This window comes from Netta rufina (assembly GCF_964035555.1).
Source record: "Netta rufina genome assembly, chromosome: Z".
Taxonomy (NCBI): domain Eukaryota; kingdom Metazoa; phylum Chordata; class Aves; order Anseriformes; family Anatidae; genus Netta; species Netta rufina.
In genome coordinates, this window is record NC_140126.1 from 5125230 (window position 1) to 5195972 (window position 70743).

At 49.5% G+C, this 70743-nt stretch overlaps 2 protein-coding genes across 2 annotated transcripts in view; one reads left to right on the top strand and one right to left on the bottom strand.

Moving 5' to 3' along the window:
* Positions 1-3596: 3596 nt before the first annotated feature.
* On the bottom strand, positions 3597-32419 carry NOL6 (nucleolar protein 6). The gene is made up of 26 exons (XM_084305021.1): positions 32376-32419; positions 32025-32255; positions 31028-31144; positions 30595-30774; positions 29841-30009; positions 29431-29565; positions 29144-29307; positions 28874-28994; positions 28619-28677; positions 28383-28484; positions 27775-27890; positions 27235-27412; positions 26734-26856; positions 26156-26304; positions 25377-25452; positions 23495-23635; positions 23095-23212; positions 22720-22874; positions 22346-22509; positions 21765-21917; positions 20721-20818; positions 18875-18999; positions 18639-18728; positions 13372-13569; positions 5241-5342; positions 3597-3964 (listed from the first exon to the last, which is right to left on the bottom strand). Exons 1-26 carry the CDS (start codon positions 32382-32384, stop codon positions 3815-3817), a joined length of 3423 nt encoding a protein of 1140 aa, XP_084161147.1. The 5' UTR covers positions 32385-32419; the 3' UTR covers positions 3597-3814.
* A 17031-nt stretch (positions 32420-49450) lies between these two features.
* UBE2R2 (ubiquitin conjugating enzyme E2 R2) overlaps positions 49451-70743 on the top strand; it is a 54813-nt gene continuing 33520 nt past the window's right edge. The window contains exon 1 of the mRNA XM_084304837.1: positions 49451-49748. Coding sequence (XP_084160963.1) covers positions 49572-49748 — 177 coding nt within the window. The 5' untranslated portion in view covers positions 49451-49571. The remainder of the gene's footprint in view (positions 49749-70743) is intronic.

A 70743-nucleotide genomic window follows, 5' to 3' on the forward strand; every position in this document is an offset into this window, starting at 1 on the left:
AAACCCCGTGATTGCTGCCCAGAGCTACGATGGGCGTCTGGCAAACTGGGGTCTGGTGTGAGGAGGAAGGCTCCGTCCATCATCCTCTCTGCAGAGCCAACACCAGCCGCCTCCCAACAACCACTTCTCTTGTACAAGATTTTGACTTTTCAGGAGAAAGCTGCCCAATGGGTGGCTCAGATAAAGGCCCAGGAAGACACAGCAGGTTTGGGGATGGTCTGCGGGAAAGCAGATACCCCTGAGTCCTGTTTCAGCTGACCCATCCACTCCCTAAGTGCATCCCCGTCACAGCCCAACCTCATATTTGGGAACACCTGCCCTTTTGTGCTCACCCTTCACACACAACAGGCCCTCCATAAAGAGCTTCAAAGGCCTCCTATCGCTCTGCAAAATCACCGTGGCAGCAACGCCTACGCATCCCGTGGTGGCAACACGTCAAAACCCAGCGGTATCGCCTCGAGCTCCCCCCCGTCCTGCCTCTTGCGACACCCCAAGGCTCCCCAGGGCAGCCCCGTGTTTGTGCAGCTCTTGTTTGTGGATGGACCACAGCTAAGCAAAGAGGCAAGCAACCGAGTGCCCACTCACTTCCCTGGAAGTGGAAACCAAGAACAGTTTGTTAAATAAGCCTGCTCTGAATAACCTGGGCCCTGCCCCAAGCTTTCACAATGGAAATTTGTCACGGTACACCAGGAGTCAACAGGACTCCTGTTAGTCAGGCAACAGGAGATAAAGTTTGCAGGAGAGACCTCATTTGTCCTCTGTTATTTACCTGTTGCCCAAAAAAAATGAGAGCACACCAACATCCAGTCCCTAAAAGCACTGCAGATGACCACACCATGGCAGCAAGACCATTTCGCTTCACTGGATCCCTGTCAGGGCAGCTCCTATGGATAACAATGAGGTTTCCCAAAACTTCAGAGCTGGTTTTGTCAAGTTTAAGCCTTACTCATCGCTTCAAGCAAGCAAGAAAGGCTGCTGCCCTTGCAAGCAGTCCTTCATTCTCCCCTTGTCCCCAAAACATGCTTCTCCTCAGCTCCATCCCTCCAGCTGAGGGGGATGCAGCACACGTCTTCTGCACCAGGGCTGTACCTACAAAGCTTTGGTGGTGGTGAAAATCCATCAGCACAGGCCTGACCTAAGCTCACAGCTGGCTGCTGAGCCCTGGCATAAGCTTGTGAAACACCAGCAGGTTGGTACTTGCACAAGGGATTGGTTACAAGTGAGTTCATTTCTCATCAGGTAACTTGGCATCGTTATTTTCATAGGCCAGCCTGGGCACTTCCTGGCCCTTTGCAAACAGCAGTGTTTTCCCCAAAAATAGAGGAGAAAGCGCATGGCAGTGCTGCCAAAGGATGGAGGAGCAGAGAGGGAATCCAATACCTGGTGCATGTAGTCCTATACACATAGCTTTACACCTTAAGAGAAAGGAAATAGCAATGCAATGTGTGACGTGGGGAGAGAAGCAGATAAAAGCAGCAGTGCTGCAGGGCTTCCCCTGCAGGTTACATCCTCCACATGTCCCTTGAGTTGCCCTACTGGGGAGGACAGGGCAGGGAAGACCACTAGCAGCTGCAAAAGACCACTCTCCGTAAATATTCCTGGCCAGGGAACGAGCCAGTGAGGGGCAGCACTCCCTCGTGCCCCATCCTGACTGCCCCAGGGAAGTGGGGAGAAGGAGCTTCCAGCCACCTGGCAGAGCAGCGCGTTTGGAGCTCTGCTCCCCTGCGAGCGAGCATCAGCTTCAGTGCACGCCTCTGGCCCTGGGGAAAAGCATGGAGAGAGATGCAGCAAGGGTGCCCCAGCCCAAACGATGCACATCTGAAGCACACAGCAAGGGGGAAAGCAAGGGCAGGATGGGGCGTGGAGAGATCGGCAGAGGAAGCGAACACACAACCAGTGCAGCCACTCCAGGGTTCTCCAACAGTTTTGTTGGCAGATTTACAGGATCTGTGTCAGGCTGCACGTTCGGAATGAAGGCAGATAGGGGCAAAAAGCAGAAATAATCTGGGTACCCAGGAAGATTACAGCCATCGCTGAAGGCAGATCGGGCGATTTGAATATCTAGAGGATGATAAAGCAAAAAGCAGCTTTAAGCAATAATCCCTAATTAACTACTTTCTGCAAGCTGTTGAAATCACTGCCTGCATCATGTTTACTAATGGACTTGTCAGCATCTTCAGGGGTCACAGCAGCAATAGAAAGTGCTGCTTTGTTCTCGGGTTTGATGCTTGCTTTGCCCACTAAGTGCTTTAGAAGTTTTTAGTTTAGGTGTTCTCAAAAAAAGATCTTGCAAGCAATAGATGGGCAAAGGTCATGACATACAGCCTCCCTCAACCGCTGGCACAGAGAAGAGCAAAAACTGCTTTTTGTGATTTTAATGGAGCATATATACCCACACCCCAAAACTGAGGATGCTAGACAGAGGTGTCTATGTCCTGTATGACACATTGTGCCTCCACACACAGATAAACAGACACTGGCTATGTAACACCAGCCCAGTGCCCTGTCTCTGCCATAGCTTGCTTTCAAATACTTCAGAGAAAGCATTCGTAAAAGAAAAAAAAAAAAAAAAAGAAAAAAAGCTCTCCTCCACAAATCCTAACTTCTCATAGCTGGAGAGGCCGATAGGTCTTGAAGCAATAGATTTGGCAACCCATCCAAAACGCTCCTTTATCAAGCAACAACTGTCTACAGTTATCAGACTGCCTAGACATCCATTTGTCTTTCCAAGCTTGATCTATTTTTGGTTTCAGCAATATCTGCTGTCAGCAGGTTGATTTCTTTCACCCCACACACGATTTCCTTGCAGTTTGCTGCCAGGATGTGCATTGCCTTGATCAGAAGAGGGGAATGGGACTAGTGCATTCTCTTACTTCTCAAAAAGAGAACTTTTCAGACAAGAGGCTGGAAGGCACCTCTGGAGATCGAGTCCAACAACTCCTGCTTCTCAGAGTAGGGTCACCCAGAGCAGGCTGCCCAGGACCACATCCAGTTGGGTTTTGAGTTATTTCCAGGGATGGAATCTTCACCACCTCTCTGGGCAACATGTTCCGGTGTTCAATCACCCTCATGGTTTCAACAAGTGTTTTAAATAGAATTACCTGCATTTCAGCTCATGCCTCTCATTCTGTCACAGGGCACCACTGACTGGCCCCAGCTTCTTTCCTCCCTCATCAGGTATTTGTACACACTGGTAAGAGCCTCCTGACCTTTCCCTTCTCCAGGCCTAACAGCGCCAGCTCTTGCAGCCTCTCCTCCTACGGGAGATGCTTCAACCCCTTTGTTATCCTCATTCTCCTTCCCTGAACTCACTCCATTGTCCCCACCTCTCTTTTACTGGGAAGCCCAGCACTGGACATACGGCTCCAGATGTGTCTCACCAAAGCCAAGTAGAAAGGGAACATCTGCTCATTTTTAGACGGCTCAGTGTTTCTTTGGTTTTGCCAGCCATGAGTGTAAAAGAAGCTGCTACGAACCAGGAAACCGCCTTCCTAACACACACTCCAGACAGATTTTTCAGGCCTTGAAGTTTTCACGTGAACACTACTTTGTTTCCTATAATGAACAGGAACACTTAAAAAAATGTAACCCATTTTTATATTTTTTTCAAAATAAAAAGACATCTGCATACTTAAAAACAATAGGTCCCATCACTTTTCTGAACAAGCCATACAAAGATAAATAGAGTCAGATGCACAGTTCTGAAATGTAAAAAGCCTAAGCCCTTTCCTAAAAGGGCTGATTTATAAAGTGGAACGGTCCTGGAGCGAACAAACTGCTTCAGGACAGGTCCTTCTTACACCTCGCAGTGGTCTCAGATAGTCCATTTCTCTGTTCGAGCTTCCACTCTTTTGACAAGGCCTTCTCCCAAAACCTCAAAGTCCTCCAGAATTGCCTCCACGTTGGGAACACAAACCAGCTCGTTGTTCATTGTCGACACCATCCTTCCTTTCATGCTGGAGACCTGCAGGACACAAACAATGTACAAATGACAGCACAAAAAAAATGTACAAATGACAGCACCTGCTGGGAGCTGCTTTGCAACCTTCGTAAGCCCCAAATAAGAGACCTAAATCTCCCTCCTGCCATCACATGCAACCCCTGTCACACCACTACACCGCTTCTTGCCACCACCACCTTATTAGAGATAATGAAGTGCACGAGTGGCCCTTCCTGTCCCTTTTAGGGTATATTCTGTAGCCACAGTCCAAAGACTGTAAGGGAGGACAAGAAATAACTGCCAGGGTATGGTGGAGATGGGAAAAGAGCACATGGACACATGCAGCCTGTGCAAACAGAGCAGACAGTATGCAAAAACACCAGGCACCACAGCGTGACCCTGGATTAAGAGCTGGCTGTGCTCTGCTCTGTTGCAGAGTGTCAGGACCTCGAGACAGAAGAGATCTTTGGCTCCACCAGGATGGGAAAAAAAAAGAAGAAATACACCTCGTGTTTAATCAAGCCACGTTCAACTCAGATGCCAGCATCTCCTCCTCTCGTTTCACCACCATGAATAACTGGGTTTCACAACTGCAGCTAGGCTGAATGGCCAATGCCCCCTGGCCATGAAGAGAGGGGAGATAAATCACCCAGAGACTGACAGCAGAAAAGCCTGGGCTGCCAACTCTGAGCTGTGAGTCACCAGTTTCTCTGCGTCTTTCCTTCATAGAAAGCAGCATGAATCACTCCAGTGTGCCTCACACTTCGTTTAACCACCCTCTAGAGTTCGCCAACCCACACACTGTAGCTGGAGTACTTCCCTGTACAACAACGGGACTTGAGCACCTCAAACCTGGGCTTGCCACCCCAGCTCCTAGCAGACCAGGTGTTTCTGTTAAGAGACACCCAGAGGAATGGGACAGCCTGCTGCACACACCAAACACCTCCAGCAACGATGTACTGCCCACCTCCCAGGAGGGAACCAGGGAACAGAACCTGAAGTGGAGAGGGTTTTTTTTTGCTTTTGTTTTGTTTTGCTTTGTTTTGACCTAGTGAGCATGGTGCTAGGCTTGTCCAACAGCACATTCCCTTCTCAGCTCTGCTGATGACTTGGAGGGGGGCAGGACTGTAGCCACATCCCTGTCCTGGTTTCACCCCTTCTAAGACTGGGACAGAAGTATTAGTTCCACTTCTCAAAGGGCTTTGGGCAGATGAGAGTTAGACACAACAATTACAGAAAAAAGCCCTCCAAGCTTTCAGGTTATAAAGTCAACACGCCTTTAGCAGAGTCAAAAACTCACCTTAAAAGGCTGAGGCTGAAAGCTCAAAGGTTTCCACAACACTGCAATCACTTCCCCACCGTGCTTGTCATAGAAGAACAAGGCGAGATGACTGAAGGCATCCTGGGGAGAAAACAAAGAGGTTGTGCCAGACAGCCCAGAGGCAGCACCAGAGCCCGTCCCTCCCAGTGACACAGAGTAGCTCTGCACAAGCACGGACCAAACCTGCAACACGTCCAGTGCATTTCCAAGAAGGAAAGCAGCGTAAGGACAAGTCCTGAGTGCCTCCTGCTGCCTCGATGTGCAGAGCCTCAGTTCTGCACGCAGATCTGATTGCAAGCTACCTCTGGCTGTCCCAGAGAGGAGAAAAATAAATCATCACCTCCCACAGGCCTGCAAGAGCACCCAGAGAATACAACCAGCTCTAGGAAGTTGGATCCCTTGGGTGGAAACCCACAAAGGGTGTTCTTCACCATGGTCACCTTAGCAGCTGGATGGACCTGGCACCATCAAGCCAGGGCCCAGCACATCCCATGCTTCACAGTGCATCAGATGGCAAGGACCTGCTGGTCCTGCCCAGCAGGCAATCCTGCCACAGAAAGTTTCACTACAAGGCAGCAAAGACAAACCCCAACCAAAGGCCTTCCTGAAGGTCAGCATCTAGAGCTCTACAATCTTGTGCAACCAGAGCATCAAAGCTCCTTTCCCCAGGACAAACACTGCACGAGCTGTCAACACCCAGCATCCCAAAAGGACACTTAGCAGAAATCTTAAGTTACACAAAGCCCTATGATGTGCAAACAAACGTTTGATGGAGGCACTGAAGGAATCTGCTCTCCTTGCTGCTATGTTTCAGCAGCTGTGTCAATGAGTAACCTCTTTTGATGGTGTTGGGCAGGAGAGCTCAAAAGGAGCTTGCAAGAAGAGCTGACTGAAGCTCACAGCCTGGCTTCCCCCAAGCCCACGTGAGCTGGATTCCCAGCGCTGCAGCAGGAGTGAACACCACCACATGCAGGCAACTCCAAACCCAAAGGTCTGTCCCAAAAGCTCAGCACCCAACACGCTGGTACCTAGAGATACACATCCCAAGGGCAGCTGAGCAAGCAGCCAAGAAGCTGCTCCCTGATACCTGCTCATCATGGTGGAGGCTTGCACCAGGCAACGCACGTGCTTAATGGGCTGAGCAAAGACACCCCTGCAACACCAGTGCATGGCAAGTTTCTGCATATGGCCTTGCTAGTTTTGGAGCAACCTACTGCAAGAAATGCAGTCCCTCTGCTCCCTCTTCTTCCTTCTGATGGTCAACAGGACCACGGCAACTGCATTTCCCTAGTTTCCCCAGCACCATCTCTGTCACGCTCTTACAAAGAAAGGTCTCTGGCATCATTGTATCATGAGGTTTTTATGATGATACGCATGGGGGGAAAAAAAAAAATAAAGGCAACTTTGGAAGGCACCATCTATGGACGGCAGGATTGCAGCAGGAGGAGGGAAAAGGTGGATTGAGTTGGTATTACCACTGATCCCAGAGGGTGGGGTGGCACTCTAAGTGTAAGGAGCCGATAAGCAGGGAGGGGCAGTGTTGTCTGCAACCTTCACAACCAGATTTATGAGTTGGGACTTGAAGCAGCACGAACAGAGGGCGACACGATTAGGCCAGCAAGCAGGGAAGGTCCGGGGACCTGCCAGCTCACCCCACTGCACGGGACCTTCAAGGGGGCAAGGCTGGTAAGGGCATTACCTGGTTTTTCAAGACAGTTTGGCCACTTTCTAAAAACACACTGAGGAGGAGGCAACCTGCCCTGGTGCTTCTCAGCTGAGAGCGATGGGCAATGCTCAGAGCCCAGTCACCAAGGAAGACTCCCAGTTGTGCCAGAAGGCAAATGGCAGGAGGGAAGGAAAGCTCAGCAAAGGGCAAAGCACACGGCATGATGACAGCTGATGCACAGCTCTCTGAATCAAAGGGGACCAGAGCGTGTTACAACCTGAAAAAGCCCCGTTAGTCTGCAGGGGGAGGTCTTGACTGCCACGTGATGCTCCCTAGGAGAAAGGTATTTTTACTTTGGACAGGAACCAGGAGCATTTGCAGGAAAGGAATCCCCCCAGGCTCAGCTCATTTCCCCATAAAACCACTGCTCTGACTGACACCCAGCACCTTTTATACACCCAGGAGGGAGCAGAGGGCTGAGATGAAAACCACAGCATCCAATTCAAAACCCCAGCGAAGGGCGAGCTTCTGCTACTGTGCTGCTCCCAGCAAGGCCCACGCTTCAAGCCGGCTTCCCCAAGCTGCAGAGATGCATGTCCAGCTCTTGGGAAACTGCAGCATTAAAAGGGTCTGGTGCATTAGTCACCGTGCTTCTGTTTGTACAGAGGCTTGGGAAGTAAAAGCAAACAGAGTTCACCTCCCTTTCCACATCCCATACTCTATGCCCAGTGCCACTGGGCTTGCCTCAGCTTGCCAACACCTCCCGCAAGGGAAAGTTTGTGAAAAAATGGATAAAGGTGGGGACCACATCTGAACCCCTGCTCCCTTCCCAAGCTGCCATATCTTTGGTCACAAGTCAGCTTTAAAGGCCCAAGGAAAGCTTTCCCTGATCAGCAGGATCATGACCACCAGCAAACCCTACACCTGGTTCCCAGTTTGTACCAGGGATCTGTATTTTGTGACCGAGAGGGGCCTCGTTACTTGGGCAAAGTGCCTGGGAGAAGATCACCCCAAGGTCTGTAGGGAGCCACCTGGGTAGAACCAAAGGGATGCAGAAAGGCAGCAAGTAAAACAATACCCTCCTCTGAAATGGGATTACTGGATTAAGCAGCTGGGGCTGAAGCACGGATTTCGCTATGAGGTAAGCACTTGCTAGTTAAGCAACTACTTTATTGTTGTTTAGGGGTGGGTTTTTTTGCCTAACCATTTATCCACCCACTTTTCCACTGTGCTTGCTTACACCTGGAGATCGGGCTCCCATTGCACCACTTCTGCTACAAAATTTGGGGAGGTCTCTGAAATAGGCCTAGCAGCTCTTCCTGGTACAATGTAGATGATGAATACTTCTGCCATTTGAACATTTACTCAGTGGTTAGAAGTATTTAAGTGCTCTCAGTGAGGGACCTGACAGTATAAAACTCTATTAAAAGCTACTTACTTCCAACAAACTACAGGTGTGGTTAATGCTTTAAAGCCTTTGTCATGCTGACACAACCTGGCCCCAATACCCACAGTATATGATACAGATGGAGCCAGCCCCCACACACAAACAAAGCAAGGAGTACTGTGAAAAGAAAAAAAAAAAAACACACAGGATGGGGTTGTTTCTGTATCAGAGGAGATTTAAAAGAGAAAAGAAACCTGAGTGTTAGGTTTGGGATTTCCACAGTAAAATGTTTTTTAGCCCATCCACACTGTTCCACCTCCTAGCACCTCACCAGAGCCACGTCAGCATCGCCGTCCTGGGGGTTCAGGTTAGTGGCAAGTAGGTATGGCACAGTGGGGAGGGGAAAAAAAAAACATATTGTCACCAAAACCGTACACCCACAGCCTCCTGGCTGTATTAGTAAACATGCCTCATCCACTGGTCCACCAAGCAAAAGTCCCTTCCTATGGGAGGAGGAAAGCATTCCCAACACAGAAGAAATCCAACCAAAGGCAGCCTCTGAGCTCAGCCAAGCAGCACGAGGAACAGATGCTTTGATACACAGCAGTGTGCACACACGCACCCCGACCCTGGGCACTGTGGTAAGGGTCACGAAGCTGCTCTGCAGGTGTAAAGGCAGGGAATTTCCTGCCACTTCTGCATAGATCCAGACAGAAATGCTTCCTCTGTGCCACAAAAACCAAAGCTTTTCCATTTTGTCTTCTGAAAGATGCTGCAGGAGGAGTTAGGCCAGTCAGTCAAAGCAGGAAGGGAGCCGCCTGACCTGAAAACATTTCCCCAGTTCCAGCTACATCCCATAACCACAACTTGCATGCTGTAAGAGACAAGAACTTTTAGTATCATTAATTCCTTCTCAGCATGCACTAGCAAGACACACATTCCTACACTGTGGGACAAAAGGAAGGAAAGGGCTGTAAGTCTTCCAGGTAGGTCTTGTCCAAAGGTGCAGTACAAAACATTTAGAGGAAGTACCTGCTTTAGAGGAAGGTTGGTTTTTTTTGGAAAGCAGGAAACATACTCGTGCTTGTCCAAACAGGAAGGATCTCCTCTGTATAAGATGAAATGAGCTCTTTAACAGGTATATGCAACCAGAGAAAGCTAAATCTCAAAGAGAGAGTGGTTCATATCCAGTGAGACCAAAGACCTTGTAAAAAAAAGTCTTAATAGCCATTACAGACACACAGACTGAGAGGGCTCAGGCAGGCTCCCTCAACTTTCCCTTCCATGAAAGAACAGCTCTAGACCTTTGCAAGACAATCAGAGCTTCATGGCTTCAGGACACAAGAGATCCTCAGGCTTCGTGAGCTGCAGAATGGATGCAGATGGACATGAGCATCACCACTGGGTTCACTGGATGCAGGCAGGAAGACCTTCCCTTGAGGAACAGAGACCCAAGCCACCATGGAGCAAGAGCTGTGCTGACTGACACAGCTACGCCACATTCCCAGCAAAGGGACCAGAACTGCACCCACTGCTTGATGGCAGCCACAACCCAAACCTGCAGTCGTGATGGGGAACCTCAGCTGAGTCACTTAAGGTTGATTTAGTCTTGCTGGAGAATCCCCGAGGACCTGACCCAGGGATTGTTCACCAAGGTGCTTGGGACAGTTGGCACTGGGGAGCCTGGTTCCAGGCTGAGGCGCAAGGGAAGCCCTCTTTGTGGAATGTCTGGCACCTGCTTTCCTTCAAGAGCATCTGTCTGCAAAGCCTTTTCATCTGGACCAACTCCCGGAACAGGCCTTTTCCATCAGATCTGTCCTGGAATTTAAGGATTCACTGTCTGAATGCCATGACCAGCCTTTCATCTTTACCCAGAGCCTCTCAGGCACCAGATCAACTCAATCAGACCAGTTCCTGTAGCACATCTCCTTGAAGGAGGAAAAATTAAAGCAGTCAGGACTTAGCACCTCCCCTCCTTTTATTCTTTTATTTTCTCCTACTGGGGGAAGGCGTGCAGCAATCTTCCAGCTCCAGAGCACTCCTGCCTTGCCTACCCCTTTGATTTGAGAACAACAGGGCATCTCTCAGTGCAAACAGGTTGGGCAGGACAGAACTGGGTGCCCTGGTTACTGAGCCAAGGTCACTGGATACTCCCTGTCCCTCTCAGCTCAATAGCATGCCCAGACGCTTAAAAATCTGACCTTTTCGGAGCTTGCCACATTAAAAGGTATTTCTTTTCCACCCATAAAAAGAAAACAAAATCCCACAGCATCGCTGCATGGCAGATGTCTCCCTCTGTTGCTGTAAAACCACCACGGCTACAACCCTGTTGCTCAATTCTGTGGTTTATGCTATTAAGGCAGAGCAAATTACTCTGAGTCAAAGCCAGCCACTTCTGTGTCCAAAGGCGTTCTCATCCAAAAATCTTCTGTAAGGATTTGCTGCTGCCACACTCCTTTCCAGTACCAACATCTTACTGCATTTGGATCTGCCCCAGGGCTCCCAGCCTGCAGGACAAGGAGCTGAATGCTGCTTTGAGCAGTAAAAACCAGGGGAGGGAGAACACAAGGATGCTGGAGAGGCTACCAACTGCAACCAGGTGAAAGCACGGCAAAGGCCGTGCATCAGGACCCCAAGACACGGGGCTAAATGATTACTGGTGGGGTAAATTTTACCGACAGCTCTGCATCACCTGCCTGGTGGTGTCCATGAGGTGCAAAGTCTGCTTTTGAGGCCTTCTGACATGGCTGAGCAATCCGTGAGCAAAGGTGCCCAGAAGCAACTCCTTCACATGCAGCTGTTACCTCTGATTTTTCCAGGAAAAATACTTGTTTACCCAGAGATATTCATCAGTCCTTTCAGATCTGCCTGTTACTGACCTGGAAGCTACAAAAGCCAAGTGTGCTGGTACTGCAGGACACCTCCCACATGATACCCACAGGGGAAACACAGCCATACCTACCTCAGAGCCTTCAACAGCAGGAAATGTCCCCCAGAAAAGGCTGCCGAGGCAGATTCCAGGCTCCCTACTCCCAAGCTTGCTCTTTTGAGAAACCTGTGACCAGCTCCTGCTCTGCTCCCTCCCAGGCACCCTCAGGCCAAAAAAAAGAAAGATATACTGACTGCGTGCTCCTCTTTGGGAGCATTACACTGCTTCCAACAAGGCAAGGTGACCTCTGCATGTACACACATTTCTTTGCTGGAGTGTTGGTATACTGGATTTATGGCTGGCTGTAATTTGTAACCCAAACCAAACCTTATTCCAAGTCTAGTGTTACCTGTAGTAGAGAAAACAGGCAGTAGAAATTCAGACAGTTTGGATGTCGTAATTGAGTGGATCAATTAGGTCAATTCCTTAGGATAATTAAAACTGCTTTCCAGGAAAGATCTGCACTCTTCTCTTCTAAAGTCATTCTGTCATCTCTTTGAAGACAGCAAGTTGAGCAGAAGCACAAGAAAGTGCTTTTACTGCAACACACCCTGATGAGTTTCCTGACAAGTGCCTCATTACACTGCCAGATTTGCTGCAGGTCTGTTGACAGCCTCCCCAGGGAACCTGCTTTCCCCACTGGCTCTTCCAGGGGTCTCCAACTCCCCTTTGAGTAAGAAGTCAGCCTCTTGCCAGGTCTCCACAAGAGTCACTTAGACCTGACCTCTCTGGAGATGCAGCAGCTCTGGCCCCATGCACACAGGCATCTCCAGCATCTTGGCAGCCGCTGAAAGACTCCATTCAGCTCTAATCCTCCCTTCCAGAATGGGCTGGAGAAAGATTTCAGGCTTAAACTCCATTTCCTACCAGGGATATGCCTTGCGTCCAGGTTTCATAGTGGCAGGTCAAACCCTAGTCATTTAGAGAACAAAGAGGAGCCTGCCCTGAGATTCCATCTCAGATCCAGACATCAGCAGAGAGACTGAAATGCTAAGTTGTTCCCAGTCATTGGGCTTTCTCGTGCAGGGTATTCCTCCCCCTCCATCTCACACGTCCTGGACCCCAACAAGTCTCCCAGTGGTCTCTGCAATCTGCCTGGGGGACTTGCAGCTTCTCAACCACTTTCCTTCCCAGAAGCAGGAGACCTCCCACCCTGCACTGGGCACCTCCTTTCCCTCTCCTCCCAACCTTCCAGGCAAACGAGCAGTGCCACTTACAGGAGAACTGGGGGGGGATTTTGATGTCTTACTCGAGGTATCTTTGAATTGAGGACCTGCCTTCCAGGAAGCTGCCCCTAGCACAGTTGCCATGGTGGACCAAGGAATCAACACACATTGCAACAGGGGAAATGTCATTCAGGTATTAGGAAATAAACTTTCACAATAGCAATGATCAAACATTGAGACAAAAGCACAAGAATGAAGGAAATCTCCATCCCTGGAGATACCAGAATTCAACAGGACTGGGCTCTACACAGCCTTCTCTAATGTCCAAGCTGCATCAGCTCCGAGGGGGAAACAGGACCAGAGATCTGCACAGCACCTTCTTTACAAAGCAAGTTTATGGTTCCTGTGTTCTAATACTGCTTCCTAGTACTGCCTCTGTGGGCAGGAGATCACTTGAGAGTCAAGCCAGTTTTTGATGAAAGGGCATCTCTGCCCCTCATCTCCACACAATAATTTATTCAGCTACTGCAAGCACAGCCAGAAAGCCCCAAAAAGGCAGAGGCTGCACATCTGCTGCCCAGATGTCACGTGGATCCCACTGCCACCCAGCTCCTGGCGTTTCACCCCAGCTTGCTGAGACTTTGGCACAACCAGATGGTGAAAGAGCACTGGGCTGATGACTTTTGGATACTCGTGTTCTTTGTTTACCCACTTTACTAAACTTTCCCTGCCATCACATGAGGACCAGCCCCAGAGAAACAAATCTGTGGCCAGCATTTGGCCTCAATGTTGCATGCACCTGTTGGCAGCAGCTTCACTGGGCAGCCAGTGCCAGTGCCTCACCAACCCCTGAGTAAAGAATTTCTTCCTAAAAATCTAAATCTACCCTCACCTGCAACAGCAGGCACTTAATGACCTGAATTAATGACAGACAACCCCCTGCAGCTCCCCAAAGGACTTACCCTCAGCTCCTGGAGGTAGCACTGTACAGGGTCGTAATCCACCACAGGAAAGAGGACATTCGCTCCCGCGCTGTTCTTCACCACCCCCCGGGAGAACGACTTCACCGGCCGGTCCACGCCCTCCAGGTGCCGAGGAATCTGGTTGGGGTTCAGGTGGATGAGGACATCGTAGAGATCCAAGGGAGGGCGGAAGGCGATCTGCATGGAAGAAAAAAACACCAAACGTAGGGCACAAGCAAGCAGGAGATGTAAAAGATTTCCCAAGTCAATGTTTGTATTTCATCCCCTTCTCCTTAAAGCAGCAAAATCAAAGCTGTAACCAGGATGTTGTCAAGAGCAAGGTGACAGCACCTGTGGCCATCTCCTGGTGGACAGGCTACGTGCTCCCTGCAGCAGGAAGGATGCACCTGACTGCTGCAGTCCAAGTGTCCAGCAAGCTAAGCCCCCTGCCAAGTGAGCTGCTCCCTACCCACAGCAGACACCCAGCCTGCAGGGCTGCCTTTTCTACCCCACTGGGTTCCCAGGTCTGCAGAAAAAGCTAACTGGTGTCCCTGTGACTAAGGGACAGGCCCTAGAGAAGAGCTTTCCAGGGGGCAAGGTGGTTCCCTCCAGCTACAGTCACAGACCCTGGGAAGGAGGGAGTAAAAAAAAAACCCAGGGGACACAAGGAGCTGCAGGACAGCCCCGTCTGTCCAGGAGGTTGTCCCAAAGGGCAGAAGCATCTTCCAGCAAGCAGAGGATGAGAACAGACCCCATTAATGGAAGAGAACAATCCCAGACACAAATATTTGGGCAGGAGGGATCAGGCACTCTGGATGCAATTGTATTCAAATGGAAAACTTAAAACTGCCTGTACGTTTTTGTGGAGGAAATGACATGGGGACACAAACAGAGCCACTGGACACTGCTCAGCACAGCGCTGTCAGAAAACCCACTGCGTGGGGCTGGCTTATAGCCAGGCCAAGGAACACACACAAACACCACCAGTGACCAGCATCAAATCCCAGCCCTAATCCACTCAGAGCTGCCTTTCCACCCAGATGACGCCCGTGGCTTATTGTATTCCTGTGAGAGCACAGACACAGAGCTCACAAACCCATCTCTGCATCCACAGGAGAAGAGGCACATCCCCAAGTGACCCAAATATAAATGCAAATTAAAAAAAAAAAAAAGCCCACTGGCAGACATGTGAGAAGCAACTCCAAGTTGCCTCAGCAAGTTTTCTCCCCTCCTCCCAGCCCCACATTTTGTTTACAAAAAGGTTAGCAGCTCTGGAAATGCTGTCACAAATTTATCCCTAAGGAAAATGAAGGACAGCTGTACAGGCCAGAGGGAGGAGAAAGAATTTTGCTGCAACAAACAAGAGGAACTGGGTGGGAAGGAGGACCAGGGAGGTCGAGTTGAAGGGTTAGGAGGATGCTATGGACATGCAACAGCTTCTTTTGGGAGCTACAGCCCTCCAGCTCACCTCAAACCTGCAGTTTTGATCACAGGTCCCCATTGCAACTGCAGCACACCAGGCACTTCTCACCCATACAGCCTCCTCCTCCTCTTCCTCGCCCCATCACACCAGGGCTCAGACATCCAGCCCCAAGCCAAGCCCAGCCCCAGGGCAGCTCAGACCCACCCCAGCACAGCCTAACCCCAGCCTAAGGTAAACTTGGCCAAGCTGCCACCCAAAATAAGGCTTTGGGCCTGACCAGAGGCTGCAGGGACACCTCTCCCTACCTCTGGGTTGTTTTTATTTCTCAACTCAATTCACCCCAGGACACCTGACAAGCAGCAGGTGGCTGGGGTGAGTGTGAGCCAGGGAAGCAGCATTCCCCTCAGACTTCTCTCAAGTCCACTTCCCAGCCTCCAAGCAAACGATGCCATCCGAATGGCAGCACTGCTTTGTTTCACCACACACGGCTCCCCAGGTAAGGGCTGCCTGAAAACAGCTGTTTTCAGCTGGCCTGGGAGCATTCACACAACAAAGCAGTGAGATCAGCAAAGACAAAATCATTTTACAGCCCCTGTAGCGGGCACTGTCCCCATGCAAGTAGATCTCACCTCTGTAATACTTCCAGCAAAAAACACAGCAGAAGTGAAAGCCATGTCAAAAAGTCTTTTTCACTGCCTGAACAGGAAAAAAAAAAAAGCCCCTCCAGAATGTGACTCTGTCATAACTAACCACTGCTTGGCTTTTCAAGTCCTCTCAGCTTCAGCTGCCTAAGCTAGGACTCGGCACGCCAGAACAAGCTCCCCTCAGAGGCTGACATACCTCCCTCCAAAGGGCAGGTAAGTGCACCTGGATCCCCCCTCACCCATTTGAGTAAATGATGTTTTAACCTAACAAACAAAAACACAGAAAATGAAGCGGGATAAGAAGTGTATGGCCTTTCTCCTCCACTCAAATTAAAACAAAGCCTTCCTGAAGCAGCTGCTGGTGTCCTACCAAAACCTTCACCACCCTGGGGTCAGTCAGACTCAAGTGTAGAAGCCAAAGCCTCCTAGAGGTGCTGCTGGATGTCACTGGAAGACCAGGAATTTCTGCCTTTTATTTTATTTTTTTAAATAGCAAGTTTATTTCCTTCTTCACAGGCTATGGCTGAAGCTCTGCTCACCACAGGCCAGCCCCCTTCCCTGGCACAGAGGGCCCAGCAGCTACAGAGGATCTGCAGAGGGAGCTGGAAGGGCTGCAGCTCCCTCCATCCCCAACAGCACTTGACTCTCAGAGAAGCTGCGTATTTTACCCTGAGCAGTTTAACCAGGCACAAAGCCTGATGTTAAAAGCCCAGTGTTTGGAATAAGGAACTCTATATGCAGGGGCTGCAGCCAGGAGGGGGAGGAAGATGGAATAAACGTGCCTGTGCTTCCCAGGACACTCCCGTACGGCCAAGCTGGCAGGTGAAGGAGGGAGGGAGCTTTGTGGGGTTTGTCATTCAATTCACATCAGACAGTTTGCAGCTCAAGAAGAGAGTGAGCAGCCTCCCCTCATAGTGGGATTAAGTGATGTGGCCACAGCGAAAGCACGAGCCAGTGGTAGAGCCAGGGACTGACTCTAAGCCACTCCAGCTCTCAGCCCCCTCAAAAACTTTTCCCTCAAGCCCTTCTGCTCTCCTCAGGAACTGGTAACCCAACCTGGGCCCAAAGCAAGTCCCTACATGCATGGGGGTTCAGGACACCCTGCTGACATCCTACATGCAAGAAAATAAAGTGTCACTCTTGTGGCTGGAGAAGGGCCACAGCATCATGAGTGGCATCATACTCACTGTTGAACTGGAAACACTACACTGGACATGTCCACTTCCCAGCCAGGCCAAAACCTCTTTTCTCCCCTCATTTAACATCGCTCACACACCACGTTTTCCATAGTACAGGGAGTATTGCAGATAAACACATCTTTTCAAAGGCACTGGGAGCCAGCAGGTTTGTTTCCTTCAGTAATAAATAATAATGCAAGGAACAAGAAGCTACTAGCACGGGCTTCCCCCCAAGGGGCTGCTCAGAGACACCCACCCCTGTCCTGGGAATGTGACCAAAATGGACGTTAGATCCCATAAAGATACACAAAGGCTGCCAAAATATCACAGCTGGCCATAATGCTAATTCCAGAGAGGGAACACAGAGGAACAACAAGACAGTCCAGGCAAATCTAGGTGGAAAGCAGCATAAGGATGAACACAAGCCTGAAATAAACCAGCCCCGCAGCTTCCCCTCTCAATCACTACAGGAAACATCCCCACTAAGGCTGCACCCCATCCCCGCAGCCTCAGCCCCGACCCTTCTCAGCCTCCAGCTCAAGTACAGGCTGTCTCCCCCAGGACAGACAGACAGACAGCATCCCGAGGTCCCTGTCCCTGCTGTGCAGGAGCAGGAGGTCCCACCCATCCCACCCGGGAGCAAAGTGGCAGGCAGCTGTGGATTCACGCTGAGGACAGCCAATAATCACCCTATCACACAACATCCTGGATCCTTTTCAAGCTGGATTTGGCCTGGCCCTGACACGGAAAGGAAGAGTAGTTACCGGCTGTTCTGCCTGTTATCATCTTCCTCTTCCTCTGTCCCACAATGGGCTCCCAAAAGGAGCAGATGGCGCAGTTACGTGGCTCAGGGAGTGTGGAAAGGCTCTGCGCAGCTCATCACTAGAAAGCAGCACATCCCTTGGATGCGAGGAACGTAGCTGTACCCTGAGGCAAGCCTCTGCTCTGCTGCCCTCATCCCTTTATGCCATCATCTCTCCTGACCTGTCAGGTTCAATGAAAAAGGTTCCCAGAGCATCCCAAACGCCCAGCAGAGTCAGCAGCAAAAAAAGGATGTGGAAAGGAGCAGGATGCAGCTCTGAGCCCTGCCCCTAACTGCCACACAAGGGTCTCCTCCGACCAGCTGCCTCCTCGTGTCACTGCCATCCCCCACGGGGAAGGGTCCAACTGCAACAGCACCGGCAGCCAGGGGAGGAGGTAAAACAAGCGAAGCCATTCATGGTTCTTGGCCAGCACCTGCCACCCTTAAACACGGCACAGCGCTGCCAAAATCAGCAGCACTTGGCCCAGCAGCCCTTCACACCTCCTCTGCAGCTTTACGGGCAAAATCAAGGGTTCCTGTTTTATAGATGAGGGCACTAACACACCTGAAAGAAGTGGAAGAAAACACGATTTCCACATCTCAGCTTGCTCCCTACGCAGAGAAGACGCAATGACTTGGATTTCATTGCTGCTGAAGGACCACAGTCCGGGTACACAGAGGAGCCTGACTTTTCCTCCCCTTCACTCCCTAATCTTTTCTAAATGGAAGTAGAACCTGGGACACTTCACACTGGGACAGTCTGAAACGCTGCTAGGTGGATTTTCCCAGAGGTCTTCCCTCACACCACTTCCTGTTCTTCACCCCAACAGCTCAGACCAGCTTGATTCCAATTCCTCCCCCATTGTCAAGACACCAGCAAGCTCACCCAAACCTAAATGCCATCAGAAGAAGTCCTGCAACAGTGTCTGCTGCCAAGCTCTGCTAAGGTTAAACCAGAAGGGTCAAGGCTGGGAAGAAGTAAATGATGTTTTGCAAAGCCCCAGGGCATGTTAGAAGCCAGGATGAGCCGTTCCCCCACTGCAGGAGTTGGGGAGAGTTTGGGAGCTCAGGTTGTGCACACATGCCTGCACACAGGAGCAGGACTGGAGGGGGCAGCCTCCAGCCCACATGATGTTGGCTGGAGCTTCTCCATGTCAAGCTCCTCTCCCATCTGCTTTGCCAGAACCCAAAAACCCTCGTGTGGGGCCCCAAGGGGTCACCTTCACATCCTGGCTGCCGAGCGGGTCCATGAGCTGCTCCTCCAGGGTCCGGAGAGACTCTGCGGCCAGCACGAGAAGGCGCTGCAGGATCTGGGGAGGAAAAAGAGCTTTAGGGTAAAACTCATGGATGCAGGGGGAACCCCAGCCACCCACAGGGCTGGTGGAGCTCCCCCCAACACCGGGAGCAGGGAAATGCCCCAGACACTATGAGGCACAGATCTGGAGCCCCAGCTCACCTGTGCTGAGGGTTGCTCTCTTGTCCACACCGAGCTCCACTGGTCTTTGGGGGTGGCGATGAACATGACAGGGAGGCGAGAGCGAGCGGCCATGAACTTGTTCCTGATCTCTGTGCAGTCGGCGTCTGCAGAGGGCAGGCAGCTGGGTGAGATGCTCTGCTGCACCCACAGCCCTCCACCAGCCCCCGTGCCCGTGTATCACAGTCCAGAAAAGGGTGCTGCAACGTGCTTTTAACCTTTCCTGCCCTCTGATCCCAACTCCAGACCTCAGCGCCCTGCAGACCTTGCAGAACGAGCTGCAGAGGGATGTGCTGCTGACCGTGGAGAGTGTGTAGAAGCACGAAGGAAAAATTACAGCCATTTACATAGAGACAGGAGGCCACTGAAGAGAAGAATTCTCTAGGTCACCTTTCCTACCCCACAGCCCCACTACCAGACAGATTTTTTTAGTTTTCAATGAGCCTGTTTTTCCTTGCAAGCCCAGCCTGGGTACTTCCCAGCACATTTTAAACTAGGAACAGGGTATTTGCTCTTTTTTCTCATCTGCTAAACAGAAAGCGTGCTGACACACAACTGGGTGCATCTCCCCAGCTCTCAGCATGCTGCTGGCCAGAGGTGGTGGGGCACACAATCCCTCCACATATAAAACCAGGGCATGCTATGAGGGTGTCTGCAGCCCAGGAAGGTTTGGAGGTGGTGAGCCCAGCAGTGCAGCTGTCTTCTGTTCCTTCCCACCGTGCCTCAGCCCTGCTCTGCTGTCATACAGAGCCAGATGATCCTGGGGCTGAGCCCCACCAGTGGTTCTGCAGGGAAAGCAGTGGGTGGCTCTCACCAAGCCCTCCAGGACAGAGGACAGAGCTCCCCAGCAGAGAAACAAGCACCAATGAATACTGCCAGTGGCTGGGAGAGAAGCAAGGGGAGCATCAGCTCCGCACTTGCTCTGATCTCGTGCTTCCCTCTGCATCTGCCAACAGGGAATTTTGGAGACAGGACGCAGGGCTGGGTGGACCTTAGCTCTGAATTCATCCAGGCGCTCTCACGTGGGCCCAGACACAGCTCAAGCTGCAGTCGCTGGGAGCTCACGTCATAAGCTAACACGAGAGTTTGCACCTGAAGAGTCTTCTGCTTTGTTTCTAAATGGAAAAAGCAGCTCTTTGGCCAAAAACACTTCCCATTTTGTTCATTAAAAGAAGCTGGAGTGCAGAAAAATACCAGTTTCAAAAACCCATTCTCCCAAAAAAGAGAAAACTGGAGGAGTGCTGAAACCCACAGAAACAGCTGCTCCCTCCATGAGCCTGCCCACACTCCCAAGCAGCTTTTCCTTCTCATATAAATCAGCTTTAAACACTAACTGTTGCTCTCCCACCCACCCTGGCACCCCAACAAAGATAAGGCAATCCCATGGTCTCTTCTGGCTCACACGAAGAGACAGCTGGTACCTAAAAGATGATCAACAGACAAAATAATAAGAGCGTAGGACATAGGTCCACTTGGATGTGCCAAAATGTTCCTTTGGAAACCAGGGACATTTACCAGGAAATCCTCAAAGCTCAAGAGATAACAAACAGTAGAGGACTGCAACCCTTTTTCCTTGTGTGTCTCACAGATGGGAACCAGCAGATAGCCCCTGTGATGTAGGCTGCTCAGTGGGGCTCTCAAAGCCACAACCCAACTCCAAAGCCAGGTTAAACCCAGCAGAAGAGGAAATGGATAGAAAATCTCCATGTTCCATGCAGAAACCTGGGAGTCCTCACATATCCAAAAACCTAGGGGCTGCCCAAAGGAGGGCTCAGCACCCTCACACCACAGCTCTCCCACAGCCCCGGCCCACGTGCTGCCCGCTCACCCGTGAGGCCGGCATTCAGGTTGACGATGAGGGGGTTGTTGTTCCAGTCAAAGGTCACCAGCAGGTTGAGGAAGCGCAGGAACCCCACCTGGGGAGAGCTGCAGACAAGACAAAAAACAGTTCAACACTGGTATTTGCTCCCCCGGCCTGGCAGCTTGGCAGGAACAGGGTTTGGAAGTGATTTAGTGGTGCCCAGGCCACACATAGCCCAGGAAGGGTGCTCAAGGTGAGAGTATGAGGTGCTTCCCCTTCTCCAGGGCCCTGAGGAAAGTCTTCCCCCTTTGTTCCTCCCTCTCCACACAAAAAAAAACAAGAGAAATTGAGACACTGTCCCTGCATCTCCCAAAACATGGACAGGTGGGAATAGAGCAAGGGTGAACCAGAGGCAGGGCTGCTCCCATCTCCAGGGCAGCTCTGTACGATGCTGGCCAAGCTCGCACTGTGCCTGCCTCGCTGCAGCACAACGTGCTCGCAAAACGAGACATCTGGGAAGGTAGGGCTCTCGCTAGCAGGCTATTTTAGGAGACAAGTAAAGCTTTCCAGGCATCAGGCAATTACTCCTCCTGTTTTGGGGAAGGAAGCCGGATCCTGAGCACAGGTTAGTGTAACCTTTTGACTCCGCACGGAGCACAAAGACAGCCTTTAACTTCATTTCACTCCCTCCGAGCTGTATCCAGCCCACCTGCCAGAGGCCAGAAAGCAACTGACCCCCAGGGATTATTTACCAACACACAGCTCCGTTCAGCTTTCAGTAGCTGACCTTCTGCCCTTCCCTCGGGAGTTCCTTCCAGGACAAACACGAGCTGCAGCCACCAGCACTGCTGTAACATCCCTCCCAGGGAACCCAGCAGGGCCAGCGTGCTGGCCCTCACCCCAATTCTTCCACTGTCAGCCCTGGGATACAGAGCCCTGCCAATCCTCAAGAAAAATTAAACACAGCAGCTGTACCACCAGCACCCAGAGACCACCCCACGCCTCCTTCATCCCAGGTAAAGAAAAAGGCTCCAAGTTCCCACCAGGCCAGCTTGTGCTCCTCATCCTCACCTGGGTGGTGTGAAGGGGGCTGGGTGGAGGAAGAGAGAGGCCACGAGAAGGTCCACACACTCCTCAGAGATGCTGTCACTCAGCAGCTGGGCGCTGACCCAGCGCTTGGCCAGCCGGCAGGAGCTGCCGAAGACGGTGTGCTGCTGCTGGAGCCTGCAAGAAGGCAGACAAATACCTGCGAGTGTTCAACAGACACATCCCAGGACCCAAAACACCCTTTTTGCATTCAGCAGGAGAGAAAAGAAGGATCAACACCTGCTGGAAACAGGTGTCCAGCACCACAAGCACAGAACATACTGTGGGTGCTGAGATTTTAGAGGGAACAAAGTGGAAATGCTGCTACATGTTCCCCTCTAATCATACTGCTCTTTGGTGTTTGTCTCCCCATGTTGGTGACCTTTGATGTGACAACAGGGACAACCAGCTCTCCCCTCTCCTTCCTCACCAGCTCACAAGGCGAGCTGAAAAACTACTTCCCACAGCAAGCTCCTCACCACACCACCACCCTCCATCATCGAAGGGCATCTCCACAGGGGCTCCTGGCCCCTTTCTGCCTGCCCCATGCCCTCTGCCTCACATACCCGTGCAGGGAGCTGGTTAGATAGGGCCGATGCAACGTCTCCAGCTCCAGCTGCTGAGACTCCTCTGTATCCTCGTACTTCACCATCCCTTCTGGGGTAACCACTTCCTTCAGGATCAGGGGCTCTCGGTGGTAGGCAACTTGGAGACGGAAAACATAGCCATCCTGGGATGGGGAGGGAATCACAGGTCAGGCTTGGTGGCAATACAACCAGGCTGCTGTGCTCTGCGAACACATCAGTCCAGTCTTCCCATTCTTCCTGGTGGGCCTTGCACCCGAATCCTGGTTGTGATCACCTCCATAACCCCCTGCACGCCGCCCCTCCCACAGCACCCTCAGCCCACAGCTCTGGAGGAAGCCCCCACGCCCCCCTACCTTGTACACGTCCGTGTGGGTGACCGCAGGCCTGCAGATCAGCTGGTGCTGCTGCTGGAGGAGCTCGGCCAGCTGGAGGTGGAAAGCTGCCTTGATGCGCTTGATGGCTTCCTTGTCCTGCGGCCAGCGGCCGCTGCCTTCCATGTGGCAGATGACTGGATGCAAAGGGACAACAGGAGGCCAGTGAGCCCCACGCAGGGACGGGGTGCTCGCTGGGGGTGGCTGGGACTTAGAGGTTATGGCGGGGGAGCAGGAGGAGCTGGAGCTCTGGTCCCGCCTACAGGACACAAAGGCAGCGGTGACGGTGTCAGCATCGTTGCTTCCCTCCGCTTCCCCCCCCCAAATCTTCTCCTGCTCACATCTCTCCCCACTTACTTTTCATAGGGGCGATGTAGGCTGGGCAGGGCTTCTTCTCCGAAGGAAGCAGCAAGCGCTTGGTCCTGATTTGCTTATGGAAGGAATAAATCGGCTTCATGGGAATAGGAGGGAAGACCTGCGAGACAGCAACCACCAGGGCACTGAGAACAGGGAGCAGAAACCCCACAGCCCTGCACACGCCAGCCCCCAAACCTCCTGCCCCCAACACAAAGAGCTTAGCAACTTGTGTGCTCAGCCCTAAGGGTGGGACAGCAGAGAGGAGACATTGCACCACCCCGAGGGCTCTCAGTGGCTACAGAAGAACCACTGATTCTTTCCCAAAACCCGAACAGGGCCAGAGGCTCCCCCAGACCCCTTACAAACCACCCCCACAGGGGCCGTGCCCAGGGACACTCACGTCGGTGTAGCGGAGGGCCGGGTGGACACCCTGCACAGCCGTCACCGTCAGCGGCAGCCCCTCCAGGTTCCACAGCTTGCGGCTCAGGTCATCGTAGGAGCAGACGATGCTGACCATGGCCTCCTCGCCGGTCCCCGAATCCTGCGGACACACGGAGAGCACCTCTGCAGTTGCCTCTCCCACTTCTGTAGCACAGGTGCCCGCCCTGCCTCACTTGCAGCTAGCACTGAGGTCAAGGAGCTGGGACTTTTGTCCGAGAGCAGCACCTGACAGAGGTGCTCAGAAAGACAGGAAGGTGAATGAGAGAGGGAAGACCAAAACAAATCTGTCTGCAGCTCCCCAGCAGTTTCAGGCATCCCAGATGCATTTCAAGACAGAAGTGAAATGATTTCCTGTTGCTGCCTTAGTGTCTTGCACAAGAGCTCTACTGCCAACTTTCTGCCTAGAAAAAGAGAAGCTAGGAGTGATTTGGGGGTAAAGAGATCACAAACTGACAAGGCAAGAGCTCTGCTGCTGCCTCTCATCTGGTTATTGGAGTGTCAGCAGAAGCAACAATTAACAAAAAGCTGCTCTGACTACGCTCTTAGCCAAGGCAGAGATGCAAAGCATGGCAAAAGCAAGGGCAGAAAATATCCAGATCATCTCAGGAACCCTGGGGAGCACTGAAAGAAGAACTGCTGCTGCCCTTGCAGCTTCCACCACCCTGAATCACAGGAGAAAAGCTTGAAATGAGGAAGAGACATCACTGATGCTGAACAGCTCAGTTCAGACACAGATGAATCAAGTTGTGTGCATTTGGCCTGCCCAGGCTTTACAGCAGAGCAGCAGCACCCTCTGCAGGGCACACCACAAATGACAAACCCTGGCCCAGGGGAGGCTGCCTATCCCTAGAGCTAGCTGCACCACCCATCTCCCTTCATCCACCACATCCTTCCACCACCCCAGGCCCCCCGAGCTGCCTGCACATAAGCAGCTGGAAGAGCAGAGATGCCCCTGCCCACAGCCCTGCACGCAAGAGCAGATTTCTACTTCATTCCGCAAGGACTGGTTACAATCAGACTCCTAAAAGGCCCTCAGGACCTGAAAAGTGCATCCTCTCACCAATAGATTTTATCACCCCTGCTCATCCCAGGCTACCCTGCAGGGACATGGTGCAGAGATTTTGCTGCCTCACCACACAGCAAGCTGTACAAATTAACATTTTGTCCAAAATCTGACAAGTGGCTCTGCCCAGACTGCAGCTGAGGCTAATTTCACATGGCTGAGCTGGACTTCAGAATGGCCCCCATGCAAGAGACTCTTTGGTAACATCTGTTCCCCTTAACTCTTAAGAAGGAGAAAAAAAGTTTCCTCCTCCATTTAACAACCAGGTAGAAGTCCCTGGTTTTACCAAATACCAGCAAAGTGGTGCCAAATTGCCCACAGCTCATCTCCAGGCTTTAAGTTTCCAGAAGCTGGAAAGAAGCACAGGTGGAGACATTTCCCAGCCTACAAAACCCATCTTTTTTTGTCTCAAAGTGACATTCTTTGTTTCAAGTGCACAATCAGCTGCAGCACTAGGGAGCACTAGGTGTGCATGATCAGGACTTTGCACCAAGACAGGAAAGATCTTTCTCCTGGGTTTCCCAGGTGGATCTGCAGGATGAAGGCACAGGAGAGCCTGGCCAGTGTCCTGAAGGATGTAAGAGGTGAAAAGGTACAGATGGAACACAGTGGAACCACAACGTATCCTTAGATGATGCAGATGTAGTGCACACAAGCACCCTGGGAAGCACCCAGGTGCCTCAGGTCCACGCAGCAGAGATGACCTCCCTACAACTCTTCCCATACCTCCCTTCCCTGAGAGAAGGAAACGCTCCCTGCATTTGGGGAGCAACTGTACCTCTTTCCCACTCTTGATCACAGAGTCCAGCAGCGCTCCCGTGTAGCAGATGGACGACTCAGGAATATCGGCGTGCCTGCATGAAGGGGGACAACAGAGCATTAGAGCCAGGGCTCCTCACCCCATCCACCCTGACACTGCTGGCTGTGCAGGTAAGGGTCAGTCCAATCCCTCCACACAGAAAGGCCACAGTGAAGAGACCTGTATCTTTGTGCTCCTCCTGTGCCCAAATTAGCAACTCAAAGCAGCACAGCAACATGTGCAGCCTCACAGGATTCAAAGCTAATGCTGCTAATGCAGTCTTTCCTCACAGAACCCCTCCTTGAGTCAGAATAAGAGGACCAGGCAACCTTTATTTTGTTTTCTCCTATGCAAAAAGGTCTTGTTTTTAGCAGGTCTGAAATTCTACTGCACGTGCTCTTGGGAGAGCAAACCTCGTTAACTACCACAAGGTGTCAGCCAATTCCATGAAATATCCTGGGAGGAGAAGCCATTGAGACCTCGCAGCTCTGCCAACAATAAATAGTCAGGGGGATACTGGGACACGAAGGCAGGACATCAATGTCTCCTTGCATCTTCTACGAGGCAGCCAGCAGTATCCAGACCACAATGCTGAAATGACTTCCACATTTTACTTAGCTGAGGTGACCCACAGCCTCCCCAAAGCACAAGTCTGACAGCAGGATTACCACAGACACGGCGGAGAACAGGGAGAACAGCAACAGCCCCCCGCACAGCCACACTTCACCCAGCCCCTGCTACCACTCGGTGCTACTTACAGCTTCAGCAGGTGCCTGACGATCTGCTCAGGGATGAGGCGTTTCTGACAGACAGTGCTGGCCTCCCACACCACTGCCTCGCATATGGTGCCATCCTGGAACCGCCGCAGCTCAGACTTCTCCCCCCAGAAGGTCCGGAAGTCCACAGCCTGAAGGGAGACATTGGCCAAGGCAGGCCATGGGCATGGGCCACTGCTGGGACTGGTCCAAGTGGTGCCGTGACTGCCAGCACCACCTGCAGCCACAGCAGGGCGCCAGCTCTGCTCCACTCCTCCGTTCCCTTAACCAAATGGAAGCCCCAGGATGGGTGGAGCAACAAGCTCAGGTCTCCCACTGCTTCTTCCACATCCCACACTCCCTTCCCACTCATCCCTGCTCGACCATTACCCCTCACACACCAAGAGGCCGTCATGTCACGTCACTGACATCTCACAGCCAGCACCAGCAGCTCAGCAGTGCCTTCATCCTTGACCCACAATGGTTTGTCCATAGCAGGCACCCAGCATCATGCATGGCATCCCCAAAACCACCAATGTCCCCCACCCACCACCACCCCACACGAGGAGAACTCCCCTCACCTCAGGGCGATCAGCTTGCGGTCCCTTCTCCAGTGTGCTGGTAGCAAACTCAGGAAGAAACAGGAGCCCAAATGTCAGGGGCCCGACATCCTTGTGCTTTGGGGGTTCAGCATCGATCGGCCACTGAGAGGAAACAGGGAACATGAAGCACGTGGAGAGATGACATTGCTGGAGCAGTGTCTGCCAGGGTAGATAAACCCCCTGCCACACACGACATGCTCTCAGGTGCCCAGATGGGCACAGACAGGGAAGGTCTTAACAGGCTTCCCAGTGAGAAAGCTGGTTGCCTTCACCTTGCCCTACTGCTGGGCCACGACTTCTACCTAGACCAAACATCCCAGCTGCACCTCGTGCCCCAGGTCCTACGTTCCCGCACAAAGGGGACAGGCCCACCTCCTCCCCTGTGAGTAAAAACCCTCTCCCTGCACCCAGCAGCGCCAAGAGGGATGTACAAGACCCCATGAGCAGCAAAGGATTGAGTGTCACTGCCCACTGTGTTACCTCAGGGGTCTGAGGCAAGGAGTGCGCCACGAGCAGAGCTCTTCCAGCCAGCCCGCGGGCCAGCAGCGAGACGACGAAGGGAAGGGCTGCGGCCACGTAGTTCCCACCGCGATCCATCAGCTCGTTCAGCAGCTCCATCTTCTTGCAGGCACTTTGCAGCTTGGAGACGTGCTTCAGGCTACAGGAAGAGAAAAGCCAGTCACACACCTCTGCCTCCTCCACCAAATCCCTTCTGAGAGAGAGATGCTAGAGGATGGGTAAAGCGAAGGAGCAGAGGGTCCCGGAACAGGACAGGGGCTACAAGAAGCACTGCACTTTGGCATCTCAGGCCAAAGCATTCCCACCCTCCTCCTGGGAAGCTACCTAGGCAATAAAAGTGGAAAGAACAAATGGAAGAGGCACCAACATCTATCCCAGAGCTAGCAGGGCCATCTCCCACCTGACAGGTCCAAATCCACACCCTGGTCAGAAACTAGAAGCAGCCTACTCCTCCCTGAAGAGGCTCCCTCAGCACCACCCCAGCAGCACGAGGAGACTCACTGGAAGACATGGTCAAAGGTTCTGAGCATGGGCTTCGGGGTCATGAGCAGCGCCTGGAAGCCATCCACCATCCTGTCATCCAGAATTTCCATGGAGCGCTTGGCTTCCAGCTGGACCTGAACAAGGAGACAAAGCAGGAGCGTGAACAGGAGGGGAGGAGGAAACCAAATCCCTCCAACAGCTGTGACCAGTGCCCCCCCAGTAAGCCACAGCCTCCTCAGCAGACCCCAAGGCTTGACGGCCTCCATCCTTATCTGCTGGTCACTTGACTGCACACTATACTGCTGGCTAGACACCCCTCCTTGATGTCCCTGCCATCAAAGTGGTTTTTTCTGCTCCAAAACAATTTTTCCCCGCTGAACAGTTGTTTTGCTTCATCTGAAGGTGCCCACACATGGAGCAATAAATCCAGATCTTAAAAGCAATAAATCCAGATCTTAAAATTCACTCCTAAGCTTCAGAGCCGAGGAGAGGTGTTAAAAGCTTGAAATGCAGATCTGAACCCCCTCCCCACATCCAACGGCCCTCTCTGAGACACCCAACCACTCTGCGTGCCTCAGCTCTCTCCTAAGGCAGCATCCTAGGATGCCCTGACGACCTGCCAGTACCTGGTGGTATTTGCTAGCAGTCATATCCGCGCAGAGGTTCACCAGCCCGGAGGGATCCACAAAGACCACTTCAAACGCCTGGTGGAAGTCAGCCAGGGCAGGCTGGAAGAGCAGAGAAAGCCTTCAGAGCCACAGCACAGACATCAGAGCACCAACCACCACCTCGCTGCCATCCCACAGCCCCACACAGGGCACGTCCCTGCCCAGCAGTGCCAGCAGCACAGCCAGTTGCTCACCAGGGAGTCATCTGTGTCCTTCGCGAGGCTGATCCCCGTCACACTCAGGTCAGTGGTGGCTGTGGGCAAACAGGAACAAGTCACACTGCCATCTGCATCCCCTCCTGTCACATCCCCTCCTGTCCATCCCACCCACAGGGGCTCAGCAGAGGGAGAAGAGCCATAACCCCCTCCCCTCTTCCACTGCTCAGGCTTTGTGCAGAGACTCTGCTGACACCGAGCTCCCCCTGCCCTGAGAGGCCCCTGGAAACTCACCCAGGAACTGCAGGACGTTTCTCAGCACCTGGTACCCGCTCATCACCCTGACGATTTTGCGTTTCATCAGCAGGTACCCAACCAGCATGGAGACGAGGAAGCCGCTGAAGCACCCCAAGCCCTGTGGAAACAAGTCAACAGGAGCTCAATGAGACACTAAAAGCCAAGCAAACCACCCAGTGGGGCCAAACCACCCCCCTTCCACCCCAGGAAGGGAGAAGAGGCCAAGGGCACGTTGGCCACATGAACTGAGCCCAGCCCAGCCCTCACCTTGCTGAGCTGCCTCTGGTTCAGCCACACTTTGAGAAGGGCGATGCCGTCCTTCATGCCCGGGAAGTCGGTGGCGGCGGAAGACAAGAACTGCAGGTGGGACAGCAGCACCGTGTCGCAGAGGATGGAGTTGTTGTAGTGTGGGGTGGGCGGCTCAGGGGCTCCTGTGCAAGGAGATGGCAACGTGTTGGATCCAACCACAAGCCTCCCACTCGCAGAGAAGGGCTGCAGCGAGCCCAGCTCCAGGTGCAATGAGCAGCCTCGTGCTCCCCCAGCCCAGGCCCTACCTTCTTTGGGGGCGCTCTGCTCCATGAACCAGGCTGTCCGGACGTTGTTCTTGCTAGGGTGGAAGCGGCTCAGCTTGAAGAAACCCGGGGCAGGACAGGTGTGAAGTCGCACAGTAACCAGCTTCTCGTCCTTGCCTGTATGCACCAAAGGAGGGCAAAGGTAACAGGGAGCAGGGGTGAGGAAACTGGACAGTGCCAGACAGAGCTGTGTTTATGTAGGGTCTGCTTTCCTCCCTAAGGGTGGGCAAGCCAGCAAGGCATGGGGAGGAGGCTCAGGAACCATAGGACGGGAAGAGACCTCAAAGGATGAGGATGGGTGAGGGATGAGGGGAGGGAGAACTGGGAGCAAAGCTGAGAAATGTATCACCAACTGCAAGGATCCCTCTGCTGGAGGAAGGTGAATGCTCTACCTTGGGGCCTGAGGAGCAGGATGGGCTTGAGATGGCTGCTGTTCATGTAGGCAAACTTCACGCTGCCAAAGAGCTTCTCCTTGGAGAAGTGGTGGGCAATGTGGGCCAGGTACAGAGCTCTCTTGCGGTGGTAGCGCTGGTTCAGGTTGTCTTTGTCCTGGAAGACTTCCTGCAAGGGGAGGGACAGGGGAATCTCAGCCCTCCTGCACACAGAGCCCAATTAAGCCCGAGGTACCACATCCACAGCTTCCCCCATCTCTGACACACAGCTACAACCCGAGAGAGCTCCAGGTCAGTGAGGAACGCTGCCCTGTTGCTGGTTCATCAGGCTGTAGGATCACGGAGAGGAGCTGTGCAGCCTAACAGGGCTTTGCATCTTCTCAAAGCCCATCAGAGCCACACTGGACAGCAAGAGGAGGCAGCTCTAGGCCGGTAAGAGCCTGCAAATAAGAGGCTCCCTCTAACACAGAGTTGGCAGCAGGGGCAGAAGTGCAATGGCACTGAAAGCCAGAGAATATCCTGCTTCCCCAGCAACATGGGAGAAGTTCAGCCCAGGCAGAGGGCACAAAGATCATCATGAGGAGCTAAAACCAAAGCCACTGAAACTCTGAACAGCGTGAGCATTGAAGCCTCACTCCCCAGCTCCTCACAGAAGCTGCCACGCTGTGTGTCCGTGTCAGGAATCACGAGGACAGGGACAGGACCACAGGGGACAGGAGGAGATGGGGCTCAGCTCAGGCACAGCCAGACTCACCCGTGGCATGGTGACGGCCACGTCCACGTTGATCTCAGGCTTAATGCAGGTGCCCAGCAGGTAGCTGCCCACCACGCTCAGCTGGGCCGGGGGCAGGAAGCGGAACTTGCCCTTCACATCGAAAGGCACCTGCAGGAACGGCACCTTCACGTCCCCGGGGAGCCACGACTGGTCGGTGAGCTGGGGACAGGCAGGAGAAATAAAGGCTGTAAGCATCACCGAGAGCAGATGGGCACAGAGCAAGACCCCTCCTCCCACACAGCGCTGCCCTGAGCTGGCAGGCACCAGCACCCAGAACTTGAAGACCCCGCCAACGTAAAGCAAGGCAGTATTTTTTCTGTCCCTAAAGTTCCCATGGGGAACTGGCTCTGTCCTCAGCAGAGCCTGCTCCACACAGGGGACTCACTGCCTCCCCCAGCCCCCTGGGACCTACGTCACTTTCCGAGGTCTCCGGGATGGCGCTCAGCAGGCCATTAATTTCATGGAGGAAGGCATCGATCTTCTTCTTCTTCGTCTCCTTCAGAGTAACCTCCTTCAGAAGTTCTTCAATCTGCAGGGGAAAGGGGACCGTGAAAAGCAGCTGCAACACTAGAACTGCACCACTGATGGTGAGAAGACAAAGAAGGCAGCAAGCTGAGCTGGACAACGCCTGGGTCTCTGCAAAAACTCATCTCACAGTTGGAAGACCAGCCAGCCCACAGGCAGGAGCTCCTGCCCTCTCCTGTGAAGTGCTAAATGGAATTCAGCTCCATTCCACCGGCTTCTACATGAGGCCCAGCCATGAAAAGCTGGAATGACAGTCACGGGCTTTGCTCTCAGAAAGGTTTTTGCATGACAAAGTGCCAGCTCCAAGAGGCAACCCTGCAAGTTCACATCGTGAATGAGGTCCTAGAGATCCTGCTACCAAAATTAACAAGCAATCAGGAAATCGGAGGTGCTCCTTATAAAAACCAAAGGTGTGAGGGCCACCAGGCACTATTTATGTAGCACCCCCTCCTCACACAGGCTGCTTGTTTTCCTGGAACACAAAAAACCCTCCTGTCCCATTCAAAAGTCTTGCAGCAGACGGGTGCACGTGGCAATGTTACTCCCTGACAAGCAATCACCGCACTGCAAGATGCAGCACTCACACTCCCAACACACTGCAACCACCTGCTGGAAACGTTCAGCTTTAAAGCAGTAAATGAAGCAAAAAGCTGGGGGTGGGGTGACAACAAGAACTGAGACCCCAAGAACACGTTGGAAGTCTCATGAAGCCTGGGCTTTGTCCCTGCCCCATGCCCGCTGTCCCCCAGCCCAGCTCCTGCAGGGGACAGGCCAGGAGGGCTCCGCAGCCTGCTCACAGCCTGGCGCTGCCCCCCAAAAACCTCCAAAATCCCCCCAAAACCCCTCAAAATCCCCCCGGAGCCCTCAGGAGAGGCAGATCTCACCTGCAGGCGCAGCAGGCTGGAGTGGAACAGATCCTCCGTCTCCTTCAGGCGGTTCAGCTCCTCGCTGCTGGGCGGCTCGTACAGCTCGGCCCTGCTCAGCCGCCCTGACGGGGCCGGGGCCGGGGCCGGGGCCGGGGCCGGGGCCGGCCTCTTCCTACCGCGGGCAGCGCCTCTCCCGGGGGTCTGCGAGCCCTGCTCCGCCTCCGCTGCTTCTGCCGGCTCCTTGAAGCCCTGCGGGGAGAACTCAGCATGGCCCCGGGGCTCGGGGCGCTGATCCCGGCCCCGCCGGGCGCCCTCGGTCCCCTCAGCCCCCCTCATGCCGCCCCCGGCCCCCTCAGGCCGCCCCCTCACCGCCATCATGGCCGCCGCCTCCTTCTCCTCAGCGCCCCGCGTGGCGCAGCGGACCCCGCTAGCGCCCGCCCGCCGCCCTCCCATTGGTCCGTACGCACCGCTTCGGGCTTCTGATTGGTCGTCCCCTCCTCCCGTCCCGCCCCCCCGGTAAGTTTGTGTGAGGGGGGGGGGGGCGGCTCGTCGTCGCTTTGCGGCGGGTCGTGCTGTGGGGTGGGGTGGGGGGGCAAAAAGGGGGCAGTTTGGGTTTTTTTTGGGTTTTTGGGGGGTTTGATGGGGCTGAGGGTAGAGCTGTGGGGATGTTGTGGTCTGGTCTGGCCCCTCAGACGTCAAACCATATAGTCACAGAGTCACTAAAGGTGTTCCCCAAGACCAAGGCTGACCCCAGGATGGTGTCCTCCAACCATCTCCCGACCCCCAATGTCACCCACTAGTCCCCAAGCACCACGTCCAGCCTTTAAATAAAAACCTTTAATGCCCCTACACACCCTAAAGTTTTCATGAACTTACATACAGTTTGCAACAAACCACCCCCACTCACATCACTGCCACAGTCCCAGTGCCATGGGGCACCTTCAGCTTGGCTCCAGCCCTCCGTTTGTCTCCTTCAGCTTTGTCCATCTCTAAAGTTCTCCCAGAACAGGGTTTTGGGTGTTTTTCTCACATAATTAGTGTGTTGCTCCTAGTTCATCCTGTTGAAGTGCTCAGGCTGGTGTTTGCAGCTCTCTGCTGGTTCCTAATTTCCAAGCAAAACAGCCAACCCTTCCTCACAAAAATCATCCCACTGCGATTTTCAACCCAGCCTGGAGCAGGAGGCACCGTAACATTTTCACATGAGCAGCTTGGTCCCCAAACAGCCCTAAAATCAAGGACGAGGGGTGACCCAGGGCCCGCTCTGATCTGCCTGGCAGACAGCAGAGATGGTTTTGCTCTGACCGCATGGACGGGCTGGGTGTAACAGCCCTGTCCTACCAAGTGGTGCCTCAGGTGGTTCAGGAGGAGCTGAACGTGGCTTCTGGCATGAGGATTTCTGACCAAACAGTTACTGCAAAAATACTACGCCTGAAGTTTTCCACACACACAGAAAATAGCTTTGTTTCCCAAAGGAGTCAGGCCACAGGCAGCATTGCCAGTGTGCTCCCGGGAAGGATGAGCTCAGAGCAGCCAGGGGTGCACTACTTCACAGTTTGTCAGGGTGGGCATCCCACATGTAATCTGCAGAGAGCACAAGGCAAAACTGCAGAGCCCAGCTTGCATGGGGAAACTCCTGCAAGGCTAGGCAAGCAAGGGCAGCTAGGCTGGGCTGGCTGCAGCCTACAAGTGGGTTACTGGAGCAGGAGAAATATTCCCTTTAAGATGGTGCCTTTGCGGAAACAGCTCCAAACCTCGGGTCCAGCTAGATTTGGGTTGTCAGGGTATTTGAAGGCCCATCCCATATGCGTCCCCTAGTGGGAGGTCACAGATTTGGGACTCAGGCCTCCACCAGTGCCTGGTTTTTGCCTTGCTGAGCCCTGCTTCCTCCTGCCACCACTGCATGGCATCTCTACCCAGCAAACCCCAGTGCTGAGTCCATGCCTGGAGCAGGGCATCATTTCCTTTTAGTAAAAGGGCTGCATCCCTCACATACCCATTGACAGAGGCATTTTTTGTTTATTATTACACCAAATCACTTCTTCCTCCATCTCATCAGCCCAGGTCAGGTCCCCTGGGTTTGCCCCGCTGGTGGGTACACAAACTTTGTTTGTGCATCTATGTGCACGTGCTCCCCCGCACTCCCTCGGATCCCAACATCACCTGCAAAGAATGACTTCCAGCTAGCACGGATGCCTAACTCCCAGCCAGTTTTGCAAGTAATTCTTGTGGACTGGCCCCGTGACTCTGCTGAGCATGAATTACGGTGTCAGCTCCTACCTCAGCAGGAATTCATCCTCTGTGCTTCTGAAAGAAACAGATCTGGAGGAGTGCTCCTTCCTCACCTTCCCTCCCATCACTGATGTGCCAGGATCCGATGGTCCAGCTCCGCTCCCCTCCCAGATTTCCATTTCCCTGTGTCCTGACCCCACGACTCACTGCCTGACACCTCTGGCTGCTGTGGGCATACCTGTGGGGTCGGGCCCCCTCTGATTCAGGGTGGGGGTAATTACAGCCCTGCTTGGCATTTTTAGGAGGGCTGGTAAAACTCGTTTAATCATCATTGCCCACAAGGTCATGTCCCTGTGCTGCTTGAGAGTGACAGGGGACAAGGGACTGTGCCACCAGGGAGCGAGCTGCAGCTGTGGGTGGGTGGCTGGGATGCCCACGGGTGTCACCAGTGGAAGTGCCACGGCATCCCCCTGTAACCCCCACCCCAAAACAGACTCCCTTTGGAAGTACATACGTACACACACAGCATATACACTTACGTATACGTACACACGTGCTGTCCCGGGGCGGCCCGGCCAGCCCTGCAGCAGTGCAGGTGACGCCTTTCCTGCAAGAGACTATTTAACAAGGTATTTCAGCACCTGGCGAGTCATTAATTACGCCCCATTCTTAAATGCTAATACTAATAATCATCATCAAAAATTACTTCACAGCATGCCACTCCCTGTGCCCGCCCTCACAGGCGCTGTGAGCCTTCCACAACCACCTCCCACTTGCCCAAAAAGCCACAGGATCCTCTGTCCGGCCGTGCCCTGGCCCCACACCCGGGAATGGGAGGGATCTGTCCCCTGGCTCCATCCCCTGGAGCCTGGCAGTTTCCTTGGTGTGGTGTCCCTGAGCTGATGCTTTCCTAGGAGGTGCTGGTGGAGGGAGAGCCAGCATCAGCATGCCCCTGGGGAAATCCTTCGTCACCAGCAGCTGTCCGGACACCGCAGTCAGCACGGCATCTTACAAATGACAGAACTCCCCCAAACAACACGCATACTTCCTTAAAAACAGCTAAATTGCACTAAAGAAGCCATGACACAGCCCCTGGCTATCATCAGCTGTTCTCGGCCAAGTCACTCAAATTCCTGACGCTGTGTCCTACCCCAAATCCCAGGAGGTCCATGGCCACCAGCCCTTCCCAGGGCAACCACAGCCCATCTCTTTGTTCCACCCAGATAGAAACTGCGCAGGGGCACACAGCCTCCTGCCACACGCCAGGATAAGCAGGAGGTACCAGAAATATCTCCCGTGAAATAACAGTGCTGGTGGGACCAATAACTAGGGCTGAGTTTCCTCCCATGCCTATTTGGGTTATTTCTGTTTCTGCCTGTTTCTTGCTGGGTTCACCCATGCTGGTGGAGCAGGGCTGTCCTCTCAAGGTGACTTTTCCCCTGGGGTGTGAAGAGGGCAGTGGCAGCACCAAACCACAACAGGGATCTCTGGTGTCCAAATATTGGGATTTGCAGGAGATTAAAGGAGGCTGGTGTTGCCCACCATACCATTATGTTTTGCAAAACAAAAAGCCTGGTGCTCATTTGTGGCCATCATTCCTAAGGTTGTTTATGGTTTTGGTTTTAGTTTTGGTTTTGTTTTTTTTAAGGGGACCCATGTGCCCACCTTTTTGTGCCACCGGCATGCAGGTACGTAGAGGTGACACTGAGGAAGGGGACAGGGCCCCCAACCAAAACCAGACGGGCTAGGACATGGGGGTCCCGCAGCATCACCCACAGATGTCCCACACTTCCCACAGGCAAAGCCAGCTCCTGCCTGGAACACTCCCCACCAGAGCTTTGCATCCAGCCCCTGACCCCCTTGGCCACGCCATGGCCACAGAAAGCCATGGTCTGGCCACCCAAGGACCTTGCTTCCTCTCCTGGGAGAGGCGGGGACTGTTTTCTCCCCACAGAAGCTGCAGTTCACTGTGGGATTAAACAGGCCTCTGTTCTTTCTAAAGTCATTTCTAGTTCCTTTTTAAAGTAATTTCAAGTGCCCAGCCCTGAGTCCCCCTACAGTGACAGGCTGAAGGGCTCAGGTCTCTATAGTGAGGATGGGCTGCTGGTCCCCTGCTGCGTCTCACCAGCACCCCTGTCACACATGACATGGCAGGATGGTGACCTGCTTCAAGAAGTCTCACCTGCCCACTCTGCTGGAGCACACACTGCAAATCTCAGCATCAGCAGTGCAGGAGCTGTGCGAGGTCCCCGGCACCGGGGTTCAGGATCCCACAACATCCAGAGCCCTCCCAAGTGGGTTGTGCTCTGGGAGAGTGTGTTACATGCTCCACTTACAAACAGAAAAAAAAAATACCCAAAAGGTCATAAAATTAGAGAGGGCTTAAATAATCCATACATACTGGTTGTGACTTAAACAATCCATATGTACTGGTGGTGACTGCCCGAAGCCAGCAGCTCTGACAGCTTTATCGCAAAACTTGGGTGACCTGAATTACACAAAGAGAGCTGATGGCAAGCTCACACGTTTCATAGCACACTAGCAGCATCTGCCTCCTTTTAAATTGCCTGTTTGCTTTTTGCATAGATGGTTTTGCGTCCTTGTTTTTATTTTCTGCTTGCTTTTGGCTTGCTTTCTGTGACAGGCTAGAGAGCAAGTCTGCCTGATTTCCCTGCTGTTGCTGTGGGCTTTACACATAGCAACAGGGAGGAGAAACCTCTCCTTTTTTTTTTTTCTCTTTTGCCTTTTTCCTTTTTTTTTTTTTTTTTTTTTTTTTTTCTGATCCGAAGAAACAACCTGCAGCCTCCAAAAATCACACCAGGGACACCAACGGAGGGGAAGGACCCGTGAAGCTCGGACCTCTCACATTAGTGCAATGCGTTGTCAGTGATGTTTTTTTTGCCACGATCCCACAAAAACAGCCCTCAGCAATCTCCCTCCAGCAGAATATTGCTCCATTAAAAAAAAAAATCAGTCTCCAAGGCAGCTCCTGAGACTGGATGTAGTGGAGAGACCCAGGAACATGCAAATGTGGCATTTATTTACCCATGGCTTAAACCTCCCAGTGCCAAGGCACCCGGTGCCCCCTCCATCCCTCCATCCTTCCCTCATTTCAAGTGGCACTGGCTGTCATGGGGCTAGGAAGTGCAAACAAAGCTGAGCTGGAGTGAACAGTGCCAGGGCAAAGGGACCACCTGGGCAAGAAGGGAAAACATTGGCAGGGTGAGGGTGATGATGATGATGGTGACTTGCACGCCTAGCTCAGATTGAACCAGTCTAGTTCTTTTTGTCTTTGTCCCAGCTCCCAATGGCCCTTCAAGACCACTGTGCCCCATCCTCCTCGTTCACTCCATGGGGAAACTGAGGCAGAGCAGTGCAGGGTTTGCCAGGGTGCAGGAGAGCTGAGCCAGGGCTGGCACGGGCAGTCAGGCAGCTCCCTCGCAGTTCCCATTCTGCTCTCGCTTCCCACGGAAACAGAGATGATGCAACCACGCTGCCTGTCGCTGCCAGATCCCTCCTTGTTCCTTTGAACCCACGGAGACAGCTTCACCCCCAGATGCTGGCCTTTCAGAGGTGCTCTGTGGGATCAGGCAGCTCAGCTGGGAAAAGGACCCAAATTGGACCAAACTCATTACTAGCCACTGGAGGGTCCAGACAAGAAGGTGCTAGCAGACACCAGGCGTGAAAGCTCTGCCTCTGCAGAAACAGTTGGCAGCAGTCCTGCGGGTGTGGAGGCTCTTGTCATGGGTTCTTGTTCCCCACAGAAACCCTAAAGCCCCCAGAACAGCAAGTGCCACTGTTCTGTGTGCTCTGCTATCACTCAAGGGTTTTTTGTGTCCTGTGTGTGTGAGCAAACAAATTGAGTTGGGTTCCCCCAGTCATGCAGTCTAGTTTAGGACAGCAGTAGCACCCAAGGGATAAAGCACAGACAAGGGACAATTTGAAGTCACCTTGGTGGTGACATCTCATTTTGGGTCATTTTCTTTGATTTGTCTTTTAGACAATCCGTGGAGGTGCACCTGAAACTCATGGTGCTTGTCATGAAAGGGATGGAGACCAAAGGGAAGCTGTCTTCAGGTGATCCTAATGGCTTAAGGTCTCAGCATCCATAGAAGGGACAGCTGTGCAGGATGGGACTCTCCTGTCCCCCAGAAATGTGCATGGGAAACATTATGGTAGAGCCTGTAAAATAATGAAAGGCAGAAAGCACTTGGGTAGGAAAGAATTGCTCATCACCTCCTCCAACATGAGGATAAGGGCATCAAAAAACCTAGTAGGAGGCAGGATCAAAGCAAGCCAAAGGAAATGACTTTGCACCCAAACAGGCCATTAGACTGGGAAGCTGTGTGCCACAGGATGTTGCAAATGCTTAAAATTCACTCAACTTCAAAAATAACCAAATAAATTCACAGGAGAAAAATCTGCTGAAGACTATTACATACAAAGACACCACTGACTCAGGGACTCTGAGTCACCAAAAATTGTCGGAGGTCAGGGAACTATTCTGGGGAAGTATCGCACCTTCTGACATCCTTCCATGGTTGTCCAAAGGTGAACATGATGAGAGGTACTGGTTTTGATGGATCATTTCTATAGCCAAGAAAATGAAGGTGATTTTTTTTCGGGGCTGGTTGTGATTCTCTTCTCTCCCCACTTGCCATTGCAAATGCCTCCCTGTAGTGTAAGAGGAGCCGGGATCAGGTAACCGCAGGCGGTGAAGCGGTCCCAGTTGCCCAATACTGAAACACCACGTCGGTCCTGATAAGTTTGTTATCCACTTGCATGAATCTGGCCCTGGAGCTTAGCCCAGCATGGCTGGAAGGGGCATAGAGCCCATGGGGATGACCAAGGGAAGCCTTTCCAAATAAACAGAGCACACAGACAGAGAGATGCTCTGTAAGGGGTGAAGAGCTGGAAGAGCAAAGTGATGCCGAAGGATGAAGGACTCTCTCATGCACCAGCAAAGCCCCAGCAGTAGGGCTAGGACCACAGGGTGGCCCAGGACATGATCTGGCTGCAGAGGTCTGCAAGCATCTCCCGAAGGGTGGGGAGAAGAGATAGCACCAGTGGGAGCCACTTGGGCAGGCTCTGGAGATAGGGGAAGGGGGGGAAATCACACGGTGCAGGGCCTTGATAGAGCACCAGCTGCCGACACACTGAGCCTGAAGGCTGCGAGATAAGGCGAGAGCAAAAGGAGACCTGCCCGAGACCTGGCAGTGGGAATTTCCAAATCTCCCCTCTCATTCCTCTGCTGCAGAACAAGATAGAATCACATTGAAATGAATCGAAACAAATCGAAATGAATCGAATCGAATCAAATCGAATCGAATTGAATCAAATCGAATAGCTCAGTTGGCAGGGACCTACCAAAGCAGCTGAGTGCAGGTGCCCAAGCACTTGAGGGCTAAGCAGAAGTCGAAGCCTGGAGACGAGGTTATAATCCAAATGCCTCTTATTGCTATTATTTATTAATCATTAGAATATTAAGAGTAATAGAAAGGTATTTTCATTGTGCCTTTGTATCAGATGCTTTGACAGCTACCACAAATTTTCATCCAGCAAGTGGATATGAGGGAAGCATGTACGTATACATATTTTATACTATAGGAAAGACGTGATGTTGATGAGGGTAAATGAAATGGAGGGTAGGCGGCAGAAGCAAACAGGAGAATGAATGGGACAATATTTTCACATATATGAAGACAAAAAGAGCAAAATGCCTTATAACCACGTCAAGCCCAGCTGGGGGTGGCTCTGGAAGAAACAGATTTATCCCATTAAAGGACAAGTGAGGCATGATGTTACCAAACTCTCCCTTCTAATTTCTGTTGCTCATAATTGATCAGGTAAATTAAAATATGCCTCGCTCTAGGGAAATCTCTGCTTTTCTGAAGCTGAGCACGTGTTGTGCTGCCAAGGGAAGGAACTGAGTGCCCTGGCAATGCTCACCAGCATTGCACTTAGAAAGAAGAAGAAAAAAAAAAAAAAAGAGAGAGAGGGAGCTCTATTAAAAATGGATGCCAAGAGAAGAGCACATTTGAGAAGGAGAAAAGCTTTTATCCGAGTTGTGTGCCCTTTGCAGTGTTTTTGCTGCTTCTTTTCAACAGGAGGGATTCGGTCCCTGCAGGATGCTCGCTGCTCCGCGCGGTTCCCTCTTTGCAGCCCCTGCTTGATGCAGTTTCCCCCCCAGCTCAGTTTGCTTGCCTTTTTTTGGGTCCCCCCCGCCAGCCAGCAAGTACATTCAGAGGTGTTTTATTTTCCCCAGGGCAAGAGCAAGGAGAGGCCCCTCGATGCTCTCGGAGACAAGGACAGCGTGGACCAGCCAGGGCTGGGCTGCAGCCAGCTCAGCCAGCTGAACGCCTCCCCTGCGGCATGAGGGAACACATCGGCCTCTCTCACCTGCTTCCCAGCCTCCATCAGAGGCAAGAACAAGGGCACTGGGGCTTGCAGCAGCTGGGCTGCGGAAATGAGGGTCTGGATGCAAAGCCTTGGGTTGGCTCCCTCCTCCGCACCCTTGGGACACCCATGCAAAGATAAAAGCAAAGCTGTCTGAGGTAAAATACTCAGCCTGATAGTTTTGGCAGCACCGGAGCCTTCTCTGCCTTCCGTGGAGGGAACCGGCCCTGGTGAGCGCCCAGATTGGGCATGCATCCTGGCACTGGTTCCTTCCACACTCTGCCAGCCCTTGAATCCACAGCAGAGGTTCGGAGATGGAGAAGAACCCATCCTGCAGGCCAGGCAGGGGACCCTGAGGATGCTGAGAGGTGCTAGGTGGGCCAAGAACATGGGATGTGCAAAACCCACTCTGCACCCAGAGCTTGGAGTTGGTGCAGCCAAAGAGTTTGCTGTAGGATGGAGAACCACGGTGGTAATTCATGGAAATGTCCTGGCAGGAAAACAAGTCTGGAGGAGATTTACCTGCCCCTGGGGGTAGCTGTAGATGGGGAGTGAGGTAGCAATGCACTTACAGGGCACAGCCACCTTCTGCTCCACACACTGCTCCCCCAAGGACCCTCTTAGAGAGGGTCCTCAGTCCTTAGTAGGACTCAGCGCCCCAGCCACATCCAGACAAACAGGGCAGGGACATCACAAGGGTGTCCCCAGGGTCTGCAAGAGCCAAAGGTGCTGGTGGAGAAAGTTGGGCAGACACCTCATATCCCAGCCACCATAGGGCACATGGGGTGCCAGGGAGATGGTGAGGCCAGGGGTTCAACCTCCAGCTGTTGCCTCCTGAGCCCTTGTCCTTGCAAGCTTGTGATCAGGCCCCTGTCCCTTCATGGCCTTCTCATCAGGCTGCATGAGCACTGCTCTCCCAAGTGGACAGCACTGGAGGGTTTAGTCCATGTGAGATCAGACCAGTGGTTTTCTGGTTGATTTCTTTTCCAGACCCCTTAGAAGCTCTTCCCAGATTTGCAAGGGACTGCAGGCCCTGGGGTGAAGATGACTGCACCGTTCAGCGCATTCAGGCCAGGCAGCAAGGCTTCTCCAGACTTGTTCGCTTGTTTGGGAAATTTGCATTAATTACCTTGGTGGTGATTCAGGCTCTTGCGGGAATGTTCAGCCTCCTCCCAGCCACGCATGGACGCATGGAACAGCATGCAGGGCCATTGCAATGATCCTCCTCTATGTCCAGCCCAATGCTTCTGAGCTGGACTTCACACCCCCCACAGTGTTTTCCAGAGCTCACAGTGTGCTCATGGGTGCAGACCAGTGAGATATTGCATCTGCCATATAAGCCCTGCAAACACTTTTTAGAGAAACCTCTCATTTTAGGAATTAGGAGGTGGAGTCTCTAAGGGAACACCTCCTGACCCGTCTCTGGACCTTCGTGCCCAAGGGAGTCTCTCAGACATTTGGCCACCCAAGACTGCTGCTTGTGCCTGGGGCTTGTTGCTTATGCTGCAGTTTGCTTTCCTTCTTCTGAATCTGTTCATATTTATTGTGGCAACAGTCAATGTCCTGGTTTCAGTTAGAACAGAATTAATTTTCTTCCTAGTAGCTGGTGGAATGCTTTGGCTTAGGATGAGAAGAGTGCTGATAACACCCCGATGTTTTAATTGTTGCAGAGCAGTGCTTATACCAAGCCAAGGACATCTCAGCCTTTCGCTCTGTCCTGCCAACAGGCAGGCTGGGGGTGCAGTAAGAGCTGGGAGGGGACAGACCCAGGACAGGTGACCCGAACTAGCCAAAGGGGTATTCCATACCCCTTTCCATTCCCTTCTGGAGAACAAGTCCTACGAGGAGCGGCTGAGGGAGCTGGGCTTGTTCAGCCTGGAGAAGAGGAGGCTCAGGGGCGACCTTATCACTCTCTATGGGTACCTCAAGGGAGGCTGTAGCGAGATGGGGGTTGGCTTGTTCTCCCACGTGCCTGGTGACAGGACGAGGGGGAATGGGCTTAAGTTGAGCCAGGGGAGTCTTAGGTTAGATGTTAGGAAGAACTTCTTTACCGAAAGGGTTGTTAGGCATTGGAACAGGCTGCCCAGGGAAGTGGTGGAGTCACCATCCCTGGAAGTCTTCAAAAGACGTTTAGATGTAGAGCTTAGGGAAATGGTTTAGTGGGGACTGTTAGCGTTAGGTCAGAGGTTGGACTCGATGATCTTGAGGTCTCTTCCAACCTAGAAAATTCTGTGATTCTGTGATTCTGTGATACCATCTGACGTCATGCTAAACAATATATAGGGGTGGCTAGCCGGGGGAGGGGGCTGGACTGCTCAGGGTTAAGCTGGGCATCGGTCAGCGGGTGGTGAGCAATTGCATTGTGCATCACTTGTTTGTACATATTATTAGTAGTAGTACTATTATCATCATTGTATTATTATTATTATTATTATTATTATTATTATTATTATTATTATTATTATTATTATTATTATTATTATTTTCCTGTCTTATTAAACTGTCTTTATCTCAACTCACGGGCTTCACTTTCCATTTCTCTCCCCCGTCCCAGAGAGGGGGAGGGGGGAGGGTGAGCGAACGGCTGCGTGGTGTTTAGGTGCCAGCCGGGTTAAACCACGACAGTCAAGAAAAGGCCGAAAGGTCCTGGGCAAGACCTGAGCTGTGCATCCTCAGCTAAGCCTGACCAGCATTGCATTTTCATGGAGCTACTGTCAGAAGATGACCCTATCTTCCCCTCTGTGCCTTCACACCCACCCCTCTCACCTCCTGCTTCTGCAGCTGCCATTTGCTTCAAGCTCTCCGTCTGACAAAGTGTGGATGGCCAAGCAAAAGCTACAATATATGCAAAGAAAACCAGAGGTCATTAACTGCAGGGAAATCCAGCACTTACTGGGTGCATTGCCATGCTGCAGCACAGGCACGGGACTGATGCTGTTCTGAAGGTGGAAGTCGGGTTTGACAGACTCAGGAGCCCACCAAGCAGCCACCCCATGGGCTCTGGCCCCTTTCCCTCCTCTCCCAGCCCAGATCACTTATCCCCAGGACCAGGGATAGACAGGTCTGATGGCTACCCACCTTGGAGGAAAGGTCAGTCCTTCCTCAAGGAACCTAAAAGTCCAGCCCCCAGCACAGAAACTGAACCGCATGGACACCTCAGTTACATTCCCATCAACAAAGTGTCACACCCCTCACATGGCTGCTTGGGAGAGCAGAAATCAGATCAGGGAACTCTGTGGACCACAACACTTGCCAGCACAGCCAGAAGGTCCAGCAGACTCAGTTATTTCTGCACACCAAGCCCAGAACAGGAGGTGTAAGATGACCAAACAGTGGGTTACACAAACTCTTTGGAAATGCAGAACACTGTCTGACAGGCATAAGGTCACAGCCGTCACACACGCACCCACCCCCAGGCCCGGGAATCACAGCTGAAATAGCATTGTAATGTGCTTATAATTTATTCATCAGCTGAATGAGAGCAGCAGCAGGCATTTTCATGGCACTCTTTTATCAAACCCCTGTGATGGACTTCATCCATTTTAAAAGAACAAACTAGACCAGAAAGGGGAAAAAAAAAAAAAAAGAAAAGAAAAAAAAAAAAAAAGAAAAGGAAAAAAAAAAAAAAAGACAACTTTATTCCATTCAAATTTAAACAAGCAGGAGAAAGGGCAAATCAAATAGGATTAAAAAAAATACTGAAGACCTTCTCTTCCCTTCATTTTTCCTTTGCTTTGTTCTGAATCTTTCAAACTTTGCATTTCTCTGCTGGTGGCTACTTTGATGCATGAGGCTCCTGTTAACCCAGATGCTGCTGACTGCCTATTGAAAACATCTCTTCATCTCTGTGATGAGTTCTGCCTGAGGATCCGTTTGCCCCATTTTTAGGTGAAATAGAGCTAAAAGGTGAACTGTGGACAGACTTTTATCCTCAGAGATTCACAGTCGCTTCCTCTGAGCACTTCGGCCTGTTTTCTGAACCCAGGCCATATGTAGGTGAGGATTGCACATTGATTCCTCTCACAAGATGCTTGGGGAGTTAATGGGGAAAATTTTTCTGCGAAGCACGGCTGGAGACCTGCACCAGCTGACAGCACTTCAAGGAGGAGATGGAGGAAATAATCTAGTCCCCACACTGTCTTCTTTGTACTCACAGTCACCTGGAAGAACCAAGGTATGAGTTGGGGTAGGGGAGACCTAAAAACAACAAGAAAGAAAGCAAGAAAGCTAACTGGGAGGTGAGGCAAGCCTAGAAGCAAGCTGATCCCCAATTTGTGGAGTTTGAAGGAGCAGGTTGAGCAAATAGGAAGCACTGGTTGGAAGCACTGGTCTGGGCCCGCTTAGGACAAGCGGATACTGCCATGGTGCAGGAAGGCAACAAGGTGGACTTCCACGCATCCTGCACTGTTTCCAAGTCCCACAGTCCTCGAGTCCTTGGTTTGAGGTACAAAGTACTCCTGGGGATGACAAGTGGTTCTTAGGGCAGCAGAGCAGAGCTCCTACCCCTGCCTGACCTTCTCTATCACAACAGCATCCATCTGACAGCATTCAAGCCCAAGTTGGGTCCCTGCCAGTGCCTCGCCAAAGCAGAGGAGCAGAGCAGGGAGCAGGCAGCAGTAGAGGAGATGGCTTCGTGTTTTAGCGTAGTCTGGTCCTGTTCCCCGGAGGAAGTCGCAGATGTCTCATCCTCAGAGCCACTCAGGAAATAAATGGGAAAAACTCTGTAGAAAATCATGCGAGTTGATTGCACCCTGGGATCTGAGCAGCGTAGGGGGGTCCTGCCCTCTTTTCCCACCTCTTGTCCCCTCTCTCTGCCAGCTCACAGGGCAGTAACCCTCCAGTGTGACACTGAGGCAGCATTCACCTTCCCAAAGCTCCCATGGCAGACTTCTGCTGTTGCTAAGCAGAGTTAACTCTCAGTTTGTCGTTGTTCATGAATGCGGCGCTTAGGAAGGAGGAAAGAGAAGAGGAAGAGAGATATTAAATACAGATGATGAGAACAAAGCAGAAAGGGCTTGAAGAGAAGTTTTCATCTCAGATTTACTTAAGGCATCAGTGGCATCCAAGGTCCAGTTTACAGAGACCAGCTCTTTGTCTGGGAGCTGGATTAATGGCACATGTAGCCTTCTCCTCTGCTGCTGAGGCTTCCTTCCTGGAGCCACACATCCCTACACCAAACCCTATTTCACCTTTTCTGAGGCCAAAGAGCAAAGCTGTTCCTTCAGAAAAAAAAATAATAAAATAAAAATAAAAATAAAAATAAAAATAAAAATAAAAATAAAAATAAAAATAAAAATAAAAATAAAAATAAAAATAAAAATAAAAATAAAAATAAAAATAAAAATAAAAATAAAAATAAAAATAAAAATAAAAATGGAGAGAGAACAAGTTTGAGGCAGAGCATACCACACAGAGAACCCCATGTGCTGACATGCAGTGCCTGTCTGTGGGAGAGCAGTGCCCAGGCTTCCCAACACTCCGTTTCTTCGATTGGTTCTATTTTCTGTGATAAGTGGATGTTTTTGTAAAAGAGAAAAAAAAAAATGGGAGAAAAAAACAGTATTCCCTCTAAAAGCAGGCCTGATGGAAATTTTTCAGCCTGCCCTATTGAATACACCAGGGTTTTCTTTACTTTCTGCCTTGCATGATTACCTCTTTCATTAACATTCGAGACAGGCAGCAGGTGGAGATAAGTCCTGAATGGTGACAAACTCTGCTTCTCCCATCCTTCCCACCATTGAGTTGGTTCAGCCTGCATTGGAGGCTGGCTGCAAGGAAATCTCTTTCAATTACCACAGAAATAGGGGCAAGCACTATCCCAAAAGGGTTTGGCTCCAGCTGTTCAGATCACCCCTATATTGTCCTCTGGGCAAAGCCACATTTCTTCAGAAGCTGGGAAATGGTGTTAACGAAGCAGCGCACGAAAATCCTCGCACTGTAACATCAGTGGGAAAGGGCACGGTGTGGCTCTCCAGGTTGGGTGCTTCCCTGGACCCATCCGCAATGAGAGCAGGGCATGTGGAGGGGTGGCTGGAAATGGGCGCTGAGTCATTTGAGAACGATATTGTCCATAACATTAAACCTGGACATTTGGGAGGTGGGGACGGAGGCATAAATGGGGCTGATAGGGTTTGAGGAGCAGGGAACAGTAATGAGGCAGCTGGGAGGGGGCTGTTGGGTTGGAAAGAAGTGGGATGAAGCCAGAGACTCGTTGCAGATGGATGGGACGTGACAGGCAGAGCTGAAATGCTTTCTCTCACTGCTGAGAGCACTGTGCCTGCAGCCCTTCCAGATGTGGCCCAGATGTTGAGGCACTAAGAAGGGTAGCCAAAGCCAGCAGTGATGGAAGCACCTGCCACCAAGGGAGCACTCGGCTCCTGGCCCACATGTCCTGCCAGTCAGCCTGATCCCGTATCATCAAGACGTTAACTCCATCAACCCAAGATGTAAATAATATGGGACTGAGCTCCTGGCAGAAAATATTCCCAGCATGACACAGCCTGATCTCTGCAGAGCTCCTCCAACAAACAGCTTCTCAGCCATGCAAGCAAAGTGGAAGTGTTCGTGATCGAGACGTCCAGCCCACAGGCTGAAGGCGTGAGAACAGAATTAAACAGCTTTCTGCAAACCTGTGCCAGTGTTTTACAGCCACAGGCTCAGGACCAGGCACTAGTGCTGGCTACAGAGCATCTCTGGAGAAGCTGATGGGGGCCTCCTTGGGGAGAGCTGGAAGAGGTGGTGCAGTACAAGGAGAGCAGTGGCAGGAGGAGGGAAGGGAACAAGCTGTGCTTGCCACAGGGACAATGGCAAATTTGTCCTGGTAACAGCTGGTGTACGGAGCAAGCATGCTGCCTCCTCCCCGGGCCACGGTCTGGGAAGTGAGACATGGCTCCCAGTGCCAGGAGGGGACTTCAGAGTCGACCTGCAGCACAGGCTGCCCCAGATCACCACCAGATCCGTGACAGCTATCCCACACATTCAAGAAAGTCCATGGGTCTGGAAAAGGTGGACTACAGGTCTAATGGTTACCCCTAGGGCTGTCCTCAGGGTGGGAAAGCAGCGAGTGGTGGTGGAGGAAAGGCAGAGGGGGTGAAGCCACACAGGGGTGGAGGGGTGGTCAGGCACACCTTCTCCAGGCTGTTTGTCCAAGGAGCTTTGGCCACCACAAGGTGAAGAAACTCTGCCATGTGCAGAATGATGGATTAGCAGAAATGGATTAAGGACCAAGTCCTGGACAGAGTAACGTCCTGCAGCACAGAGTCCCACAGTCCAGAGAAGTTAACTATTCCCCATTATCAGTTCCCACTTTCTGGACAGTCCCTGTTGAGTGCCCTGTTGTTCTTGGTTCCTGTGACTGCTTTGATCTTTTTAATTAATCTCATCTCTAAAGTAAACATTCCTCAATCTCTCTCTGTATTGCAGCATCTCAAGGTCCTTTACCATTTAATCCCTAGACTCCACGTAATCCAATGCCACCGATTTACATCAAGGCATTATATGATTTTTACGTTCCTTCATCCACAGTTTTTATTTAACCACAAGTACACAAAGAGCAGAAATAGCCTTCTAGTAACTCTGATGTTTTGGGGGACATTACAAGTAATTCAGAACTCATTATAGCATTTGACTATTAAAATTATCCTCGTTAGAACCACTTTAATTCCGTATCAGGTAATACACATCAACTTTTCCCTGTCGGTGCCGTGTTACCTCCTCACTATTTCTCCCGTCTTGGCCAGGGAAAGACTTCCAGCTCACACGTGCGCCCGTGCCAGGCACGCTGCAAGCAGCTGAGTGGCCCCATATGCTGACGGGCAGGTGCGTGCATTAACGCTTCCAGAAGCGAGACCCAGACTCGTGCCATCTGCAGTGGTGCTGTGCTGCTTGTCCTCCTTCTGGATCATCGCTTTGTTCTCTGATTCCATAAAGGCTTGCTAAGGGACACGAGCTCGCAGGCACCGTCTGAGGTCTTCACCTTGATTTTGAGTTCACAGCACCGCGTGTGGAGCTGTGGTGGGCACCGCCGTGCCCCTGGGGGTGTCTTTGCTCCTGGGGAGGATGGGAGGAAGGAACCCAGCTACTTTCTGGCCGTGGCACCTCGTGCACCTGTGGAGCTTTGTGTAAACAGCACTGATGTCTATGGGAGCATGGCTCTGATATCACCATTGGGTGTTTATGGATTGCTATGGGGTGCTGGGACAGACTTGGCCACTTCCCAAAACAACCTCTGTGCACACCAGACTCTGTAGGAAAACACCTCCCCTCCCCTCCCCTCCCCGGCTCCTGCTCCTCCCTCCCCCTCCAGCAGCCACCACCGAGAACATGGCGGCCATGCTGGGAGGGGGGGGGGGCAGGGGCGAGAGGAGCGGGGGGTGCTGTCCCTTTAAGAACGAGGGCGGGGGCGTGGCTAAAGGAGCGGGGCGGGGCTACGCGAGGAGCGGGCGTGAGCGCCGCGGGAAGGGGTGGCTATGAGGAGAGAGGGCGTGGCTACGCAGGGGGTGGGCGTGGTTACACGGGGGAGTGGGCGTGGTTACACATTGACGGGCGTGGTTACACCGATGTGGGCGTGGTTACACGAGGGGTGTGGGCGTGGTTAGAGGGGAGCGCGGCGTGGCTGTAAGGGAGGAGTGGGCGTGGCCACGTGGGGGGTGGGCGTGGCCACGCGGGGCAGGGGGCGTGTCGCGGCGCGCTGAGGTCAGCGCCGAGCGGGCGCCGTCACAAAAGGAAGTGGCGGCGGCGGGGGCCGGCAGCGCGGGGCGGGGCGGGGGGCAGCGGGGAGGCAGCGGCGGGGCAGGAGCAGCGGGGGCAGGGGCAGGAGGAGAAGGAGCAGGAGCAGCAGGAGCAGGAGGCAGAGCAGCAGCAGCAGCAGCAGTAACAGCAGCAGCAGCAGCAGGAGGAAGAGGAGGAGGAGGAGGAGGAGGAGGCGGCGGGGGCCGCGCCATGGCCCAGCAGCAGATGAGCAGCTCGCAGAAGGCGCTGATGCTGGAGCTGAAGTCGCTGCAGGAGGAGCCGGTCGAGGGCTTCCGCATCACCCTGGTGGACGAGTCCGACCTCTACAACTGGGAGGTGGCGATCTTCGGGCCGCCCAACACCCTCTACGAGGGGGGGTACTTCAAGGTACGCCGCCCGACCGGACCCCGGCACCTCGGGCACCGCCGCCCCGGCCCCGGCCCCGTCCCTCCCCGTCCCTCCCCTCCCCTCCCCGGCCTCTTTGTCGCCGCCGGCGGGTCCCGGCCTCCCCCCGCCGGGCCGCGCCCCCCGGCGGTCACTTGGAGCCCTCCGAGCCCGGGGCCTCGCCCCCCGGGGGGGGGGTTTGGGGCGAAGCCGCAGCTCCCGGCCTTGTTTTGCTTGATTTTCTGCTTTTTTTTTCCACCCCAATATTTTTAACCCACTCGCTGTGTTTTTACTTAAAGCCCCCCCCCCACCACCATGGTCGCTGTAAGGGTGGGCTGGGGGTGCCGGGCTGTGTTGTTGTTGTCGGGGCTTGGTGTGGCTGCAGCGCTCTGCCTTGGGGTTTTGGGGTGGTTTTGTGCCCTCTGGTTGTCCGCCCTTCCCTCCCCAAACTTCAGAGGCCGGCCCTCGGAGGGCCACGGCAGCGCTCCGTGGGTGAAGGTAGATAACCGCTTTCAATTCCTCTCGACCTTCCTGTGAGCCCAAAAAAACTTTGGTGGTTGTCATTTCCCCTCTTGTAAATGCAGAAGGCGAGAAATCTGGCACCTCCTCGCCCGAGAGGAACAGGAGTTAAAGGAGGCCGGCACGTTTTCCTTAAAAGAAACAAAAGCCTTTGGTGAAGCGGAGGATGTGTTGTGCTGGGCATCTCTCTGCACTTTGTGGCCACTTGGGCTCTGGCAAAACCATGTCACCTTCAGGTCCTATCTCCCAGGAGCTACCGATTTAGCAGTATCTTTAACATCTTCCCTGCCCTGCCAGCCAGCCCTTTGGCTTCTGTCAAACCAAACAAAAGCTCGGGGGATCTCTTTGCTTGGCTAACGCGCATCTTCGGTGCCTCTTGGCCTCTCTGGACCAGGGTTTAAGCACTCTGTCCCACAAAACCAAAATAACCTGTAGCTTGGGGAATAATGGATTTGAGTCACGTTAAGTTCGGCCTCATTGTTTGGAAGGAAGGGAAGGTTTTGGCACGAGGCTTTCCTTTTGTAATGAGTTGGCTGGCTTACTCATGTAGGTGTGATATGTATATTCTTAGACTCACCTCCATTATTACTTTGTCAGGAAGTCCCTGCAGTCCTGGATTGGTAACTGGGCCATTTCTACATCGGAATGGACTGGCCACCTCTTCCTGCACTTGGATTAGTCATCATTTTTTTCAGAGACATCACGAAGGCGTCAAAATAGTTTAGGAGTCGCCTGGTCCATGCGTTTGTAATTGTTCTTGGAAAGAAAGCTGAAGCAGCCAGTGAAATGTCTTGAGGATGTGCCTCTAGCACGTGCAGATCTTGGCATGAGTGCTGGTGTTATCTTACCCCAGAACTGTGACTGCGATGGCTCTTCTGCTGTTTGGTGTCCCTGATCTGTATGTAGGGCCCTTCCTCTAAATTATTCTCCTATTTGAGAGTGGGAGGTCTCATGATGCCTCCATCCCCTCTGCAGCAGAGAATTCCCTTCAGGCAGTGTGACCAGAGCCTGTCCTATGGAGTTCCTGATGTCTTCTCTATGAGGAACCATGCCTGGTTGTTTTGTTTTGGTAACATCCTAAATTCTCAGTTCCTCAAAAAGCAGTCTTTAGACCCATATTTTCTCCCAAGAGAGAAGGACTCCTGTTGCCCTGATTGTGAAGTTCCTGACTTTTCTTGGTATTGAGCCTTTAAGGTAAACCTTAGGATATGTTAGGCTTGGTTTAGTGAACATTTTAGAGATAAGACTGGTAAGACTGATACTTTGTTTGGTAGGGTTAACTTCATGACATACTCATATATTTGAGGTGAATGCTACTTCAAATCAGTATCTGATCTATCTTTAAGGCTTCTTGGCTTGATAAATTAAATATCGTACTTTATCCTGTTCTACATTTTTAGTTTTCTAAGATTAGGTAAGTAGAATTTGAAATAATAGTAAAAATAAAAACTTACATTGTGTAATTGTGTAGAATTCCATGGCAGTGAGGGTTTGACAATTTTCTTCCACTTGCTTGAGGTGTAGTTCGAGGCCAGGGGCTGGAAGAAAAGTACAAAATATTTTGGTTAAGTGCAGATATTTTGAGGAACACCTGCATTTAAAGTGACTTTAATAAAGGAAGTGTTAGTGATGCTTGATTGGGAATACAAATGCTTGATTCATGGTCATGAAGCTTTCAGAACTGGTAACATCAGCTTTTGGCACCTCATTTATTCTTGGAGAAATACGACCTTTCTCTATGGATTGTTGGACTAGCTGAATACACTGAAATGAGCGAAGTGCTCTCTCTGCACCTCTTTGAGAGGAGCTACTGCTGTTCAAAGCTGGTCTAACATTTCAACCGACTCTGGTTTCAGTTGTTAATCCAGCAACTGTATCATCTGATAAATTTGAGCAGAAAACATCCCCTGCTTAGTGCTTTTAAAATACCAGTACCTTAGTGCAGGCCATAATAAAAACAGTGACTTCTGAAAACTTCAACAACCTATCTTTGCTAAGCTTATATCATCAACTACCCTATCCTGCTTAGTTCTGCTGCAGATCTTTGTAGTTCAGGACCTCTCAGCTGGAGGAGTAGGGTAGGAGCTTTTGGAAACGACTGTTTCAGATGGAGCTTGGCGTGGGACAGAGCAGTCCTGAACCTCTTGTCCCCATTATGCAGTTAGCTGAAGGCGCACATCTGCGGCAGAGGCTGTGTCATGAGTCCAGGCATGTCTACATGGCTATCTTCTCCTCATCACTCTCTGGCTTATTTAGTGACTTTCTGTGGCTACTGACTGGGAATAACATTTTGGGCAACCCTTTGCTTGAATTCCAGATTACCACCCTCGAGGAAGGAGTTAAGCTGTCTTGTGCACCGGTTACCTCTCGTTCCCTGCTGGGGAGACAACAGCATCACGTAGTCAGTGATGTTAAGTCCTGCAAAGATGTCCCAGGATGAGAGCAAATATCTGTCCAGCAGTTCCTGTCAGCAAGGAGTTGCCTGTCAGTTGTCTGACCAAAGTTTCTGCCAGCATTCTGGCCTAAGTTGATTGTATTGGGCTACAGGTACTTGATTGCAATAGGTGAACTTAATTTTTGGTCCATGACTTATCCAGAACTTGCTTAAAGGAGAGAGGTGGGTAGACCTAGGGTATTTAAGGTATGATTTCCTCACAGCTGACTCAGCTGTTGAGTTTTTTTTGAATGACAAAGGGAAGGCTTCTCAGAATAAAACATTTCCTGCCAGGTCATAGATGGAGTTGTTTCTTCAGCTGGGGAGAACGTGGTGTGATGGAACAGATCTCTGTATCAGGCTCTTGAGCTATGCACTAGATGTGAATTGCTCTTGAAATTATGAGAATATGTTCCTCTGGCTTTGCAGACAATAACTGTGTAGTGGAGGAGCAGATTGCACTGTAGTCTGCAGAACTGTGTGTAAACAGTTTGTTTGTGCCACCTCAAGTCACTTTTTTTCCACATCTGCTGCATTTAAACAGTACAACAGAAATTATTAAGCTGCAGTCTGGTGGTGATAGGTGCTAGTTGTGATAGATATCAGTGGCTGAGGCTTCTGTATGGTGAAACTTTTGCCATATCAATTGCCAGTTGGTCTCTGGGTAATGTGTCCCTCAGTCTGCTTTGAAATCAATGTCATACTTTAATGCTTGAGCCTTCAAAGCCTGGGGACTGATAAACTGCTGAGTATTTTAGTAAAGTGATGCTCTCAGGACAGTAGCAGGACTATTAGGACATGCTTCCTGGTGGCTTACTTAAAGCTTTGTACGTTTGCTGCAGTTGTACCTGTGCAGCACAACTTCTGTCTTTTAGAAATGCAAGTTTTCTCATTTCATAGTTGAATAGTGTTCTGCTTAGCTCGTGAGCAAACCTCTCGGTGAATGTGCAGGTAACAAAGTTTCTGTTTGTAAAATTTCCTATTAATCACGTAGCGCTGCCTAAAAGCACAGTTTGACCAAGTATGCTGTGTCGAGAGGCATGTTTAATGTAGAGCAAGAGTCAATATTAAAAGCTCCTTCAGAGGTGATTTGGGCTGGGTAGATGAAAATGAGTATACCTCACATGAAAGGAAACAAGCAAAATTAGCTGTATTGTTAGAGTTGCTGTTTGATAGTTCTTTTCTTAAGGCAAATTATTTCAGAAGGTATTTTTGCTACTTGAATGAGCAAGTCTTGACACATAAGCTGGTGTGGGGGGAAAGCAAGCATTATGCTCAGTTTTCTCAAGTAATTTGGGGGCTGAGGCATTGTTTTCCATGGTTTTTGTAAGTCTTTCACCATGTGCTGAGTTCTGTATTGTTGGATCTCAGCTTCTTCCAAGGGATTTGCTTGAATTCAAAGCAATTTGCAATATGTGAGAATAATTTTTTTCAGAGCAGGAGATCAATACAGAACTTTCTCTCACCTGTCTGATAGCAAGAATGAGTGCCATGTTTAAAAATTTGGTACTGTAGGCCAGTGCCCAGAAAGCTTGAAATTAAGCAAATAGAAATTTCTTGATCATTTAAATGTTCTACCAGTTACATAATTCTAACTTCACAAAAATATTACTTGATGCCAAGAAAAAAATGTGTGGTACTCTCTGCACAAAAGCTGACTTCTACAAGCCTCTGAATTGCAAGATCCTAGAGAATTTCTCGCCATGCACTTGATTTTCAATTTTTGTTGCCTTTAGGTATCATTGATGCTAATAAGCAGAGGTTTGCAACTAAGGGGCAAGGAACTGCTTACAAACAGAACGTGGAACTGCTGCTGCAGGTCTCAAGAGCTCCCATGTGGAGCTGGCGGTCCCCGAAGTGGAAGAACAGCTAAGCCATCTGCAAACAGGGAGGGAAGATGCTGCTCCTGATCCTGGTTCACTGACACTAAGCACAGTTATGATCTCTGGCTCAAAGGCCTAAGAAGTGCCTGACTGACTCTTGCTGTGCTGTTGCATGTAGATTTTTGGCAGGCTACACCTGTGGGCTGCACAGACCCCTCCAGACCACTTTCTTCAGGGCAGCTGCCTCTCCTCAGGAGGCAGCAGGCGAGGTAATGATGGCAGCCAGCTCCTAGTTCTTCGCCTAGGGCTTCTCTCAGCCAGGTGGGATTCTTGTGTATGCTCTGAAGGCAGATAATGATTTGCCAATCTCTTGCTACCTGAAAATACAGGCATACGTGCAATTAGGCACTGCTGTATGGCAAGAGGAAAAGCTGTGGCACAGCCCACCTCTGCCATTAGACTGAAAATGGAAAGCTTTCCACTTGGAAAGATTGAGTACTGTTGGCTTGCAATTTTTTTCCATTGTTTGGCTCTATTTCCATGAGTTTGCACAGAGTGATCCTCAGACAAGGTAAAATACAACATGATCTTTTTCTTGGGTAGCAGTTCAAAGAACTGTGCCTCTGAAGAGTTCTTGCCAGTCTGTTCAAGGGATTAATTAAAAGCATATAGGTACTTTTAGGTTTGGTTAATATTCTGGGAATTAGTGGAAGTTCTTGATTTTATAGTGTTAAGTATAGTCTTAATTTTTTGTTCAGCTGTTAAACCCTTAAGTTCTCCAGTATGCAGTGATACTGTGTGATGGGTGTCTGAGTGTGAGACAACTTCTGTAACTCTCCAAAGCTCAAGCATGTTCTTACCTTGCTGTTTCTAAGTCACGCTTACGCTGCCCACTATCTTACAGGGAGATAGATTCACACGGATTATCTCCTTTTTAGTAGCATTTTAAACCTACTGCATGATGCTCATTTCCTATCTGGAAAGTAGGAAATGCCAGAAGAAACTGTTTGTTGAACCCTAACTCAGGCGTTTTTGACATGCAGTTTGGCTCTGTGGTTTTTGGCTGTCCTCAGGTATTCATGATAATGAATGGTGTGGACTAAATGGTGGAGGCTTGCTGATGAACTTGAATGTGACTGACTTACATATGGAAGTATAACCAAGTTACAGATGGACGGTGTTGTGGATGGACAAGAGGCTTTATTATGTATAATTTGGGCTATGTGTGATCAGATGTACATGCACAGACATATGAGTATTCACAAAATTAGCTTGCTGCTTCCACAGTTCTAGTACTTCGTTTTTGTCCAGCAATATCAGTCAGAGGAATTGCTGTTAATCTCACTAAGCTTTAGCAGTAGCTGCTTACTGAGAATGTCCAGTCCAACCAGACCAGTTCAGTGGTCCTAACAGTGACCTTGTGTGCCTTCCCCTGAAGCAGCAGTAGCAGCAATAACAAGCCTGATTTTCTAAAATAATTGAAATGCATTTGGATTTGACCAAAATGGAGGAAAATGGTAAAGCTACTGAATTAGGTTATGAGTAGGATACTTTGGGATCTCTGCTTGAGTTGTAATGTAACCAGGACTTTCTGAAACTTACTTTTTTTTTTTTTTTTTAAGTTGAGGATATCACATGGGGGAACAAGGGGATCATGCAGGGGCTATTGTAAGTGAATCATGCTTTCAGATATCATTGTGATTAACAAAGAGAGCTGGCAGGCAGGCTGCCTTACTCCTTAAGGTGTTAGTACTGAAAGCATGACGTGATATTCCCACTGGTCTATTTTGTTCTCATACAGGTCACTTAGAGCTTCAAGTGAAGGGCTCTTACTGCAGAGATGCAACTTTGAAATCATAGCAGTGGAGAGATGTTAGCGATACCATGTGACTCTTATCCTAGCTAAGATACATATCCTGGTTAAAGAATTTAAAATGTGCATTTTCATGGTAACTGTAGCAAAATTTTTGGAAAGGTTAAGTTGAAAAACTCTTTGCCAGCAGGGTATTGGAATAGTGGAAAGACCGGTGTTTAACTGGCTGTTGGGTCAATTCTTTTGTGATAGATGCTCACTATGCAAACATTCTTGGTTTTAAATTATTCTTATATTCTTCTACAACTGGAGGCCTTTTGCCATCAGAACTGGCAGAGGCTGAAGTGAGATTCTCTTTTGCAGCACACTCTTTGGCCTTGTCAAAACAGAGCCGTGCAGTGGCATAGCTGCCACTCGTAGCATGTTCAGAGTGGGTGCATTTGTTCTTGTGTCAAGTCCGCTGACCTATGCTTCTAATTCACGGATGTAAACTACACTGTTGCTTATCTTGGCTAGAATAACCATCTCTAAAAGCACACACCTTTTATTAAAAGAAAAAGCTTCTCAGAGTGTATTGAAGGAAACTGAATTTCATCCTGGTGCTCCTGATTATTTCTCTTGCAGAATAGTAACCGTACCCCCACTTAGTAGCTGAATGCCTTTTGGTAGTGCACTAAGCAGGATAACTTGAGAGGTTAACATCTCTTCTGGACCTTTGAGGTGTCTTGTAACTATTATCTAAATCCCTTCTAATTTTTCATTCATGCAGTAACAAAATGCCCAAATGTTTCAGATGCGTGGTGCTTCTTAGTTAAGTTAGGAAGTCTTGTCTGTTCTTTGTGATACTGCCACTTTTGTTGGATCTGCCTTTTTATGGCTTTCTGGCAGTAATGCATATTGTGGCCATAAGTTATTCAAAATGCTAAGCAAAAAAGGCATTGAGGCTCAACTCTTCTTGAAAGCTTACGTGTTAAAATTCTGTGAATGACAGTAACATTTCTTCTCCTGTATAATTCTGTAAGTGTCAAGTAGCTGTTTCTTGAGTCAACCCCAGTCATGTTTAAACAATCCTCTATAGAGGACCTGTTGTCACTTCCCTTATGAAAGACTAGTGAACTTCTAAATGAAATTAGGCATTTTATATTGCTGTATGAAGCATATAAAAATGAAAGCTTTGAGACCAACATATGGAATGATTTCCATTTTTCAATGACTGCCAGAAACCTGAAGGCTTATGTGCTTCAAAATTTGACTAATATGCTTTCTGTGAAGTTTAACTGATTTTTTTTTGATTTTTTTTTTTTTTTTTTCCCTGCTGGAAGCAGTCTTCCATTTCTGTGGAAGAAGCTTGTCTGCCTTTGGCCTGAATTATGGTGATAGTGGCACTACTAGGGGAAGCTGGATAGGTAAGATAGACTTCAGACCAAACATCTGGCTTTTACACTGTGAAATGGGCTGGATTCTTTTTCAAAATTCATTAATAAAGTTTGTTTTGATCCTCAGAGGATTATGGGTAAGCTTGTCAGGAGCTAAACACCAGCCTATTCGGGGTCATTGCAGAAAGTCACTCTGGAGCTCCATTTCGAGTGTCAGTAACAGCACAGTTTGCGTCTTGGACCTGTATACCTATGGCTATTCTCCAGCTGGAAAGAGGTTGTAGTTGTATTGGCTACTACTGATGAGAGATGAGATCAATAGGTTGCTGGTCTTGGCCACTTTCTCCTGGATGTTATGGAATAAGTCTGGCTTCTAGTGCTGTTAGAGGTAATATTCAGATTTCACTGATTTGAAGCAGACTGCTTAACGTTCAGCTTGTTCAAACTGAACTCTTCCTCCAAGTTGTAAGATTATCTGGTGCCTACTAAGTATGTAGATGTTCAGTTCATTTCTGTGTTGTGAGCAATATGCTTCTGCTGGGGCTTTTCAACTGGGGACCATATTTGGCCTTCAAGGGATAAATCAGTAGCATGCTGGCAGTCAGCAAAGCTGTGCTGCTTAATAGGAACATCCATGGAGAGGCTGCAGCTAAGCAGGCTGGTGCAGGCATGTTGCTGAGCCGTGAGGCAGGCCAGGTTGGGCTCAGGGCTGTTTGTAACCATCCCAGAGCATGGCATTGCCTGTTCTCAGGCCTGACAGGGATGCAATGAAACATCACATAACGATTTTCTCAACAGTTTTTGGTATATGCTTGAAGTCTTCCTTGCTGTCCAGGTAGGAAATGCTGTGTTAATATGTCAGATCTGCTCAATGGCAGAGGCATCTGGGTGTGCTTGGCTATAAAAGACTTATCACTGTGATGCTGTCAGGCTGATTTTTATCTGTCTTGGGGTATTTGGGGATCCAGGCCTATCCCAAGTGTCTCCCTCCTCCTTCGTCTCATTCCCTGTACTGGGCTGGCTGAACTTCGGGGCATGACTGAGAGCTGACATAAGGCCACCACGTGTGACCTGATTAGAGCTCCTGGTGTCCTAGCCTTGTTCTGTTTCATCTTTCCCTCTGCAGCTATCAGCTTTAAGAACGTGGATGACTTTCACCTATTTCCAAGAGAGCAGTGAAGTATTTTTGACCTGCCTACTCTAATCAAGACTTCAAAGGTGGCTAATTTCTGCTATTAAAACAAAAACAAGTTTGCTGGTGATGTTAGGGGGAACCTGTGTGCAATACTTCAGCAAGTCTAGCAGAGTTCTGAGTGGAGGTTGGTGGACAGGACAAAACTCTTCAGGTGTTAGAATCTGCATCGATTATATCTCAGACTCCTGCATGCACAGGTTTATTTGTGATCTAGCTATATTGTTCAGCAGGAATTATAGGTGGGAGTATTGATAAGTTTTAGAGTTTTTCTTCCTTTCCTTTACTTGAGTATAAATCAATGCCTTCTGTACTCTAGAAAGAGCAATAGTTAACTGTGTCTTTCTTGGATCAAACTCGGAGTAGATAGCATTTTTGTCTATTTTTGTAATTTTAACTTACCTCTCCGTACAAATATATACATATATATTTGTTTATATATATATATATAAATATATACATATATATATATAAGAATATTCTATGGCAGAAGAGCATAAATGTGGCACTGGGAAGAAGAATCCTTATGATTGGAAAGGACTTCAGTTATGTTAAACTACTTGGTTGCAATACCTTACTTGTGCAGCTGTGGTAATGCAGTCAAACTGAGGACGAGGAAATTTAGGCGGAGCCTAAAGCCTACTGTTAATCCATGGTTAGATCATAATTTGCTATATTAATGATGACTAGATGCCAACTTGAAATAAAAAAGTTGTGGGAGATGAGCTGCTTCCTTTTGGGAAGGCTTTGTGTCTGTTACTAGATGCTCCTATGGCCATCCAAGCATTGTCTTCTGCTAGGTAGCAGTCAGCAGGCCTTCTTCAGTACCTGTTGTGTGGAGCCTTTTTTTAGTACAGCTATTAAATACTGCTGTGTCACACTTAACTCTGAATGTGAATGGCAACAATCTGGTGTCGGACTGGGTGAAAGAGATGCACAGTCCAGAATTCATCCTCTGTTAGGCCTTTTGTGTGGGTGAAGCATGGCACTTGTCGAGAACAGTCTGTGGGTACTGCACAAACAGGATGAAAGAGACGATACAATGCTTAGTTTAGATCTGTTGAGGACTGTAAGGAGTGCTCTTCTGAAGGCTGTGGGGCTAGGACTGGAAGAGTTATTTAGAAGTGTTGGGGTTCTGTGTAGCTTTGTAAGGTAGGGCCAAAGTGTTCCTTGACAACAGTAAGAGGCAGTATAATTTAGTGAATAGAATATGGACCAAGTCTCTTATCTGTAATGGGTTTGTATGCATGATCCTGGGTAAATTAGCATTTTTATATAAAATGGTTATATCTTATAATAGCATAGTTGACTAAATCTGTAGGTAGAAAGCGTTTTGCTTTTTATAAATAGCACATGGGAAAGCTTTCTTCCAAAACAAATTCAACTTGTATGTTTACAAGTACAGTATTTAAATTTGGAATAGCTGAAGAAATTGTCAAGTAAATAGCTTTCAGGCTACTTAAGCACAAAAGCAAAGGGATTTTTGGAATAAGAACTTATTCCTGGTTTAAAAAAAGAATTAAAAAAAAAAAAAACTGAGCAGTTTTCTGAAGCGCCCCAGCACAGATCCTGATGTACTGACAAGTCACACTCCTCTGCACAGACTTTGTCCATGAGGCAGCTGTAGCAATTCTCTAAGAGCAAAAATAAAGCTGGGGTTGTGTAACTTAACCTGGGGGAGGAGGGGGACATTCCTGGTGTTGAAGAGAAAGCCGTCAAGGCCTGGGCATGTAGGCTTGCTGGGGGAGACTTATGCTATGCAGGCTTTACACTGTTTCTGAGAATTATTTGTATCGGGAGATAATCTGGGTAAACTTCTGAATGTTGGAGGAGACACAGCTATTCCTTGGCTGCCTCGTCGCTTCAAATGTCAGAGGGATCTGCACTGATTTCAGAGCTACCCAGCTTTTTCATTTCCCACCTCTGGGATTTCTGTCTTGTACTGTCTTAATTGTTCCAGCTCCTGTGCTCTTCTACTACAACCACCCCAGGTCTTCTCTCCTGTGCTTTGAAGATTAGGTTCAAAATAAAGCCTCTCAGCATAGTGAAACCGGCATGCAGGATTTGTGTCAAGTGTGGAAGTGTGAAGCAGCTCACGGCTCTGTAGCATGGCCAGGGGAGCAGCTTGGTGCTTTGCTTTGTGGACCTGGTGTGTTTGCAGAGCAAGATTTGGTTCTAGTAAGTTAAGACAAGGTTTAAAGTGTATTATTGACATGCCTCTGAGTTCTGTTATGCTTGTCACCCAAAGTGCAATTACCCAGGCTATGCCACAACACTGAGCTTAAAACACATGGGCAGAAAGCCAAATTCTACACTTAGTAAGCACTTTAAATAGAAAACTACAGCACAACTGACCTGCAGGTACCTTTCCTTTTATAAAGAAAGCTGGTGTTTCTAACTGCTAAAGGCTTCTTCACTTTAATTTTGAATGTATTGATAAGTGCTGTCTTATTACACGTATTCACCAAAATAATGTTTGACTGTAGCTTAATGTGATTGCAGTGGAGCTTGAGGTTCGGGCAGAGTATAAAGTACTTTCCTGTTCTAATTTTGTTAATTTTATATTAATAGGTGAAAGGAAAAGCGTGGTGCTTTCTCCATTAACACTGTTTCAACCATGGCAAATAACCAGGGCTTACAGTATTAAACCGTTGAGATCATTTTATAGCGTTTAAGTACGTCTGCATTGCAGCAACGGCATATTCAACCCGTCTCAAGCACCGCAGTGGTCTGGTAGCGACAGCTCGATATTTAATACCAGTTGTGAAGTGACCCAGCTTATGAGTTGGTTTTGCAGCCCGTGCCTAATCCCACGTTGCCATGGCTAAACAGCCACCGGTGTCCGGGCTCGCTGGTGGGAGGCTCGTTCAGTTGCAGCTGTAAATCTGTGTGTGAATTGCAGCAACGATGGCCTTGTAAAGCCGAGAGGCTGCCTAGTATTGCTCCGAGTGGTGGTGGTACCAAAGTGCTGGTGGGTTTGTTGGCAGGAGAACTTAACCTGCTCCTGCTGATCCTTTTGGTGTTACAAGATGTGCATTCTGATATAAGATACTGCAAGTGACCCAGTGATACTTTCTTTCTCATGTCTAACACAGATGAACTGGGGGAAGTGGAGCACTTCAGGGTCTTATTTCCCTACTTTTACTTTTGTGAAGCTTTTAGGAAGTGAGCGGTGTCTCCTGAGGCCTTGGCTGCAGGCTGAGCTCAGCAGACCTGGCCAAAGTCTTCTGTGGTTACCTGGGGACCAGAGGCCAGCAGTGACTGTGTAGGCCTTTCCTCATTAAAATGTGCCTGTAACTCCCTTATTAGTTTCACGGTGGAAGTTTTGTGATGTTTAAGTATAAATACACATATATGGGTGTGTGGATTCAAAGGCCTAGTTGAGTTTGATAAGTATTCTAACAAATATTGAGTCACTCTCTGCTTCTCATGGTAACAGAAAACAAAATAGAGTGAGACTTAAGTAAATTATTGGAAGTGACAGCACAGGCATGCATAAACTTGGTTTGGATGTGTACCTCTGTGATCATATCTTCTCCTTCATCACCTCAGTGCCCTGGAATTTAAGGTATCAGACTTCGAGCTTTAAAGGAAGCCTTTCTTCTGAGGGTATAATTGAAACAAATCTCTTTCTACAGAAGAGGAGAAGTTCCTATTAAAGGAAGTTGAGTTTCTTAGGACAGAAGATCTTAAAAGCTAATAAAAGCTTAAAAAAGAAAAAGACAAACTTCAAAACAACTGCTTCTGGCAGCTGATTTCCTAGAAGTCATGGTGAACTGAAGGGAAGCCCAAGATAGATGAGCTGAGGTGCTGGTGTTGATAAAGCAGTTGTCTTGGCAACTGCAGTCACTTAAATATCTCTAGGAAAATAACCAGCAAAATTTAGGATTGGGAAATGGCAATGGTTGACGGAAGCACCCAGAGCAACGAGCAACTTGAGATTTACAGAAGGAATAAACTTGACTACGATAGCAAGTTGCTGTTTTCAGTGGTGGGATCATTCAGCAATGCCATGCTGATGATTGCTGTATAACCATGGTGTGTCTGGCTACTCTCTTGCTGCGTGAAGCAAGAACACAGACTTCTCTAGATATATTCATGCCCATATAATAATGGGAGATGGATGTGGTGGGAATTATGCTTCTACTGGAGTGCTTCATTCTGTAGTCCCGCTGTTCAACATAGTTGAACAAATACTGCAGCAAAAACTGGTGCAAGACAAACTCTGTATGGGGAAAAAAAAAAAGACATGAATTGTATTTTATTATCAGAGTTAAATTGCAGAAGCCATAACTGTTAGGGATTGTTTTAGGCTTTCATAATGCTTATCGTCTTGAGAAATTGAGACATCTTATGTATGTTTTGTTAATCATGATTGCACATGCTGTTTTGTGGTTCTGTAGGTAGAACTGGTGAGTTTTAATCTTTTCCTTTCCTTATGGAGCACTTAATTCTCTTTTATATTGGCACAAAAAACAAACCCCAGAGAAAGGCTGACTGAATAAAACGAGCAGGGTTTGAGCCAATTGTTTCCTGCTGCCACAAGCGTATTTGTAACTGCCAGCTATGACAGGTATTTCTACAGGCACTGAAACTTAAGCAGAACACCAGGTGTTAGGAAAAGTTACAGAAGACTAAGTATACATTTTCTGCCTCTCATCTAATAGCTGGTTTCTGAGCTTCTTGGTGTAGTAACTTGTGAAAAATCATGGTTAAAAACTTCTTTCAAATGCAAATGGAAACTCGGAAGTTGACACTTACAACTAAGGGTACTAAGGGGTGGAAACTAGTGGTAGGATCAATTCCTTATCACCTTTTTTCCTTTCTTTTTCTTTACTGGGAAAAATCCTAGCTTGCAGTAATAAGAACAGTCACATTTATATGCATTTTTTATCTATATGTCTAAAAGCTACCTGTCTCTACCGATTTGTGCTCAGGATACTAGGCAGGTTCCTGTAATGCACACCCACTTGGTGTTTCAGTTAATTCAGTCAAAGCTTCCAGCATTTGACCAGCTATTGCTGCTTTGACTGTGCTAAAAATGTAGCCAAGTCTCTTCTAACTTTCTCTACTAGCAATGTTAGCCACTGTTACAATTTATAGTTGATTGGACTTCTGTATCCTTGCCAAATTAGAGGGAAGTTTTCCTTGGCAAGTGACATCAGCTTCTGCAGTACTGAAATTTTAAAGTAAAAATTCCAGTCCCTGGCATAATGCAGATAATTATGGCAGGATTTTTAATTGTGAGTAACTTTTGCTGAGGAGCAATGGCAAAAATACTTATTTCCCTCCCCTCCCCCCCCCCCTCGTTTTGGCTTATAAGTTTTTAACCTCTCTCACATGTTCCTCTGACCCTTCAAGGTGTTCTTATGCTGGAGAAGTGCTAATAACAGGTACAGGACTTGAGGTGTCTGAAAGTTCATCTTGCACTGTGATTAAGGTTCAGAAATCACCCCTGAAAATAGTGCTGCATTTGCCAAAAATTCCCTATTGTGGGCAAAGAATAATTTAAGGGATAAAATCACTGTCAGAGTACAGGATGAAATCTGGGTAACCTGATGTGAACTCTTTGAATTCTGCGCTAATAGTGAGCTGCTCAGCTGTTTGGATCCGCTATTCTTTTTTGTGTCTACTTTGACTATTTTAACAGCTGAAGGTTCCAAAAAGGCCTGGTACAATCAAAACCACCCTCTTGTCAAAACGAAGCTTGATATAGGGAGCTTGATAAACTATGCACATGAGTAGTCTGGGTTTTCTGAAAAGAGCATATGGTAGCTGACACTTCAGCTGGAGATGACTTGGTAATTATAGCTCCTTTGTCAGAATTCCTTTGCCATTTCATGGGGCTAACAGCAAATTAAGCTGCTCTTTGTATATGCAAGGGGAGGCATGCTGCTAAAAATATTTGGTTTCTGCATGTCTTCAGTTATTCCATCAGACTTGTACTGGGCTGAAACCTGGGAGCCTGAGGTATGGGTTCAAAGTGTTTGAACTCTTCTGAAATGAGTAGTTCTGCTGGTGATAAGCTTCCTTCTGAATGGAGAAGGATCATCTGTTCTGTAGCTGATGTTTTAAGGCAGGACAAGGCAAACATTTTTAGAGATCATTTGTTTTTTCCCCCATCTAGGTTCAAGTATTCTCTGGTTACCAAAATGAGCGTAGAATTGCTTCCTTGAGTGTTTCATTGTGATGGTCTGGGTGTTTTCTGATGATCTGACTTTGAGTCAGTCCATCAGCCTGTGTGAGTTAAATGCTTGTCTCAACTCTAGTTTGCTCTGTTGCAAGTATTCATGAATGTAAATCAGGTTAAGTTTAGCCTGAATTGCTTTTATTCCAAGACAAAAGTGATATGCAGTTGAAAAAGCTCACTAAAGAAGTTTGCACCTGAGCAAGTGACATCTAGTTTGCTTCTGTTTTTTGTGTGCTGATCCTTGGTATGATTAACAAACAGTTCCTAGAACAATGAACACTGTCTCTACTGCTCTACACTAAGCAAAACAATCAGAAAGAACAATTTAACAGTGATATAGTGGCTGACTCATGCCACAAAGCTTGGTATTCCTTTAATCCTTCTATAAACTGTTTTATCCTAGCTAATGTAATTGTGGATGTTCTTATTGCCCATATAATGTCTAATCTCTTTTGAATTCTGCTAAACTGTTGGCCTTAATGTTGCTTAGCAATAATTAGCAAAATACAGGTGCTTTGTGGTGGTTAACAGTTGATCAAAGCTTTGAATTTTTTGTGCTGACCTGTTACACCTATGTTGGTAATATTTCACTATCTCTGCTGAACAATGAGGGGTAACACGTTCAGACTGATGCTCACATCAACCTGATTGCCAGCCCTGTGCTTGGATCCTTTAAGCTTGTCTTCAAAGCTGTTGTGTTGTGTTCCCACTTGACACGGGAGTGCTTGATAGCATCCTTCCTAAACTAGGAAGTGTTTTGTAGAAGCTTCAGATGCACGAAACACAAAGCATCTGCGTCCATTTTTGTGCAAACTTGTGAGCTGCCTAGCTGGATCCTGTTCTGCTACTTCCAGTTTGGCTTCGAGGTTAAGCCAAAGGATGCTTTTTACTCATGGCTATGACAAAGAAGGAATAGTAGCTGGCATTTGGACACTCTGTATGTCTGATCTGGAGAATCTTTGGTTTTGCTAGGATATTGAACTGGTCTTCATTTTGTGTTCTTGATTCCTGCTTCTTCCTTCCTCAAAAGCTTTTGCTGCTAGGCAAGTTGGGTTGTTCAGGGTCAAAGTCCTACTTAAAGATAAGGAATAACTTTTACATAATCCCTGCTATGCTTGTTGCAATATTTTTATTCCTTGCAACTCTATCACACTTTTTAGAGCAATCTCTGGTAAGTAGGATAAAGACCTAAAATTGTACAGAGGTGCATGGAGTGTGAACAAGTTCAGTACTGGAACAAGGTGGTAAAGGCCAGCCCATTTTTTTTTTTTTTTAAGTGTTCAGCTTTGCAGTGGGACTTGAAAGGGTTCTGTCATCACTTGTCTGGGGACAACCCTGCTCTCCTCATGGCTTTGGTTTGCGCAAGGAATTTAGTAAGTGACTTTCCACCAAAAATAGTGGGCTATTGCTTAGGGAGAGGTTCAGTTTTGTCCTCATCTTGAAGAGACTAAGCCCATTCTTGTTTTCTGCATGTGTAATGTAGCCATCAGGCTGTTAGTTGATGCAGGAATGAAATCCTTCATTCCCTTTCCCCTTGTTGAAACTTCACCTTCTGTGCCCTGGCTCACAGTGGGGTGCGACCGAAGCCAAGCCAGCACGGAGGAGATGTGCCTCTGCAGCCAAAGATGCTCAGCTGGAAGGAGGGATTGCTCCTGTTTATCAGCTCACTTTCCAGTGTGAAATATTTATAATCCTGACAGCATTTTCCAAGCTCTGTGCTCCGAGCAGGCAGACTCCTCTTGTCTTCTGGCTTGGACTTCTATGTTCCTGCCTGGCCAGTGGCCTGATGCCAAGGGGAAGGCTGGCGAGCATCGTGCTTGGTGCCCTCCAGGGCAGGGCATCCTCCCAGAAGGTGGAGGATGCAAGTTAAAGTGCATTTGGGCCGCTGCCCCAGCGCTAGCTGGCTGAATAAGGTGTCCCAATTTAGCAGCTTTTTTCTTTTTGAGGAAATAGGCCAATCATCTGAACCAAATGTGTGGTAAGGCTGGCCATGTACGGGACTTCAGGCTCTGAGTCAGCCCGGCACAAATACCTGCTGGTAACCTTGAGTTCAGCATTAAGTTCACTGAGTTCAGCCTTCAGGATGCTTTAAGGCATTTCCCTTTCTGTTGCAGCTATTGGGCAGTTCACCAAGCATTACCGAGGAGGGATATGCAGATAATCCTGATTTTAGGCAGGAAGTTTCCTGGTATGGTCAGCACTTGCTCCTCAGATGCACTTCACAAGCTCCAGACTCATGGCACTCATCTTTGCGATGTTTGTTGTGTCTTTCCTGTTCTGACACTGAGAAAATCAAAGGATGAACTACTTGTAAACAGCTATTAACTAATAGTCTCTTTTGGAGAGTACAGGATCCTTTTTATCTGTTTAAATGTCCGTGTTTATCTTTTTGCAGGACACTTCTTACATATGGAGTAAGGCAGTAGCCTCAGCCAGTTCCTGTTCTGTGCTCAGTGCCTAGTCATGTATTCACGGGGGAAAAATCTTCTGTTGAAAAAGGAAGATGACTTTAAAAATATCCTTACAAACACATTGATTTTTTTTTTCTAATTTTATTGTTATCTCTTATGAATGTTCCCTGTGGCTGATTACTTTGCACATTATTTTTTTCAATGAAATTTTCTCATTGGCTTGCTGCAGTCGGTTGTCTGTTGGATGAAGTTCTAACTTTAAAAGAAATCTTTTCTCACTGGAAGTAACTTTAATGTCCTGTGATAACATGTACAAGAATGTCAGATCAGTCAGTGTTTAATTTGCACATTAAAAATCGTGTTGTTGTGTCTGTGTTAAACAACTGAACTGTAAGGATAATGAACTACTGATGCAGACTTCCATGATCATTAATCTGATGTTGTGCTAGCTGTGTTTAAAGCTAGCTGTTTGCAGTGAAAAAACAAATGAGCTATGTGTTACCTTAGGTATAATTAGATATCCTGCCTTGTATGTTTATTTTGGAGATTATAACAGAAACACAAAAAACCCTAGGATACAGCCAGCAATGCCCAGTGCAGAAAGAAGTGAATGTACAATGGATACAAGCTCTACAGCACATACAGCTTAGGTAACAGTGTGGGTTACCCTGCTTTGGATTTGCTGATATTTTTTTTGTCCTCTGCTGATAGCACAGTGACAGCATTTTAATCCTGCTGGCTGTGTCCAGTAACATGGTCCTACACAAACCACAATCTGCTGTCCACACATGTGCTACTCAAAGGCTGGGCAGTGTTCTAGCAAACACGAAGGAGTTTGTTGTGCATATGCTATTGCTTGGATAGTCCTGAGGTCACTTCCCCAACATCTGACCCCTCGGTTTTCCCTTTGAGGAAGATCTGGACTGTTGATGCCTGAAAATGCCGTTTCACTTGCTGTTACTGTGGGCTGTAAACAGCCACTGTGCTCACCCTTTTTATCTCTGCAGGCTTTATCGTGAGAAGATGACGTGCCTTCACTGAGCTACTCTAAACAATAGTTAATTGTGTAGATGTCTTCCAGATACTTGTTTTGAGATAAACACTTTGAAGCCATAAAATACTCTGGATCTGCAGCAAAGCTGCCAGTACGCTTGCCTTTAGCACAAGCTATCTTGCCAGCAGTTTCCTACGAGAAAAAATTGCATCACGCCTCGCAGTTCAGGGGTTATCACCAAGAGCCATGCAGCTTACTGCTACTACCATGCCATGGCTAAAGGTATATTGCAGAAGTAGGGCTAGTGTGCCAGAGGCACTATTCTTTTTGCAGCCTGAAAGTGCAACAGAAGTCCAATGAGGTTAGTGCTGACACTCCTGCCTCTTTGTCCTATTCCAGTGATATTTTTTTCAGGAACAAAGCCCAAATTAACTCCATGTTTTTGTTGGTTTGGTGGGTTTTGTTTTTCATTCTTTTTAAGAAGTATGGAGCTGACTTTAACTAGTGGTCCTGTGTTAGTTTCAGCATCATTCTTCTTACCTTGCTTTCCCCCATTGATGCTCGCTTATCCTCTTCCCAATAGGATTATTTGAACTGAAAATACTGCAGAGTAACTCTGGCACTTCAGTCAGCAGAAAACTATGTGCTACTAAGGCTCTTCTCTGCATAACAAAGTGTATTTTGAAATTTGTCCCTGTTACAGGAGGCAGTGGTTGCAGTTGGTGTATCTTAGGGTTGAGATGTGCTTTGCTGTTTGTGTCACGTCCAGCGTGCTCCCAAATCTCTGACGTTAAATATCCCAGCCCACAATGCAGTAAGGGCTTTGTGGCTAGTAATGAACTGCGAAAATGATGGTTGCTGCACAGCTTGTGGCATGCAAATACAATTAAATTAGAGCTCTTTGAAAGCCAGCCTATTCTGAAGGGTGGTGACAAGTGATTTTTCTGCTATAACTAGGCGATGTAAGAGCTGGCTTCTGGCAAGTACTTCATCTCCTCCAAAAAGTTAAGCATGGCAAGTTAATGACATGCTGTATAGAGGTACATGTGCTGCTGAAGCCATAATTTTAAAATCTACATTGTAAATGAGGTGATCACTGAAGCTGGTTGGAATTGCTGGCCCGGCTATCTAGCATTACATAAGCAAGCTGGTCACTGATGTAAATTACTTCTCCCTGCTGCCACCCCCCTGTACTGCACCTACCATGGAAGAAGGTAGGTGTAGGAGTCCGTGGAAGAAGGAAGTCCGTGGCTATGCCTGTTCTTCCCAGAGCAAAAAAGTACTAATAGAGAGAATATACATGTACAAATGCAACTTGCAGAGTATTGGTAATGCCTAAAAATACTTTTTTTTTTTTTTTTTTTTAAGACAGCTTACAAAACTGTCCCATGTCATGAGTTTTATAGCAGGGAAAAGAACAAATATTTGTGCAGGATTTCAATAGTAGGTAGAGTCCAGGCTGGACTCTTCCTGTGTGTGCAGTTCCACATTTGCTGGACAGAAAAAAATGTCCACTTGGTCCTCTTGCCTGAAGTCTTGACACCTAACTAGAAAAATAAAGCTGTAAGTGTTCATTTTTTTCCAAAAGAAACCAATTAGATTAAAATGAGGGACTTTCTGGTTTGTTACCTGGCTGCACAAACAGTAGTGCCAGCGCTGGTGGGGGGAAGGACCTCTGCTGTGACCTGTGCTGACTTACTGTACTCTTGCTCAGGGCTCAGTGTTTGGACGCAACAATTTTTTTAAAGATATATTACTGAGGATTTACAAGAACACATAGCTCAGTGTGAGGAGCAGGAAACAACAGTTTATGCCTTTCTGTTTGGGATGGGTGGGGGTTCACATGCCTGTACCAATTAATGCCACCCATGCTATGTCATTATCCATCCAGCTTCTAATAATCTGTTTTGGTGTAGTAATTCTGATTGCTGCTTGTGTCCTGGTGTGACAAACCACACACAACGTGCTGCTCGGTTGCTGGACTGGGATCCTGAGCTGTCCTGCTCAGCATCCAGCTGGTCAGCTGCTCTTGTGGTACCTGTTAGTCCTCACTCATTTGAAAGCTGTAAAGATAAACAAGCTCGAGGACTGTTTTGGTATTGTAGCTTCAGTGCTCTGCTGTTACCCCTAGCAGTGTGCACCCTGTTTGTGCACCAGCACAGCAGCTACTACGACGTTTACACATACAGCTGCTTTAAACATCCACCACGGTGGAAAGAAGGTATATGAGCAAGCTTGGTGCCAAG

Bases quoted from the DNA above. Each gene is read 5' to 3' on its own strand.
- NOL6 (XM_084305021.1), bottom strand. The intron at 28,485-28,618 runs GTGAGCAACTGG...CTGCTCTTCCAG, and splicing joins AGGACACAGATGACTCCCTG to CCTGCCCTGGCTGACTTCCA. The intron at 23,213-23,494 runs GTGAGTGTCCCT...GCTGTCTCGCAG, and splicing joins CGGCCCTCCGCTACACCGAC to GTCTTCCCTCCTATTCCCAT.